The following is a 72,089-nucleotide window of genomic DNA, read 5'->3' as shown; positions in this document are numbered from 1 at the left end:
GAGGTAAGCTCGGGTAGTTCGATCTTAGTTTAACTTGACCATTTTTATAATGTATCCATTGTCATAACTAACAACGTGAAGAAAGCCATTTTATAATTAACACATGACCAAAGGAACCATTTTGTGTTCAATACTAACGTTTATATCCTGTATAATTAATGAGTAGCTACCCATCCTGAAACAGATGATTGTAAAAGTAATGAACCTTGATTGAGTTATAATTAATGAATCAATAAACATTTTAGAGAGAATGGGTTTTCATTTAAAGTTTGTTCAATCTAATTACTGTGAGTTTCTGTGTCTTTGTGGGAAAGGGCAGTTTCAGCGAAATTTATTCAAACAATGGACCTTTCTCGGACCCCTGATAAATCCCATGGTATGTCACATTGTGACCTTCAAGAGTCTAGATTTAATGAATCGGAAACTTGTTTCAGATCAGATTGGGAGACAGTGTGAAACCACTCCATTGTACTCATGTCTGCGATTCTGAGGACAGGTGGCTGTTAGTGGAAGACATTATTAAGAACAAATTAAATGTACCTAGCAACAGCTAAGACCAATTATTATTTTACATGGTGGTGTGATGGCCATCCAGGGGTTAAAAGTAGGGAGCTTGTAAGGTTTCAGTGTGCAGGAACACTGGACGACCTCAGGGGTAAAGGCTCAGATCATCGACCAAGTTCTCCACCTGATGAGGGATCTAGACTGGACAAAGAGGACCGTGACACTCTGAGACCAAGCTCGACCAGTCCCCAGAGCTGTAAAGTTATATTCCCCAAGTTTGTTAAGTATAATTTTACTTTCAATTATTAAGTACTATTTTACTCTCAATAAAAGTTCTGGACTTATTAATCAAGTATCCTGTTGCTTTAATTGGTTAAAGTCATGCCCAAAGTGATTGTCCACAATAGACTTTCCAGAATTAAAAGATAAGTCTGCAAGTGTTGTGAATATTACAGCCCTGTTTAAAAAGAAAGATAAACCCAGGAACTACAGACTAATTAGTCTAATGTCGGTGGTGGGGAAACTTTTAGAGACAATTATCCAGGAGAAAATTAACTGTCACTTGGTAGAACATGGGCTAATAAATGACAGCCAGAACAGATTGGTTAACAGAAGATTGTGTCTGAAATAATTACTGAATTAATTTCTTTGATGAAGTTTCAGAGAGAGTTGACGAGGGTGGTGAGGTTAATGGTACGTGTCTGGACATCAAAATTGTGTTTGAAAAGGTACCATAAACTAGACTTGGGGCAGCACAATGGCACAGTGGTTGGCACTGCAACCTCACAGCTCTCGCAACCCAGGTTCAGTTCTGGGTACTGCCTGTGCAGAGTTTGCAAGTTCTCCCTGTGACTGTGTGTGTTTCTGCTGGGTGCTCCGGTTTCCTCCCACAAGCAAAGACTGCAGGTTGATAGGTAAATTGGCTGTTGTAAATTTCTCCTCGTTTTCGTAAGAGAATGGTGGGGATGTGGTAGGGAATATGGGATTGGTGTAGGATTACTATAAATGGGTGGTGGTTGGTCAGCACAGACTCAGTGGGCCGGATGGCCTGTTTCAGGTTTGCATCTCTCTATGACTTGCTAACAAAATTCAAGCAGATGGGATTAAAGGGGCAGTGGCAGTGTGGATCCAAAATTGGCTGCAGGGTAAAAAGTAGGGTGAATGCTTGTTTTTCAGAATGGAGGGAGTTATACAGTAATGTCCTTGTTGTTACAATATGTTCAATGTCAGACCCCGAGCTGTCCGAGGGATGGGGCAATTTGTGATGTTCCTGTGGTTGCAATATTTGCAGTGTCTGACCTTGATCTGTCACAGGGATGTGGCATTTATGAGGTCCCTGTGGGGTGCTGTTTGTTTGGTGTATCACACTGACCTGTCCCAGAGAGCGGGAAGGTTGTGATGTCCTTGTGGGTTGCAATCTGTTCAGTGTCTGACTCTGATCTGTACCAGGGATGGGGCAGTGTGTGATATCCTTGTGCATGTCATACAGGCCCACTGGTGTGTGGTTCCATCCTGATGCCAAGAAACAGAGCCCCATCTCTGGGCAAAAAGTCTCACTTCTCAATGGGTGTCTCGAGAAGACACAGTGGCGCAGTGGTTAGCACCGCAGCCTCACACCTCCAGTGACCCACGTTTGATTCTGTGTACTGCCTGTGCAGAGTTTACAAGTTCTCCCTGTGACTGCGTGGGTTTCTGCCGGGTGCTCCGGTTTCCTCCCACAGCCAAAGACTTGCAGATTGATAGGTAAATTGGCCATTGTAAATTGCCCCGAGTGTAGGTAGGTGGTAGGGGAATTGAGGGGATGTGGTAGGAATATGGGATTAATGTAGGATTAGTATAAATGGGTGGTTGATGGTCGGTACAGACTCGGTGGGCTGGAAGGACCTGTTTCAGTACTGTATCTCTAAATAAATAAATAAGAAGGCTGAGGCAGTAAACCTGGACAGTAAATCCGGAGTGGAGTCCTGGAGGCGGTTACCTGTTACTTATCAGGCAGTTTTCCAGCAACTCCTACAGCAGAGCTGGTACCAAACAGTACTGGTTTTTCCTTTCCTTTGGACAATACGAGCAATGCTGAGAGGGGGTCCTGATGCTCAGGGTCTCCATACTATTTGCCCAGGCCTGTGCCCTAGAGAGGACACTCCAGCTTCGTGGTTAAACATTGGCACAACCCGGGAATAAACAGTTACTGATTATAAGCTCTCATTCAATTGGTGTAGAGTATGAGCGCCAGGGGTCACTTCGGACAGTGGGAGAGCTCTTAGTGTCTCATTGGATAGCTACCATTCACTCCAAGCTGGGCAGCCCCCAGTCAGTTAGGTGCTGTGAAGCCACGACCTGCTTGCTTCAATGGGTGCTTGGAGCTTAGAGAGTCATCTCTCAACAGGCGCATTGATAATATATGCACCAGGAAAAACAAACTCAACAAAGAAGACACCAGTCCTTCGCATCACAAGCTGGAATGTAAGGACCATGTGTCCTGGCCTTACCCACAACCTTCTGCAGGTTGATGACACACACAAGACAGCTGTGATCGACAAGGAACTCACAAGGCTCAATGTGGACATTGCTGTGCTGCAAGAAACTAGACTCGTTCAAAGTGGATCCCTCAAAGAGAAACACTACACCTTCTTTTGGCAGGGGAAAGCCCAAGAGGCAACTCGTGAGCATGGAGTGGGTTTCACAGTAAAATACACGCCACTTGAGATGAGTGAACCACCCACAGTAGGCTCAGAGAGACTTCTTACTCTTCACTTGTCAATAAGCGTGGGCCCAGTTAATCTCATGTGCATCTATGTCCCGACACTCACCTCCACCCCAGATGTCAAGGATCAATTCTATGTGACACTTGACACTGCCATCAGAAGAATTCCCAGCACTGAGGGACTGTACCTTCTAGGAGACTTCAACACAAGCTTTGATACTGACTACACAGCTTTGTCAATGTGCATAGAGCACCAGGGGATTGGCAAGATGAACGAAAATGGACAGAGGTTGCAGGAGCTATGCTGTCACCATGGATTCTGTGTGATGAACAGCTACTTCCAGGTCAAGCTGTGCTAGAAGGTGTCCTGGAGACATCCGAGATCATGCCATTGGCACCAGCTAGACCTTATCATCACCAGACATACCACCCTCAGCAGTGTCCTCATCACTCGCAGCTATCACAGTGCTGACTGTGACACTGATCACTCCCTGGTGTGTAACAAGGTTAAGCTTCAGACAAGGAAGCTTCATCCATCCATGAAGAAAGGTCGTCTTCTGATCAACACTTGCCGAACCACTGATCCAGAAAGGACCCAGGAGTTCATCAACATCCTCGATCAGGCTCTTTCAGACAACAATGCTCAAGGTCTCAGTGCGGTGTCAAAGTGGAATCATCTGCACACCACCATCTATAACTCTGCACTCACTGTGTATGGGAAAATAGATGGGAGGAATGCTGACTGGTTTGAGGCTTATTGGACTGAAATGGAGTCAGTTACTGCAACTAAGAGGAGAGCTCTCATGAACTACAAACAAGTCCCCAGCAAACAACATCTAGATGCTCTCAGAGCAGCCAGAAACAAGTCTCTGCAGACTGCTCAGCACTGCACCAATCAATACTGGTTAAAACTCTGCTGCTGAATCCGGGGATGCTAGAGGGATGTATGAAGGAATTAAGAAAGCAATGGACCCAGTAGTAACTAAATCAGCACCTTTTGAAGACAAAGACATGGGTGATCATCACTGAACCGAACAAGCAGATGGAAAGGTGAGTGGAGCATTACCTTGAACTCTACATAACGGAGAACATTGTCACTGAAGTAGCTCTCAGTGCCATTCAAGACTTCCCTGTCATGGAGGAACTGGACAGTGAGCCCTCCATAGTCCAGCTCAACAAGGGCTCAAAACATGCGTGAAGCAAACATTGTCACCTTGTACAAAATTAAGGGGGATCGCAGTGACTGCAGCAATTATCAGAGCCAGCTACTCAGTTCCACTCACCTGCTCGATCCCTTTCCTCCTGCAAGTTCCTTTGCTTCAGGTATCCATCCAATTTCCTTTTCAAATCATTGATTGTCTCTACTTCCACCACACTCGTGGGTCAGGTCATTACCACTCACGGCATAAAAATATTCCACCTCACCCAAGGATGGGAAATATTTATATCTTCTCTATTTAGCTTATTCCCTATCTCTACGAGAATAGAATGGCAGTCAACATGAAAGGGAACCCAAAAATCTTCGAGCAGTATATAAATAATAAGCAGGTAGTAAGCGGTGAAGTGGGCCCCATTAGGGACAAAGAGGGTAATATATACTTAGAGCTGCAGGGCAATGTTAATCTAGTTAATGAGTACCTTGTATCAATGATCACTAAGGAAGTGGAATTTGACAAAATATCAGTAGAAGTGGAGAGTGTAGAGGCAATGGAGAGGGTACAAATTGAGAGAGGGAGGTACTGAAAAGGCTGGTTATGCTTCAGGAAGATAAATTACCTGGTCCGGATGGCTTTCATCCCAGATTGCGAAAGGAAATGTGGATGCAGAGAACAGAAAGGCTTGCTATAATCTTCCAATCTTCCCTGGATACGGGGGAGGTGTCAGAGGATTAAACAGTGGCAAATGTGACACCCTTATTCAAGAAAGGGTGTAAGGACAGTCCGGCTAACTACAGGCCAGTTAGATTAACAGCAGTGGTGGCTAAGGTTTTAGAAAGAACAATCAGGGAAAAAATGAACAGTCACTTGGAGAGGTTTGAGTTAATTGAGGAGAGTGAGCATGGATTTATACATGGGAGTTCATGCTTGACTAATCTAACTGCATGTTTTGATGAACTAACAGAGAAGGTTTATGAAGGGAATGCAGTGGATGTTGTTTATGTGGATTTTAAGAAACGACACATAAAAGGGTGATTGAGGTTCATGGAATAGGAGGGTCAGTGTCCAATTGGATAGAAAATTGGCTTAAGGACAGAAAACAGCAAGTCGTAATAAATGGTTCATTCTCAGACTGGAAGGTTGTCGACAGTGCTGTTCCCCAAGGGTCACTGCTGAAACCACTGCTTTTTATTTGCTACAGATAAATGACTTGGATCTTGGAATATAGAGTAGAATCTCAAAATATGCCGATAACACCAAACTTGGAGAAGTGGCAAACAGTGAGGATGAAATGAACCACCTGCAACAAGACAGTGATAGGCTAGCAGAATGGGCAGACAGGTGCAGATGGATTTTAATAGTGACGAGTGTGAGGTGATGCATTTTAGCAGAAGGAATAGGGAGAGGCAATATATACTTAATGGCACAGTTCTAAAGAGTGTGCAGGAATAGAGGGACCTGTTCACTGTCACGTGAACAATTACTTCTTGTTGTGTGCTCTCAGATTTGTAATCTTCACTGTACTGGAGTGAGGTGAGATCTACTGGCAGGAAGCAAGAACTGCAATCAAGCAGCAGAAACTCCATAGTCTGTCAGGGTGAAAGAAACATTGCAATGTGAGGAAATAGTGAATGGGTTTGATTGGGTTGATAGAGACATGATTCCACTTGTGGTGGAGTCCAAAGCAAAGGCCAGAAATATAAAATTGTCATTATTAAAAGATATGAGGAATTCATGATAAATGTATTTTGGTAGTGTGTGGGTGGAATCTGGATAGAATAGAAAGTGAGATTGGGTGGACAGAAGCAGTGTGAAAGGTTGGCTCAAACAAAAGGTAAACGCCCTGAAAGGTTAACTCTGTTTCTCTCTCCACAGATGCTGCCAGAGTTTCTGAACATTTCCAACACTTTCTGTTTTTATTTCAGAATTTGCAGGATGTTGCTTTGCTCTGAAAAAAAATGGATGATCGGCTTTGGCTGCCAGTGAAATTCCACAGGAGCTAAAAGGAAGTTCTGTTATCAGTGGCATGTTGATCTAGGGGTATGATCCTTGCTTAGGGTGAGTGATTAATTAATGTGTGAGAGATCCTGGGTTCAAATCCTGGACAGGCCCTTCTTCTTTGGTATTTTTAGTTTAAATCATTGATTGGTTTCAGCCTTGCAGAAGGCGGAATTGATTTCCATATGGAGCCTGCTTGAGGACCAGAGAGCTGGATTCAAAGAGCTTGATTAACTAAATGTACAGATAGCCAAGTGGGAATATAAAGTTGTTGCAGTAATTGTGACCTGACTCCAAAAACAACAGGACTGGGTTCTGGACTGGAATTCTTCAGTGTTTCTGTTGTTTGGCTTGCATTGACTCATCGATTTTCTTGTTTTTCACTTTGTCGATGCCTTTGAATAATTGTGGATCCTTCTTCAGAGTGTCTTCTTTCACCAGGTAGTTCTGACCTCTGATGATGATGATCGTAATGAGCTTCAGCTCACTGATAGTTTTGGAAGTGAGCAGATTTCCTTTGCTTGAGTCTACAACATGGAACTCAGTCTGACATGTGGACCCATGGGAGGATTTGAATGCCACCCCTGCGTTGAAGAATACAGTTGCATCCATCCAATAAGAGACCGAGTAGAAGTGACAGTTCAGTCAGGCAAACATTAAACTTTTAATTTCAGGGTGGTGAGTTTGAGTGCCATTTTGTTTTTCCCTTTTTTAAGGCTTCATTAGCAGAGAGTACAAGGAGTATTTGAAATGAAATTCAGCAAAAGTATGAGATAGTCTCACTTTGATTCGGGACTCTTATCTCTCTGCAGCATCTCGCTGTGAAAGATTGAACTTCATCTCATTTCATTCCCAGCTCGGGGTCAGTGCGGCTCAGTGGGACTTCTGGCTGTCTCCTGCTTCACAATCCATCAGTGCTGAGAAAGCAATGGGGAATATTATTCACGGCTCTGTAACCAGAGGACACCGATTTAAGGTGAATGGCAAAAGAACCAAAGGCAACATGAGGAAAAACTTCTTTTGCACAGCGAGTGGTTAAGATCTGATATGCACTGTTTGAGAGTGTGATGGAGGCTGATTCAACCATGGCTTTCAAAATGGTATAAGATAATTATCTGAAGTGAAAAAAATTGCATGTTTTCATGGAATACATGAGTCTGTGGCATGAGCTGAGTTGCTCGTGCAGAGAAGTAGCACAAGCACAATGAGCTGAATGGCTTCCTTTTGTTCTGTAACTATTCTATGATCTATGATTCTTTTCAGAGTGAAATCAACACTCACATACAAGAAACTGACAAGTCCAATGTAAACCCCACACTAACATACCAGCGAATGCTAGGGACAGAGTAAAACCAACTCAGTCCTAGACTAGAAACTGACAGGTACTTTGTAAACTTCGCATTACCAGACAAGAAATTGACAGATTCTGTGTGAAACCCACAGTCACTAAGCAGCAGTTGGCAGGTAACGTGTAAAAATCTTTCTTTCATATCCCAACTACAAGGTACAAAGGAAATTAGGTACAAACCCAGGCTCACACTTCAAAGACTGAGAGATACAAAGCAAAACACATATCCACCTCCAAGAACAGAGAAGAAGACACACTCAGAGGAGGTGCAGATTAAAGACACATGCATGTAACAGAAACTGATAGGGATAGAATCAAACCCTTTCTCACTTCTCAGAAACTGATCGATCTAGACAAAAGCTGATGCTCACATACAAGTTGTTGAAAGATATGTGGTGAAACTCACAGAGCAATAGCAGAAACAAGCAGGTACTGAATAATACCCACAGTCACAGACCAAATACTGAAATATACTGAGTTAAACACCACTTTCTCACACCAGAAACTCATGGCTGCAAAGTGAAGCTGACTCTATCCTCCCAGGCATTGACAGGTGCAAAAGAAAACACTTACGACGATTCCAGGTCATGAAATGTACGTAATAAAACCTTTCAGCTGAAAGAATAGCATTAATGACAGGTGTGGTACCCAGAATGCTCAGCGGCCTAGAATCTGCCCTATCTGTGACAGGAGCGGGGCGCGCAGGCGCGGTAGAGAGCTTTGTCAGCAGCTGGAGCTGCGGGTTCGGAGTTGGAGCGGGATATTAACAAAGTGCGAGAAGACTTTGTGGGCTCACACAGCTGGAGCAGGGCCTCAGGGCCACAATAACATGGAACAATCCCATCTGTATCCCTGCGGATGGCGGTGGTGAAGCTTGTCCCGGTGAGGCTTCCCGAAACGGCGTCTATAAATGGATAAGAATTGGGGACTGGGCAGGGAGCGTCTCTAAATGAATAAAATTTGGGTACTAGTCAGGGAGCGTCTCTAAATGAATAAGAATTGGGGACTGGGCAGGGAGCGTCTGTAAATGGATAAGAATTGGGGACTGGGCAGGGAGCGTCTCTAAATGAATAAAATTTGGGTACTGGTCAGGGAGCTTCTCTAAATGAATAAGAATTGGGGACTGGGCAGGGAGTGTCTATAAATGAATAGGAATTGGGGACTGGGCAGGGAGTGTCTATAATTGAATAAGAATTGGAGACTGGGCAGGGAGCGTTTCTAAATGAATAAGAATTGGGGACTGGTTAGGGAGCGTTTTTTTATTCGTTCGTGGGATGTGGGCGTCGCTGGCTCGATCTCAGCTCGAGTCATGTGTCCAGTTCTGGGCACCAGGCTTTAGAAAGGACATCAAAGCTTCTGAGACAGTTCGGAGGAGATTTACTAGAATGATACCAGAGATGAGGGGTTTCAGTTCTCTGGACAGGCTGGTGAAGCTGGGATTGTTCTCTTCAGAGTAGAGAAGGTTAAGGGAAGATTTAATAGAGGTGTTCAGAATCATGAAGGATTTTCATAGGGTAGAGAGGGAGAAACTGTTTCCACTGTCCTGGTGGTCAGTAACCAGAGGACACAGATTTAAAATAATTGGCCAAAAATGTCAAGGGGAGGTGAGGAGAGATCTTTTTACCCAGTAACTGATTCAGATTTGGAATGAATTGTCTGACAGGGTGGTGGAAACAGATTCAATTATAACTTTCATAAAGGAATTGGACAAATATTTCAAAGTGAAATTCTCCAGGATTATGGGGAAATAGGCAGGGGGTTGGACTAATTGCATCTTTTTGTCAGAGAGCCAGCAGAGGCATAATGGGGCCGAATGGTCTTCTTCTGTGCTGTATGATTCTATGAACATAAGAACGAGGAGACGGAGTCGGCAAGTCAGCCCCTCGAGCCTGCTCTGCCATTCAATACAATCATGGCTGATCTCATCACGGCAGTTCTTGTTTCTTGCCAGTAGATGTCACTTCACTCCAATGCAGTGAAGTTTACAAATCTGAGAGAGACACAACAGGAAATAATTGTTCACATTATAGTGAATGTGTGGGATTTAGAAATACTAGGAGTGGAAACGAGTTATTACTTGTCTGCTCGACCCCCATAGCCCTGTAAAATTATTTCCTTCAAGTGCCCATTCAAATTCCTTTTGTAATCCTCGATTATCTCCATTTCCACCGCCCTCGTGGGCAGCGAGTTACAGATCATCACCAATCAGTGTAAGAAAGTTCTTCCGCACATTCCCCCTGTATCTCCTGTCCAAAACCTTCAATCTGTGTCCCCTAGTCCTTGTACCAATAGTTAACGGGAACAATGTTTCCTTGCCAACTTATTTAAAACTGTCATAGCCTAAAACACATCTATCAATTCTCCCCTCACTCTCCTTTGATACAGGCAGAACAGCCCTAGCTTTACCAACCTACACTTGTGACTAAAATCCTCCATCCCTGGATCCATTCTGGTGAATTTCCTCTGCATCCTCTCAAGGACCCTCACATGCTTTCTTAAGTGTGGTAAGCAAAACTGGAAGCAACACGCCAACTGGGGCCTAACCAGAGCTTGATAATGGTTCAGCATAACTTCCCTGCTTTGTACTCAATGCCTCTATTTATAAAGCCCAAGATCCCATATGCTTTGCGAACCACTCTCGCAATATGTCTTGCCACCTTCAAAGATTGATGCACATGAACACCAAGTCCCTCTATTCCAACACACTCTTTAGAACTGTGCCATTAAGTAAATATTGCCTCTCCCTATTCCTTATGCCAAAATACATCACCTCACACTTGTCACTATTAAATTCCATCTGCCACCTGTCTGCCCATTCTGCTAGCCTATCATTGTCCTGTTGCAGGCAGTTCATATCATCCTCACTGTTTGCCACTCCTCCAAGTTTGTTGTCATCGGGATATTTTGAGATTCTACTCAATATTCCAAGATCCAAGTCATTTATCTTCAGCAAAAAAAGCAGTGGTTCTAGCACTGACCCATGGGGAACACCACTGTCGACTATCCTCCAGTCTGACAAAGAATCATTTCATAAGACTCGCTGTTTTCTGTCCTTAAACCAATTTTCTATCCAATTGGACACTGACCCTCCTATACCACGAACCTCAATTTTGTAAACCACCCTTTTATGTGGTACCTTGTCAAACGCTTCCTTAAAATCCATATAAACAACATCCACTGCATTCCCTTCATCAAGCTGCTCTGTTAGTTCATCAAAAAATGCAGTTAGATTAGTCAAGCATGAACTCCCATTTATAAATCCATGCTCACTCTACTTAATTAACTCAAACCTCTCCAAGTGACTGTTGATTTTTTACCCTGATTATTCTTTCTAAAACCTTACCCACCACTGCTGTTAATCTAACTGGCCTGTAGTTAGCCGGACTGTCCTTGCACCCTTTCTTGAATAAGGGCATCGCATTTGCCACTGTTTACTCCTGGCGCCTCCCCCGTATCCAGGGAAGATTGGAAGATTATAGCAAACTCTTCCATTATCTGCATCCGCATTTCCTTTCGCAACCTGGGATGTGAGCCATCCGGACCAGGTGATTTATCTTCCCTAAGCACAGCCAGCCTTTTTAGTACCTCCCTCTCTCAATTTGTACTCTCTCCATTGACTCTACTCTCTTCACTTCTACTGATATTTTGTCCAATTCCACTTCCTTAGTGATCACTGATACAAAGTACTCATTAAGTAGATTAACATTGCCCTGCACCTCTAAGCTTATATTATCCTCTTTGTCCCTAATAGGCCCGACTCAACCTCTTACTACCCACTTATCATTTACATGCTGCTCGAAGATTTTTGGGTTTCCTTTCATGTTGATTGCCAGTCTATTCTCATAGAAATAGAGAATAAGCAAATATAGAAGATGTAAGTATTTCCCATCCTTGATGAGGTGGAACTTTTTTATGTTGTGGGTGGTAATGACTTGGCCCACGAGTGTGGTGGAAGCAGAGACAATCAATGATTTGAAAAGGAAATTGGATGGATACTTGAAGGAAAGAAACTTGCAGGAGGAAAGGGATCGAGCTGGTGAGTGGAACTGACTAGATTGCTCCGGGGAGAGCCAGCATGGACGTGATAGGCCAAACGACCACCTTCTGTGCTGTAAATGACTCTGTGTTGTTTCTCAAATTCAATTCACTGGTGCTTGGTAAATAATTTCAAAGTAAATTGTGCAACTGGAAAATCAGAACCAAGGCAAGGGACGCATAAGGAAGCGAAATTGTTGAAACCCGGGATTGAACCCTGGACCGTTAGATCTTCAGTTTAATGCTCGCCCAACTGAGCTATTTCAGCCCGACATTAACAGTGGTTTGGTGTCCTTGTTTTGGAAGAAAATACATACATTCAAGTTTTCCAAAAAATGAAAGAACACAACATGTGAGTAATATTCCCCATTGCTTTCTCAGTACTGATGGATTGTGAAGCGGGAGACAGCCAGAAGTGCACTGAGCCACACAGACCCCGAGCTGAGAATGAAATGAGATCAAATTCAATCTTTCATAGTGAGATGCTGCTGAGAGGTAAGAGTCCTGAATCAAAGTGAGACTTGCTCATTTCAAACACTCCCTGTCCTCTCTGCTCATGAAGCCTTAAAAAAGGGAAAAACAGAATGGCACTCAAACGCACAACCCTGCCATTAAAAGTCTCATGTTCGACTGACAGAACTGTCACTTCTACTCGGTCTCTTATTGGATGGATGCAACTCCAACGCAGGGGTGGCATTCAAATCCTCCCGTGGGTCCACATGTCAGACTGAGTTACATGTTGTAGACTCAAGCAAAGGAAATCTGCTCAGTTCCAAAACTATCAGCGAATTGAAGCTGATTACGATCAACATCATCAGAGGTCAGAACTACCTGGTGAAAGAAGACACCCTGAAGAAGGATCCACAATTATTCAAAGGCATCGACAAAGTGAAAAACAAGAAAATCAATGAGTCAATGCAAGCCAAACAACAGAAACACTGAAGAATTCCATTTCATTCCAGTCCAGATGTTTTTGGAGTCAGTTCTCAATTACTGCAACAACTTTATATTCCCAGTTGGTTATCTGTACATTTAGTTCATTACAATTTTGTCGACAAGCTCTTTGAATCCAGTTGTCTGGTCCTCAAGCCAGCTCCGTATGGAAGTCAATTCCACATTCTGCAAGGCTGAAACCAATAGATAACCTTAATCTAAAAATGCCAGCAGACCAGGGCTCGTCCGGGATTTGAACCCGGGATCTCTCGCATGTTAATTAACCATACTCCCGAAGCGAGAATCATACCCCTAGACCAACGAGCCACTGACAGGTTAGGCTTTATTAGCTGCTGTGGAATTTCACTGGAACCCCCCCAGCCAATCATCCATTTTTTTTCAAATCAAAGCAACATCCTGCAAATGCTGAAATAAAAACAGAAAGTGCTGGAAATGCTCAGCAGCTCTGGCAGCATCTGTGCTGTGAGAAACACAGTTAACGTTTCAGGGCACTCACCTTTTGTTTCAGCCATCCTTTCAGACTGCTTCTGTCCATCCAATCTCACTTTCTATTCTATCCACATTCTAACCATTCACTACGTTACTACATTTTTCATGAATTCCTCATTTCTTTTATTAATGACAATTTTGTATTTCTGGCCTTTGCTTCAGACACCACCACAAGTGGAATCATGTCTCCATCTACCCAATCAAACCACTTCGCTGTATCCTCACATTGCAATGTTTCTTTCACCCTGACAGACTGTGGAGTTTCTGCTGCTTGATTGCAGTTCTTGCTTCCCGCCAGTAGATGTCACCTCACTCCAATACAGTGAAGTTTACAAATCTGAGAGAGACACAACAGGAAATAATTGTTCACATTATAGTGAATGTGTGGGATTTCGAAATACTAGGAGTGGAGACGAGTTATTATTGCACTCTGCTATTACATCTTTTATAATGGACTCCAGCATTTTCCCCACGACTGATGTCAGGCTAACCAGTATATAATTCGCTGTTTTCTTTCTGCCTCTTTTTTTAAATAGCGGAGTTACATTAACTACCGTCCAATCCATTGGAAGTGTTCCAGAGTCTATAGAATTTTGAAAAAAGACCAGAAATGCATCTGCTATTTCAAGGGCCACTTCCTTAGGTACTCTGGGATGTAGATTATCAGGCCCTGGGGATTTATCGGCCTTCAATCCCATCAATTTCCCAAACATTCCCTACTAATACTGATTTCATACAGTTCCTCCTTCTCACTAGACCCTATGTTCCCCAACATTTCTGGGAGATAATTTGTATCCTCCTTTGTGAAGACAGATCCAAAGTATGTATTTAATTGGTCTGCCATTTCTTTGTTCCCCATTATAAATTCCCCCGTTTCTGACTGTAAGGGGCCCACATTTGTCTTCACTAATCTTTTTCTCTACACATATCTATAGAAGCTTTTACAGTCAGTTTTTATGTTCTCTGCTAGCTGACTCTCATACTCCAATTCCCCCTTCTTAATCAATCCTTTTGTCCTCCTCTGCTAAATTCCAAACTGCTCACAATCTTCAGGTTTGCTGCTTGTTCTGACCATTTTATATTTCTCCTCCTTGGATCTAATACTTTCCTTAATTTCTTTTGTAAGCCACAGTTGAGACACCCTTCCTGTTTTACTTTTGCACAGACAGGAATGAACAATTGTTGTAATTCATCCATGCGCTCTTTAAATGCTAGCCATTGCCTATCCACTGTCAAGCCTTTAAGTAACGTTCCCCAATCTATCATAGCCAACACCCGCCTCATACCTTCATAGTTTCCTTTGTTTAGATTCAGGACCCGAGTCTCGGAATCAACTCTCTCACTCTCCATCTTAATGAAGAATTTTATCATATTATGGGCGCATTTCCCCAAGGGACCCCACACAACAAGATTGTTAACTAATCCTTTCTCATTACACAATACCCAGTCCAGGATGGCCTGTTCTCTAGAGGTGTTATACACCTCTATCAATTCTCCACTCAATCTCCTTTGATATAGGCAGAATAATCCTAGCTTTTCCAACCTAACCTTGTAACTAAAATCCCCCATCCTTGGATCCATTCTGGTAAATCACCTCTGCGTCCTCTCACGGACCCTCACATTCTTTCTAAAGTCTGCTGAGCAGAACTGGAAGCAACACTCCAATTGGGGCCTAACCAGAGTTTTATAATGGTTCAGCATAACTTCCCTGCTTTTGTACTCAATGCCTCTATTTATAAAGCCCAAGATCCCATATGCTTTGCGAACCACTCTCGCAATATGACTTGCCACCTTCAAAGATTGATGCACATGAACCCCAAGTCCCTCTATTCCAGCACACTCTTTAGAACTGTGCCATTAAGTATATATTGCCTCTCCCTATTCCTTTACATCACCTCACACTTGTCACTATTAAATTCCATCTGCCACCTGTCTGCCCATTCTGCTAGCCTATCACTGTCCTGTTGCAGGCAGTTCATATCATCCTCACTGTTTGCCACTCCTCCAAGTTTGGTGTCATCGGCATATTTTGAGATTCTACTCTGTATTCCAATATCCAAGTCACTTACCTTTAGCAAAAAAAGCAGTGGTTCTAGCACTGACCCTTGGGGAACACCACTGTCGACTATCCTCCAGTCTGACAAAGAACCATTTAATAAGACTCGCTGTTTTCTGTCCTTAAACCAATTTTCTATCCAATTGGACACTGACCCTCCTATACCACGAACCTCAATTTTGTTAACCGCCCTTTTATGTGGTACCTTGTCAAATGCTTCCTTAAAATCCATATAAACAACATCCACTGCATTCCCTTCATCAACCTGCTCTGTTAGTTCATCAAAAAATGCAGTTAGATTAGTCAAGCATGAACTCCCATTTATAAATCCATGCTCACTCTCCTTAATTAACTCGAACCTCTCCAAGTGACTGTTGATTTTTTACCCTGATTATTCTTTCTAAAACCTTACCCACCACTGCTGTTAATCTAACTAGCCTGCAGTTACCCAGACTGTCCTTACACCCTTTCTTGAATAAGGGTGTCGCATTTGCCACTGTTTAATCCTCTGGCACCTCCCCTGTATCCAGGGAAGATTGGAAGATTATAGCAAGCCCTTCCGTTATCTGCATCTGCATTTCCTTTCGCAACCTGGGATGTGAGCCATCCGGACCAGGTGATTTATCTTCCCTAAGCACAGCCAGCCTTTTTAGTACCTCCCTCTCCTAATTTGTACTCTCTCCATTGCCTCTACTCTCTTCACTTCGACTGATATTTTGTCAAATTCCACTTCCTTAGTGATCACTGATACAAAGTACTCATTAAGTAGATTAACATTGCCCTGCACCTCTAAGCTTATATTATCCTTTTTGTCCCTAATAGGCCCTACTCAACCTCTTACTACCCACTTATCATTTACATGCTGCTCGAAGATTTTTGGGTTCCCTTTCATGTTGACTGCCAGTCTATTCTCATAGAAATAGAGAATAAGCAAATATAGAAGATGTAAGTATTTCCCATCCTTGATGAGGTGGAATTTTTTATGCTGTGGGTGGTAATGACTTGGCCCACGAGTGTGGTGGAAGCAGAGACAATCAATGATTTGAAAAGGAAATTGGATGGATACTTGAAGGAAAGAAACTTGCAGGAGGAAAGGGATCGAGCTGGTGAGTGGAACTGACTAGATTGCTCCGGGGAGAGCCAGCATGGACGTGATAGGCCAAACGACCACCTTCTGTGCTGTAAATGACTCTGTGTTGTTTCTCAAATTCAATCCACTGGTGCTTGGTAAATAATTTCAAAGTAAATTGTGCAACTGGAAAATCAGAACCAAGGCAAGGGACACATAAGGAAGCGGAAGTGCTGAAACCCGGGATTGAACCACGGACCTTTAGATTTTCAGTCTAACGCTCTCCCAACTGAGCTATTTCAGCCCGACATGAGCAGTTTTTTGGTGTCCTTGTTTTGGAAGAAAATACATTCATTCAAGTTTTCCAAAAAATTAAAGAACACAACATGTGAGTAATATTCCCCATTGCTTTCTCAGTACTGATGGATTGTGAAGCGGGAGACAGCCAGAAGTGCCACTGAGCCGCACAGACCCCGAGCTGAGAATGAAATGAGATCAAATTCAATCTTTCATAGTGAGATGCTGCTGAGAGGTAAGAGTCCTGAATCAAAGCGAGACTTGCTCATTTCAAACACTCCCTGTACTCTCTGCTCATGAAGCCTTAAAAAAGGGAAAAACAGAATGGCACTCAAACTCACAACCCTGCCATTAAAAGTCTCATGTTCGACTGACAGAACTGTCACTTCTACTCGGTCTCTTATTGGATGGATGCAACTCCAACGCAGGGGTGGCATTCAAATCCTCCCATGGGTCCACATGTCAGACTGAGTTCCATGTTGTAGACTCAAGCAAAGGAAATCTGCTCAGTTCCAAAACTATCAGCGAATTGAAGCTGATGACGATCAACATCATCAGAGGTCAGAACTACCTGGTGAAAGAAGACACCCTGAAGAAGGATCCACAATTATTCAAAGGCATCGACAAAGTGAAAAACAAGAAAATCGATGAGTCAATGCAAGCCAAACAACAGAAACACTGAAGAATTCCATTCCATTCCAGTCCAGAACCCAGTCCTGTTGTTTTTGGAGTCAGGTCACAATTACAGCAACAACTTTATATTCCCACTTGTCTATCTGTACATTTAGTTAATTACAATTTGGTCGACAAGCTCTTTGAATCCAGTTGTCTGGTCCTCAAGCCAGCTCCGTATGGAAGTCAATTCCACCTTCTGCAAGGCTGAAACCAATAGATAACCTTAATCTAAAAATGCCAGCAGACCAGGGCTCGTCCGGGACTTGAACCCGGGATCTCGCGCATGTTAATTAACCATACTCCCGAAGCAAGAATCATACCCCTAGACCAACGAGCCACTGACAGGTCAGGTTTTATTAGCTGCTGTGGAATTTCACTGGCACCCCCCAGCCAATCATCCATTTTTTTTTCAGATCAAAGCAACATCCTGCAAATGCTGAAATAAAAACAGAAAGTGCTGGAAATGCTCAGCAGCTCTGGCAGCATCTGTGCTGTGAGAAACACAGTTAACGTTTCAGGGCACTCACCTTTTGTTTCAGCCATCCTTTCAGACTGCTTCTGTCCATCCAATCTCACTTTCTATTCTATCCACATTCTAACCATTCACTACGTTACTACATTTTTCATGAATTCCTCATTTCTTTTATTAATGACAATTTTGTATTTCTGGCCTTTGCTTCAGACACCACCACAAGTGGAATCATGTCTCCATCTACCCAATCAAACCACTTCGCTGTATCCTCACATTGCAATGTTTCTTTAACCCTGACAGACTGTGGAGTTTCTGCTGCTTGATTGCAGTTCTTGCTTCCCGCCAGTAGATGTCACCTCACTCCAATACAGTGAAGTTTACAAATCTGAGAGAGACACAACAGGAAATAATTGTTCACATTATAGTGAATGTGTGGGATTTAGAAATACTAGGAGTGGAGACGAGTTATTATTGCACTCTGCTATTACATCTTTTATAATGGACTCCAGCATTTTCCCCACGACTGATGTCAGGCTAACCAGTATATAATTCGCTGTTTTCTTTCTGCCTCTTTTTTTAAATAGCGGAGTTACATTAACTACCTTCCAATCCATTGGAACTGTTCCAGAGTCTACAGAATTTTGAAAAAAGACCAGAAATGCATCTGCTATTTCAAGGGCCATTTCCTTAGGTACTCTGGGATGTAGATTATCAGGCCCTGGGGATTTTTCGGCCTTCAATCCCATCAATTTCCCAAACATTCCCTACTAATACTGATTTCATACAGTTCCTCCTTCTCACTAGACCCTATGTTCCCCAACATTTCTGGGAGATAATTTGTATCCTCCTTTGTGAAGACAGATCCAAAGTATGTATTTAATTGGTCTGCCATTTCTTTGTTCCCCATTATAAATTCCCCCGTTTCTGACTGTAAGGGGCCCACATTTGTCTTCACTAATCTTTTTCTCTACACATATCTATAGAAGCTTTTACAGTCAGTTTTTATGTTCTCTGCTAGCTTACTCTCATACTCTATTTCCCCCTTCTTAATCAATCCTTTTGTCCTCCTCTGCTAAATTCCAAACTGCTCACAATCTTCAGGTTTGCTGCTTGTTCTGACCATTTTATATTTCTCCTCCTTGGATCTAATACTTTCCTTAATTTCTTTTGTAAGCCACAGTTGAGACACCCTTCCTGTTTTACTTTTGCACAGACAGGAATGAACAATTGTTGTAATTCATCCATGCGCTCTTTAAATGCTAGCCATTGCCTATCCACTGTCAAGCCTTTAAGTAACGTTCCCCAATCTATCATAGCCAACTCCCGCCTCATACCTTCATAGTTTCCTTTGTTTAGATTCAGGACCCGAGTCTCGGAATCAACTCTCTCACTCTCCATCTTAATGAAGAATTTTATCATATTATGGGCGCATTTCCCCAAGGGACCCCACACAACAAGATTGTTAACTAATCCTTTCTCATTACACAATACCCAGTCCAGGATGGCCTGTTCTCTAGAGGTGTTATACACCTCTATCAATTCTCCACTCAATCTCCTTTGATATAGGCAGAATAATCCTAGCTTTTCCAACCTAACCTTGTAACTAAAATCCCCCATCCCTGGATCCATTCTGGTAAATCGCCTCTGCGTCCTCTCAAGGACCCTCACATTCTTTCTAAAGTCTGCTGAGCAGAACTGGAAGCAACACTCCAATTGGGGCCTAACCAGAGTTTTATAATGGTTCAGCATAACTTCCCTGCTTTTGTACTCAATGCCTCTATTTATAAAGCCCAAGATCCCATATGCTTTGCGAACCACTCTCGCAATATGTCTTGCCACCTTCAAAGATTGATGCACATGAACCCCAAGTCCCTCTATTCCAGCACACTCTTTAGAACTGTGCCATTAAGTATATATTGCCTCTCCCTATTCCTTTACATCACCTCACACTTGTCACTATTAAATTCCATCTGCCACCTGTCTGCCCATTCTGCTAGCCTATCACTGTCCTGTTGCAGGCAGTTCATATCATCTTCACTGTTTGCCACTCCTCCAAGTTTGGTGTCATCGGCATATTTTGAGATTCTACTCTGTATTCCAATATCCAAGTCACTTACCTTTAGCAAAAAAAGCAGTGGTTCTAGCACTGACCCTTGGGGAACACCACTGTCGACTATCCTCCAGTCTGACAAAGAACCATTTAATAAGACTCGCTGTTTTCTGTCCTTAAACCAATTTTCTATCCAATTGGACACTGACCCTCCTATACCACGAACCTCAATTTTGTTAACCGCCCTTTTATGTGGTACCTTGTCAAATGCTTCCTTAAAATCCATATAAACAACATCCACTGCATTCCCTTCATCAACCTGCTCTGTTAGTTCATCAAAAAATGCAGTTAGATTAGTCAAGCATGAACTCCCATTTATAAATCCATGCTCACTCTCCTTAATTAACTCGAACCTCTCCAAGTGACTGTTGATTTTTTACCCTGATTATTCTTTCTAAAACCTTACCCACCACTGCTGTTAATCTAACTAGCCTGCAGTTACCCAGACTGTCCTTACACCCTTTCTTGAATAAGGGTGTCGCATTTGCCACTGTTTAATCCTCTGGCACCTCCCCTGTATCCAGGGAAGATTGGAAGATTATAGCAAGCCCTTCCGTTATCTGCATCTGCATTTCCTTTCGCAACCTGGGATGTGAGCCATCCGGACCAGGTGATTTATCTTCCCTAAGCACAGCCAGCCTTTTTAGTACCTCCCTCTCCTAATTTGTACTCTCTCCATTGCCTCTACTCTCTTCACTTCGACTGATATTTTGTCAAATTCCACTTCCTTAGTGATCACTGATACAAAGTACTCATTAAGTAGATTAACATTGCCCTGCACCTCTAAGCTTATATTATCCTTTTTGTCCCTAATAGGCCCTCCTCAACCTCTTACTACCCACTTATCATTTACATGCTGCTCGAAGATTTTTGGGTTTCCTTTCATGTTGACTGCCAGTCTATTCTCATAGAAATAGAGAATAAGCAAATATAGAAGATGTAAGTATTTCCCATCCTTGATGAGGTGGAATTTTTTATGTTGTGGGTGGTAATGTCTTGGCCCACGAGTGTGGTGGAAGCAGAGACAATCAATGATTTGAAAAGGAAATTGGATGGATACTTGAAGGAAAGAAACTTGCAGGAGGAAAGGGATCAAGCTTGTGAGTGGAACTGACTAGATTGCTCCGGGGAGAGCCAGCATGGACGTGATAGGCCAAACGACCACCTTCTGTGCTGTAAATGACTCTGTGTTGTTTCTCAAATTCAATCCACTGGTGCTTGGTAAATAATTTCAAAGTAAATTGTGCAACTGGAAAGTCAGAACCAAGGCAAGGGACGCATAAGGAAGCAAAATTGCTGAAACCCGGGACCTTTAGATCTTCAGTCTAACGCTCTCCCAACTGAGCTATTTCAGCCCTACATTAACGGTGTCTTGGTGTCCGTGTTTTGGAAGAAAATACATACATTCAAGTTTTCCAAAAAATTAAAGAACACAACATGTGAGTAATATTCCCCATTGCTTTCTCAGTACTGATGGATTGTGAAGCGGGAGACAGCCAGAAGTGCCACTGAGCCGCACAGACCCCGAGCTGAGAATGAAATGAGATCAAATTCAATCATTCATAGTGAGATGCTGCTGAGAGGTATTCCCTATTCCTTTACATCACCTCACACTTGTCACTATTAAATTCCATCTGCCACCTGTCTGCCCATTCTGCTAGCCTATCACTGTCCTGTTGCAGGCAGTTCATATCATCCTCACTGTTTGTCACTCCTCCAAGTTTGGTGTCATCGGCATATTTTGAGATTCTACTCTGTATTCCAAGATCCAAGTCACTTACCTTTAGCAAAAAAAGCAGTGGTTCTCGCACTGACCCTTGGGGAACACCACTGTCGACTATCCTCCAGTCTGACCGAGAACCATTTAATAAGACTCGCTGTTTTCAGTCTTTAAAACAATTTACTATCCAAATGGACACTGACCCTCCTAATCCATGAACCTCAATTTTGTTAACCACCCTTTTATGTGGTACTTTATAAAATGCTTTCGTAACATCCATATAAACAACATCCACTGCATTCCCTTCATCAGCATTCTCAGATAGTTTATCAACAAATGCAGTTAGATTCGTCAAGCATGAACTCCCATTTATAAATCCATGCCCACTCTCCTGAATTAACTCAAACCTCTCCAAAGGACTTGATTTTTTTCCCTGACCTGTTGATCTCGTGCTGATTGCAAGCTCACCATCGAGCATGTATTTGGCAATGTGACCATCATCCATTTGGCCCAGTCAACAGAGTCACCGCTGACTCAAGAGGGCAAACATGCTGCGGATCCCTGCACGCTGGTGTACTTCCGCATTCGGCACTCTGTCCTGCCAGGAGATGCCCAGTATCCATCTGAGGCAGTGGAGGTGGAAGCTGTTCAGCTTCTTTTTTTGGTTTGTATAAGTTGTTGATGCTTCTCTACTCTAAAGGAGGGTGCTGAGAACACAAGCCTGGTACACATGGAGCTTTGTATTTTCGGTCACTTTGATTAGAGATACAGCACTGAAACAGGCCCTTCAGCCCACCGAGTCTATGCTGACCATCAACCACCCATTTACACTAATCCTACACTAATCCCATATTCCTACCAAACATCCCCACCTGTCCCTATATTTCCCTACCACCTACCTATACTAGTGACAATTTATAATGGCCAATTTACCTACCAACCTGCAAGTCTTTTGGCTTGTGGGAGGAAACCCATGCAGACACAGGGAGAACATGCAAACTCCACACAGGCAGTACCCAGAATCAAACCCAGGTCCCTGGAGCTGTGAGGCTGCGGTGCTAACCACTGCGCCCCTGTGCCGCCCTGTGCTGTTGGTTCACACTTGTCTTCTCAACTTTGACATGACAGCTGCAGCATTGGCAATCCTGGTGCTGATTTCAGCATCAAGGGACAGATTGCTGGTGATTGTTGATTGAAGGTATGTGAAGCTGTTGACAACCTCCAAAGTGAGGTTGTCGATGTTGATGGAAAGTGGAGTCTCTACGTCCTGGCCCATAACTTTCATCTTCCTGATGCTGATTGTCAGTCCAAACTCTTTGCAGGCCAGGGAGAACCGATCTACAAGCTGCTGTCAGTGAACTTCATTATGGGATGTCAGCACAGCATCATCAGCAAACAGCAACTCACAGACTAGGAATTTCCCCACTTTGGTCTTGGCGCACAGTCTTGCCAAGTTGAACAGCTTATCGTCAGCTCTGATGTGCAGGTGAACACCCCCATCTGAGTCACTGAAAGCGTACAATAGCAGCATGGAGAAGAATATGCCAATTATAAAGGATGTGATAACTAGACAGTGAGAAAATAATGATATGATTGGGCAGAGTCAACATAGATTTATGAAAAGGAAAACAGGTTTGAAAAACCTGTTGAGTTTTTTGAGGATGTTACCTATAGAACAGATAAAGGAGAACCAGTGGATGTGTGGTATTTGTATTTTCCTTTGGTAAGGTCCCACACAGGAGGTGAGTAAACAATATCAGAGCACATAGGCTTGGGGATAATATACTGATATGGATTGAGAATTGGTTAACAGACCAAAAACAGAGAGCAGGAATAACGGGTCCTTCTCAGGATGGCAGGCTGTTACTATTGGGGTACTGCAAGGATCAGTGTTGGAGCCACAGCTGTTAACAACCTATATAAATGATTTGGATGTGGGGATTAAATGGAATATTTCCAAGTTTGCAGATGACACAAAGCTCGGTGAAGTGTGAGTTGTGAGGAGGATGCAGAGAGGCTTCCAGGGGACCTGGAGCGGCTCAGTGAATGGGCAAGAACATGGAATATAATGTGAATAAGTGTGAAGTTATCCACTTTGGTGGAATAAACAGAAAGACAGAGTATTTCTTAAATGGTGAGAGGTTGGGAAGTGTTGATGTCCAAAGGGACCTGGGTGTCCTTGTTCCTGAGACACTAAAAGCTCTTGTGCAGGTGCAGCAATCAATTAGGAAGGCAAATGGTATGTTGTACCCACATGAGGGGTCATGAGTACAGGAGTAAAGATGTCTTGCTGCAATTGTATAGAGCCTTGGTGAATCCGCACTGGAGTGTTGTGTACAGTTTAGTCTCCTCATCTTATGAAGGATACACTTGCCATAGAGGGGGTGAAACAGAGGGTCAACAGACTAATCTTTTTTTTGCATTTATTTCATTTCATCTCAGTTTGTTCAGTTTGCTTACCTACTGTTTTTTTTCAGGTTTGTACTTGCTGCTGTTCAATATTCAGTCCGTTATTACCTAATCTGTACTAATGCTTTGTCTTTCAACACACCATTAACATATTGTTTGCCTTTGCTGCATGACCTTTTGGTCAGCTGTGTGGCCTTGTCCAATCTACACCTTCTCCTTTGTTATCTCTTGCCCCACCCCCACCTCACTTGCTTATAACCTGTGACTTTTCTAATATATGTCAGTTCCGAAGATGGGTCACTGACCTGAAACGTTAACTCTGCTTCTCTTTTCACAGATGCTGCCAGACCTGCTGAGTGGTTCCAGCATTTCTTGTTTTTGTGTCACCAGACTAATCCCTAGGATGGTGGGATTGTCTTATGAGGAAACTGGGCCTGTATTCCTTAAAGTTTCGAAGAATGAGAGGTGATCTGATTGAAACTGACAAAATTCTTACAGGGCGTGACAGTGTGGATGTAGACAGGATGTTTGCCCTGGTTGGTGAGTCTAAAACCAAAGGACATCGTCTCAGAATAAGGAGTAGGCCATTTAAAACTGAGATGGGTGGAATTTCTTCACTCAGACGGTGGTGAATCATTGGAATACTGTGCCCCAGAGGGCTGTGGCAGCTCAATCATTGAGCATGTTCAAGACAGAAATTGATAGAAATCTTGATACTCATGACATCAAGGGATATGGGGATAGCACAGGAAAGGGGCTTTGAGGTAGATGATCAGCCATGATCGAATTGAATGGCAGAGCAGGCTCGATGGGCTGAATGGCTTACTCCGATGTTCCTCTGTTCCTAAGAGAGTTGGCGCCAGCGTGCAGCCCTGCTTTACCCCACTGCTGATCTTGAAAGCGTCTGATGTTGCTCCATTGTAACTGATGGAACTGTGCATGTTCTCGTGGAAAGAAGAGATGATGCCCAAGAGGTCAGGAGGGCAGCCGATGTTCCATCGCAGTTTGAAGAGGCCGTCTCTGCTGACAAGATCAAAGGCCTTAGTGATGTTGATAAAATTGTGTGAGGCTCTGTGGTGCAATGGATAGCGTGTTGGACTTCTAAATGATGATTAAGAAGATATTCAAAGGTTGTGGGTTCAAGTCCCACCAGAGTCAGATTTTGGACCAGAAACAGAGGAGCACAACGGAACAACAAATGAAGAAATGCGCCAAAAGCACAGACTCGGAGACAGAGCGAGAGAGAGAGGAGCAGAGCAGGGGAATAAAATTGAGGAGTGACGTCACAATGGAGAAGTGAGAGCAGGGAAACAGAGAGCCGCTGGGGTGAGCGCACAGGATTTGGTTCTTTCTTCGGTGCAGTGGAAGGAGCTGTTTGGTGAGGATCTGGTAAGCTGTGACATCACAGGCAAGCAGGTAGTTCATTGATTTGGAAGAAGCTGCATGTTTGATGACTATCTGGTAAGTGATTAAGGTCCATTTTAGTCCTAACTTTTAAAATAGTAAACAAACTAGTGGTAAGCTTAATAAAATATACAATAAAATAAACAATTGAATAAAATAATTAAGTAGTTAATTGAAACACGTTAAGGATGACAGGACAGGTGATGTGTCACAGCTGCAGCATGTGGGAGTTCCTGGATGCCAGTGTGATCCAGGGCAAACACGTCTGCAGTAAGTGTTTGCGGCTCAAAGAGGGAGAAAAAAGGAATGTAGTGGTAGTAGGGGACAGTATAGTAAGGTGGATTGACTCTGTTCTCTGCAGCAAAGAGCAAGAGTCCAGACGGCTGTGTTGCCTGCCGGTGCCAGGATTCAGGACGTCTGCTCAGGGCTGGAGCGAAACATACAATGGGAGGGGGAGGATCCAGTCGTCGTGGTTCATGTCGGTACCAACGGCATAGGCAGGACAAGGATAGAGGTTCTGCACAGTCAGTATGAGGAACTAGGCAGCAAATTAAGAAGCAGAACCTCAAAGTTAATCATCTCTGGATTAATACCTGAGCCATGTGCAAATTGGCATAGGACAAATAAGATTAGAGAAAGTAATGTGCGGCTGAAAGACTGGTGTGGTAGTAGTGGGTTCTGGTTCGTGGGGCATTGGCACCAGTACTGGGGAAAGAGGTGGCTGTACCGTTGGGACGGTCTACACCTGAACCGTGCTGGTGCCGGTGTTCTAGCGAGCCACATAACGAGGGAAGTAGAGACGGTTTTAAACTGAATAGTGGGGGCAAGGGATCAAATTTGGGAAGATATGGTGAATCAAGGAGGAGAGACAAGGCAAGAGAGAAAGGTATAAATATGGGAAATGATAAACAGACTGTGACAGGAAGGGACAGAATGTACAAATCTAAGAGTAAATCGACAGATAAGGCTAGAGGTGACAAAAATAAATAAAAGGACAAAACTAAATGCTCTGTATCTGACTGCATGATGCATTCAAAACAAAACAGATGAACTGAGAGCACAAATAGAATAAATAAGTACGATCTGATAGTCTTTACAGAGATATGGCTGCAGGGCGACATAGATTGGGATGAGAATATTGGAGGTGACATGGCATTTTGGAAGGACAGGAAGCTTGGAAAAGGTGGCGGGGTAGCTCTGTTAATTAATGATGGTATTAGCGTAATAGAGAGGGATGACCTGAGTTCTGGAGATCAGGATGCAGAAGCAGTTTGGGTACAAATGAGAAATCATGAAGGCAAGAAGTCACTTGTGGGAGTGGTGTACAGGCCACCTAACATTAACCACACTGTCGGATGGGATATAAAGGAAGAAATAATGGCAGCTTGTCAGAAAGGTACTGTGATAATTATGGGGGATTTTAATCTACATATAGACTGGAAAATTCAGATGGGCAGAGGTAGCCTAGATGAGGAGTACATAGAATGTTTTGGGGATAATTTCTTGGAACAATACATTCTGGAGCCAACCAGAGAGCAGGCTATACTAGACCTGGCATTGTGCAACGAGATAGGATTAATTAATGACCTCATAGTTAAGGTGCCCCTAGGTAGTAGCGATTATAATATGATTGAATTTTACATTTAGTTTGAGGGTGAGGAGAGTGGGTCCCAGACTAGTATTTTAAATTTAAATAAGGGCAATTATAAGGTCATGAAAGCAGAGCTAGCTAAAGTGAACTGGCAAATTAGGTTAAGGGATAAGTCAATAGAGATGCAGTGGCAGACATTTAAGGGGATATTTCAGACTACACAGAATAGATACATTTCAACGAGAAAGAAAAGTTCCAAAGGTGGGACTCACCATCCATGGTTCACGAAAACAGTTAAAGATACTATCAAACTTAAAGAAAAAGCCTATAATTGTGCAAAGATGGGAGGCAGGTCAGAAGATTGGACAGAATATAAAAAAAACAGCAAAGAATTACTAAAAGATTGATAAGGAAGGTAAAATTAGAGTATGAGAGAAAGCTCGCAAGAAATTTCAAGACAACTAGTAAGAGTTTCGATAGATATTTTAAAAAGAAAAGAGTTAACAAAGCGACTGTTGGTCCTATAGAAAGTGTGTCTGGGGAATTAATAATGGATAATTAAGAGATGGCAGATGAACTGAACAGATACTTTGCATCGGTCTTCACTATTGAGGATACAAATAACATCCCAGTATTAGCCGTATATCAGGAAATTGAAGGGATGGAGGAACTCAAGAAAATTACAATCAGCAGGGAAGTGGTACTAAACAAATTGTTGGAGCTGCGGGTTGACAAGTCGCCAGATCCTGAATTGGCTAGTGAGATAGTTGATGCGCTGGTTTTAATATTCCAAAATTCCCTAGATTCGGGAAGGTTCCGTTAGATTGGAAAAGAGTGAATGTAACTCATTTATTCAAAAAGGGAGGGAGACAGAAAGCAGGAAACGACAGGTCAGTTAGCTTAACATTTGTCTTAGGGAAAGTGTTTGGAGCTATTACAGAGGATGTTATAGCAGGGCATTTAGAAAAAATTAAGGTAATCAGGCAGAGTCAACATGGTTTTTTGAAATGGAAATCATGTTTAACCAATTTATTGGAGTTCTTTGAGGGAGTTACATGTGCTGTGGATAAAGGGGAACAAGTGGATGGATTGTATTTCGATTTCCAGAAGGATAAGGTGCCATATCAAAGGTTATTGCAGAAAATAAAAGCTCATGGTGTCGGGGGTAACATATTGGCATGGATAGAAGATTGGCTAGCTGACAGGAAACAGAGAGTCAGCATAAATGGGTCATTTTCTGGTTGGCAAGAAGTAACGAGTGGTGTGCCACAGGGATCTGTGCTGGGGCCTCAACTTTTTACAATTTATATAAATGACTTAGATGAAGGGACCGAAGGTATTGTTGCTAAATTTGCTGATCACAAAGATAGGTAGGAAAGTAGGTTGTGAAGAGGACTTAAGGGGGCTACAAAGGGATATAGATAGGTTAAGTGATTGGGCAAAGACCTGGCAAATGGAGTATAATGTGGGAAAGTCGGAAATTGTCCACTATGGCAGGAAGAATAAAAAAGCATATTATCTAAATGGTGAGAGATTGCAGAGCTCTGAGATGCAGAGGGATCTGGGTGTCCGAGGGCATGAATTGCAAAAGGTTAGTATGCAGGTCCAGCACGTAATTAGGAAAGCTAATCGAATGTTATCATTTATCACCATGGGAATTGAATACAATAGTAGGGAGGTTATGCTTCAGCTATACAGGACATTGGTGAGACCTCTTCTGCAGTACTGAGTACAGTACTGGTCTCCTTATTTGCGGAAGGATGTAAATGCATTGGAGGTAGTACAGAGAAAGTTTACGAGACTAATACATGGAATGGGTGGGCTCTCTTACGAGGAAAGATTGGACAAGCTAGGCTTGTCTCCGCCAGAGTTTAGAAGAGAAAGAGGCAACATGATTTGTTATTTAATTTATTAATTAACAAATTAGCTATCCTCCAGTCTTCCGGTACCTCACCCGTGGCTAACGATGATACAAAAATCTCTGCCAGCGCCCCAGCAATCTCCTCCCTTGCTTCCCATAGCATCCTAGGATACATCTGATCAGGCCCTGGGGATTTATCCACCTTAATGCGCTTCAAAACCTCCAACACCTCCTCCTTTATAATGTTGATATGCTGCAGGATATCGCTGTTCCCTCCCTTGAACTCACTAGCTTCCATGACCTTCTCCACGGTAAATACAGACGAGAAATATTCATTTAAGACCTCGCCCATTTCGCGTGGCTTCACACATAGATTGCCACACTGATCCTTAAGGGGACCTACTCTCTCCCGAGCTACCCTTTTACTCTTAATATACTTATAGAATCTTTTAGGATTCTCCTTTATCTTATCTGCCAGGGAAATCTCATGGCCCCTTTTCGCCCTCCTAATTTCCTTCTTAAGTGTACTCCTACATCCCCTATACTTCTCGAGGGACTCGCTCGATCCCAGCTGCCTATACCTGACGTATGCCTCCTTCTTTGTCCTGACCAGACCCTCAATATCCCTCGTCAACCAAGGTTCCCTAAACTTGCCAGCCTTGCCCTTCCATCTAACAGGAACATGCTGGCCCTGAACTCTTCCTATCTCACTTTTAAAAGCCTCCCACTTGCCAGACGTCCCTTTACCTGTAAACAGCCTCTCCCATTCAACTTTTGAGAGTTCCTGTCTGATGCCATGGAAATTAGCCTTCCCCCAATTTAGGACTTCAACCTGAGGACCAGTCCTATTCTTTTTCATAACTATCTTGAAGCTAATAGAGTTATGGTCACTGGTCCCAAAGTGCGCCCCCACTGACACACCAACCACCTGCCCATCCTCATTTCCGAAGAGGAGATCGAGTGTAGCCCCTTCTCTAGTCGGGCCATCCACGTACTGCTTCAGAAAACTATCCTGGATTCACTTAACAAATTATTCCCCATCTGATCCCTTAGCACTAAGGCAGTCCCAGTCAATATTAGGGAAGTTAAAATCACCTACTATTACAACCCTACAATTCCTATACCTATCTGTGATTTCCCTACATATATGCTCCTCCACTTCCCTCTGACTATTGGGGGGCCTATAGTATAATCCCATCAAAGGGATCACCCTTTTATTATTTCTAAGTTCTACCAGTATGGCCTCACTGGACATTCACCCCGGGATATCCTCTCTAAGTACTGCCGTGATGTCCTCCCTAATCAATAGTGCAACTCCCCCTCCTCTCTTACCTCCACCTCTGTCACGCCGGAAGGATCGGTACCGCGGAACATTGAGCTGCCAGTCCTGCCCATCCCTCAACCACGTTTCCGTAATAGCTACAATATCACAATCCCATGTACCGATCCATGCTCTGAGTTCATCTGCCTTACCTGTAAGGATACTTGCATTAAAGTAAATGCAGTTTAGCCCACCAGACCTTCCACGCTCCCTGTCCTGCCCCTGCCTGGCCTGCCTACTGGACTTGCTTGCTTTAACCTCTCCATTTGCCTCAACTATCTCATCGGAGAGACTACTACTTTGGGTCCCACCCCCGCTGCAAGACTAGTTTCAACCCCCCCGTGTATTACTATAAAATCTCCCGACAAGGATATTGGTCCCCTTCCAGTTCAGATGCAACCCGTCCCTCTTGTACAGGTCACCTCTGCACCAGAAGAGATCCCAATGATCCAAGTACCTGAAGCCCTCCTGCCTTCTCCAGTCTTCAGCAACGCATTCATTTGCCTAATCCTCCTATTCCTACCCGCACTAGCACGTGTCACAGGGAGTAATCCTGAGATTACAACCCTAGAGGTCCTGCTCTTTAACCTTCTGCCTAACTCCCTATATTCACTTTGCAGAACCTCATCTCTCTTCCTGCCTATGTCGTTCGTACCAATATGGACCATGATCTCTGGCTGCACACCCTCTCCTTTCAGAATTTCCGGCAGCTGCTCCGAAACATCCTTGACCCTAGTATTAGGGAGGCAACATACCATCCTGGAGTCTCGTTTGCGGCCACAGAAACGCCTATCTGCACCCCTTATGATAGAATCCCCTATCACAATACCTCTTCCACCCCTTTTCCTCCCCTGCTGTGCAGCAGAGCCCTCCGTGGTGCCACGGACCGCGCTGTTGCTCTTTTCCCCTGGGAGGTCTTCCCCCCAACAGGAACCAAAGCGGTGTATCTGTTTGAGAGGGGGATGGCCACAGGGGACTCCTGCACTACCTGCCTGCTCCTACTATTCCATCTGGTAGTCACCCATCCCTTTTCTGCCTGTGCATCCATTACCTGCGGTGCGACCACCTCACTAAACATGCTATCCATGACGCCCTCAGCTTCGTGGACGCTCCACAGTGAAACCACCCGCAGGTCCAGCTCCATAATGCGAGTAGCCAGTAGCTGCAGCTGGATACACTTCCTGCACACATGGTCGTCATGGAGACTGGGAGGGTTCCTGAATCCCCACATAGCGCAGGAGGAGCATATCACGGGGCTGAGCTCTCCTGCCATGACTTACCCTTAGATTAATTAGTTACTCCCTTATTTAAAAAATACTAATGACACTAGGGGCCTTGTTCTACCCACTACAATCTAAAGTCCTTCATAAGCTACACTGAATAAAAAAAACACTTTAGTAGTACTCATCTTATCAGCAGAGGTTTTTTTTTCAGGTAAAAAACTTTGCCCTTTTCTTTAAGATATTTAAATGCACTAACAGCAGTGACTCACCAACCAATCACCTTGCAGCTCTCCTCTGACATCACAGTTGGCTTCTTTTTTTTCAAAACTCCAGCACACTGGAAGAGCTCCACTCCACTCCTGGAAGGTAAGAGACTGGGCCTCGATCCTCGGATTGGATTTATAGGCTCCGCTCTCAACGTTCTCCTCATATCGGTCCATATAGGTCTGCTCCGCTCCGCTCTGCTCCTCTCCGCTCCCGGAAGGTAATTCACCAGCTTTTGCAGAAAAGTAGGACTTAAGCTGTTGCAGTACCTGTTAGAAAGATAGTCTAAGTTATTCTGAAGTCATCTTCCAATGTCATCTACATGGAAGCAGGATTTTAAAGGATAAGATGTAGTTTTTAAAAGTCACTTCAATCTTGCTCGAGTCTTTTCAAAGAAGCCAAGTAAATCTTGATAAAAAGTCATATACATTTAGAGATCTTTTAAAAGCACTTCAATCTTGTTAATAAAAAGTCAGATGTAAATTTAAGAACTCTGATCAGGCTATGCTAAAAAGTTACATACAATTAAGAAATAAAATACAACATTTAAAATGTCTGAACTCCTTTCTGAAAGTTGACAACTGCTGCTGCCGGTGTCTTCCTGGAATAGTGGTGCTGTTGTGTCAACAGAAAAGTCCTTCCCGAGCAACCCTGAGCCTGTTGGTACCGGCTTTAATCCAACCCAGGTAAAAATCAGGGTACATTGTGGGCAATGAGCCCAAATTGCTGAACTGCAGGTCCCTGTCGCTTTAAAGAGTTGGCTGGTGCGATTATGATCAGAGGCTCCTTCTAAGCACATTTCTCACCACCACAACTTCCAGATGCTGGTGTTAGTGTGTGCATGTACCAGCAGTTGCAGTGCTGTTCAGACCCTCAATAGCAGTGAAAGTCTCAGAGTTCACCGCTATTGGGGCTGTAAAATCCAGGCCAATATCTCACAGTCCTGTTAGATTTGCTCTCCCTCTGTACAAAATCAAACTCCACACATTGTCTTTCACTCACTCCTGTTTCCAGCCCTGACGGTGCAGAAATCCCCTCTCAAAGGTACACAATCCAGTTGATTTCTGATCAAATACCTCCTTCCTCATTCAATAGAGGAAACAGAGACATGAACAGGAGTCAGGTTCAAGAAAGTTTCACCAACAGAGCAAAGAAAGGCACCAACAAAAGTCACCCCTACTTTCCAAATCATTTCACTGGAATATTCTTTCACTTGTTTTGTCGGATGACTGCAATAAATCTGAAAATGAGCACCATGAGGTTTGTGTTCACTAGTCACTTGTTCTCCTGTGTTTGTCTGTCAGGTTTGTAATTCAGTTTGTATTGGATATTGAAGAGAATCTCTTTTCAAGATGATAACACATCGTACTGTGTTTAAAGCAAGCAACTTGGAAAATGGCAGAAAATGAATGTTTCAATACCTGTGTGACCAGAATCTTCCAATGCTTTTCAACAGCTAGATTGATGATGCTTGTAATCTGTATCCTGGGGAGAATGGGAGAAGAGAATAAAAACATGGTGCATGAACAGGACAGACTGTGTAAAATGGGAGCACAGAAATACTGCCACCTCATTGAAAGTTAATGAGATTTATTCGAAGTCAGACACCTGTCCGCAATGAACAAGTGAATACATTAATTGTCCACTTTCAATCTAAATGGGACTGAGGTTCCAACAGAGAAGTTTTCTGGAAAATACCTGCTGCAGTTTTAAAATTGATGAACTGGAACATCTTATACTAACTTTCAAATAACTGTGGTGATTGTATAGTTCTCATAGTGGAGAGAAGGAGTTGTTTATAAATATAAGCAGAAAAACACATTTGTGGATTGGTGAATGAGCTTTAACTTTCTGAAATGTATTTGTCCATTGGTTGCAGGTCACTGGAAATTCTTTTTTACATTTCAATTGTAGCAGCAGCAGTTAGCAGCAAAATGTCTGATTAATCAGAGTAGTGGGTCTGGGAAACACTTAAACAGCCGAGACCCTGTAAAACAGAACTCCAAGTAATAGTTTAAATAAGGCACTGAACTGACAGAGCGGTAAAGGCCTGCTCAGGTCAGGAAAAAAAACCCGACACGAACCTGACAGAACCACATTGGACCCGAGCCCGACCCGGCCCGAGTATCTCCATTTATTCCCACGCCCAAACTAACCCGAGCCTTACCCGACCACTGGAATGTTCACTTTATCTACCTCCCGATTCCGAATCTACAGGAAGCTGCAGCATGAGCGCAATGACGTCATAGAGATGCTCACTTGCTCACTGAGCAGACTCAGAGTTTCCCTCCTTGATGACCCGGACTCCCAGCTTAGATTGGCTTTTCAACTTTTGACACTTATTAAACTCAACTTCCCAGCAGAGTTAAATGTAATACTTACTGTGTGTGTCCGACACGGACTCAGCCCGACCTGGACCCAGCCCAACCCGAACCTGGCCCGACCTGACCCGAGCCCGAAAGCCAGACCCGGAAGAGCGACCCAACACGACCCGGACCCGACACAGGTCGTCGGGTCCCGTCGGGTTCAGATCGGGTGGCAGGCCTTCACAGAGCGGAGGTCAGATGAGGATTGAATTAATTTCAATCACTGAATCTAAACAAGAAGTAAATCTGCCAGGAATGGAAGACTTTGCTTTATCTGTGAGCTTGTGGCACAACGGTAGCGCGTCTGACTCCAGATCAGAAGGTTGCGTGTTCAAATCACGTCAGGCTCAGTTATGTTTTACAGCAGCTCAAGTTCCTGGATTTTATATCAGAAGAGAGTTCGTTCTCTTGGAATATTCGTGCATGGTAGAATTTCAAGATCAACTTTAATAGATTAAAGTCCTGATTTCTGGTTCAGTTCCATTTCCATGCTCAGTTCTTATTTCACACTGTTTTATATCAGAACAATGTTTCAGGGATGTGATGTGTCCATTGTTTGTACAATCGCTCTGTCACCCAGTGTGAGAAATAAAACACAAACCGCACAGCGTGCGGCTCAAACCTATACCTGGCTCTGTCTATAGGCCGCTTAGTTCAGTTGGTTAGGACGCAGTGTTGATAACAACAAGGCTGTGGATTTGATCCCCATGTGCGCTGTCACATGGTCAGTCATTAATTTGACACATTTTTGCAACACTTAAAATCCAACTTTTAGATGCAAACAAGTTTACATAAAATGTCAAAGGGAATTTATTTTGAATAACATCCATTGCATCTTTGTCACTGGTCTGGAGTAACACAGAATTCTTTCCAATTATCTTCCGTTTGCTGATAAACATTGAACTCGTGGCCTGTTCTCGTTAATGGTCACGAGCAGCAAAAACAGACAGAGCGAGTCTGACCGCCCAGAGATGTGGAAAAGGCTTCAGTTTGGGACAAATGCAGCAAATCAAATGTTCACCCGGCCCCGAAAGATTCAAAAACTGGGGAAAAGGACACAGGAGATAGAGAATAAGCTAAAGCTGACAATGTAAATATTTCCCATCATTGATATCTCTCTATTCCAATCCAACCTTCAGAGTTGGGTAAATAATTTCAGTGTAAATTGTGCAGCTCAAGAGTCAAAACCAAAGGGCGATGCAGAATAAAGGAGAACTGCCAAAACCCCAGATTGAACCAGGGATCTTCAGTCCAACACACTCCCAACTGAGCTATTTCAGTCTCACAGGCTTGGGATGATAAGTGGCAAGTAATATTCGCACCACACAAGTGCCAGGCAATGACCATCTCCAACAAGAGAGAATCTAACTATCTCCCCTTGACATTCAATAGCATTACAATCACTGAATCCCCCACCATCAACATCATGGAGGTTACCATGGGTAGCCATACAAATAACGTGACTAGAAGAGCAGGTCAGAGGCTTGGAATCCTGAGGTGAGTAATTACAGTGCAGCTGTTGGCTCCACCCCAGGGGCTGAATTTGTTCTGTAAACCATGAAGCAGCTTCCTCTCAAATCCCAGGTTTATCAATAAATCCTCTTACAAAAGCCCCAAAGTGTGATATATTCCTCTCACTCATCCATGACTCCTGACTCCCCAAAGCCTGTCCACCATCTGCAATTCACAAGTCAAGAGTGTGATGGAATACTCTCCACTTGCCTGGATGGGTGCAATTCCAACTCAAGAATCTCAACATCGCCAGGCCAAAGCAGCCCACTTGATTGGCACCCCATCTACAAACATTCACTCCCTCCACCATCGGCACACAGTGGCAGCAGTGTGTACCGTCTACAAGATGCACTGCAGCAATGCACCAAGACTCCTTAGACAGCACCTTCCAAACCCAGCGACCTTTACCACCGAGAAGGGCAAGGGCAGCAAATGCAGGGGATACCACCACCTGCAAGTTCCCCTCCAAGCCACACACCATCCTGACTTGGAACTATATCGCCGTTCCTTCACTGTCGCTGGGTCAAAATCCTGGAACTCCCTTTCTCACAGCACTGTGGGTGTACCTACCCCACATGGACTGCAGCGGTTCAAGAAGGCAGTTCACCACCACCTTCTCATGGGCAATAAATGCTGGCCTAGCCAGCGATGCCCACATCGCATGAATGAATGAATAAAAATGTGAAGTATCCCTTGTGTCATTCTTTTGGTAGAAAATATAACCCTGGTGGAATTGCCCCTCCCAATCACACCTCACTTCATAGAACATAGAAAATCGAGAAAATTTATGGCACAGAATGAGACCATTTAGCAATCGTGTCTGTGCCAGCTGAAAAAGAGCGATCCAGCCCAATCCCACTTTCCAGGTCTTGGGAATGGGATCTGAACAGATGTCAGAGCTCACATTATGTGAATGTTCTGTTGAAGTGTTGGTGAGCTGATATACCAGGGGAGATTCACACTGTTGGACACAGTGTGAAATACATTCAAGTATTTATAAAACATTACAACATGTGAGTAATATTCCCCATTGATTTCTCAGCACTGATGAATTGTGAAGTGGGAGACAGCCAGAAGTCCCAGTGATCCACACTGACCCTGAGCTGAGAATGAAATGAGAAAAAGTTCAATCTTCAGCAGCGAGATGCTGCAGAGAGGTAAGAGTCCTGAATCAAGGAGAGACTTTCTCATACTGCTGTTGAATCTCATTTCAAACACTCCTTCAACTCTCTGCCGAGGAATTCAGAGCTGGATAACGCCTGTAAAATCAGCCTAAAAAGTGTGAGAAACGTAGCCCACTTGATAATAATTTACACCAAGTCAAACTCTGAAGAAGTAAGTTTATTTAACGGTCTTGCAAGATCGGGTGTCCTACAAGCAGGCACACCGATCAACATATTCAGTTCATGTTTATACAATACAAATCCATTTGTCCACGCCTTTATTTTACATTATTGGTTATAACATATTATGACACTAACCTATCCTATGGTTGCTACAGTCTCCTCCTCTGTTTACTTCTCCCCCTACTCTAACTTTCTAGCCCCTAACTCTTGTTTTTGTTTTACCTTATTTGGCTCTCCATTATGTGTTTTAACTTGCAGCTGTCAGCCTTTATCTTAGTGGGGCAGTTTCTTATTCACTACATCCGTTGTTCTAACTCTTGCTGTTTCTCTGTTATCTGCCTAAGCACAATTTTTAAGTGATGTACTGTCCCAAGGTCTCCACTTACATATCCTTATCAGTTCTCTTTTTCAGTGATTTCATGCTGTTGTGCACAAATGACTTCTTGGTAACTTTCCACAAGCTGTAGAAACAACATTTCAATATTTCTTATTCTCACAATTCCCCCTTTTCTTTTACTTAATCCTTGTTGTTTTCTACATACTGCGGAGGGTTCTCATATGTCCTCTCAAATCCTCTGAGCATTATTTCAGCCGCCTTTTCAATGTCTGTATCTCCGTTGATACTATCCACTTTGTCATTACCTAACAGGTATATACTTTCTTCCTGGCCTCTTTGTATTGACATCTGCTTCGTCAAAGCTGTCTCAATCAATCGCTGTGTCAGCCCTCTTACACAAGGAATAATACAACACCCGATGGCTATTAGTATTCTGACAACCATGATCAGGGAGGTAAAAACCGAGATTATCATGCCTTTCCATTTTCCAAACCAGGATTCAAGCCACCCCGTCAGGGAAGTGTCTGCTCCTGAATTTTCGGCCATCTCCTCTGCTAAAGTTGTTAACCCTTGCAGTGCTCGGGTGATTGAACCATCGGGTGCTGTGTTATTTGGGATAAATGTGCAACATTTCCCTCCTAACATTATACACACGCCTCCTTTTTCTGCTAAGATCATATCTAGAGCCAGTCGATTTTCCCAAGCCATTCTACTAGTGGCATCTAATTGTTCAGCTATACCTTTTACCGCATCTCTAGTATAATTTATAAATCTTTGTTGGTTGTAATAAATATAATTTATCCAATCTACATTTTTGTTAATTGTGACCCACCAAAACAAAGACTCGAAACCGGCGGTTATTTGGTTTCGGGCCTTGAATTCATCAGGTACCCCTCTTGGGACCCCTATGAAATCCATGTATACCTGGTCATCAAAAGAGTTTGCTATCGCTTCCCTTTTACCCCTTTCCCTCGTTATTATCTTTTGTTTCTCAAATGCCAAGGTGAATGGTATTGCCAATTGAACAATTGCGCACGTCCCCTTCCACTGGGAGGGTAGGGTCTGTCTCAGGATTTTTCCTCCGCAATACCACCATAAATCCGCTCTGGGAACATTCAATGATGAGTAGTTCCCTCCCCTGACTCTTCCAGTTACGTCCTCAGTCTCTATGCATGACTTCAACTCTCCCATATTGCTGGTTAGCTCCGCACCGTGTCGACGTACGCATGATGTGTGATTCACACTGGTGGCTAAAAATGAAGGGGGAGTCCTTGAATCTTCTTTCTCTAGGGGAGGGAACATTATTGACAAGGATATGCAAGTTTGAATACCCCAAGCCGTCTTATCCTGATATAGGGCTAACATGCATTCCATGCCCTTTCGGTCACGCTCCCACCCCAGCGGGAAAGGTACTACTTGAGCTATCGGTCTACCAGATGCACAAGCATAGCAATTGTTTTTGTTCAAACTTTTTACAGGTAATTTTATCCATTCTACCCAGGCATTTGTGTCCCCGTAACCGGTTTCTATCTCAATTGTCTTTCTCAGGTCCTTTACCTCTATTATTTTTACTATGTTAGTATCGTTATGAGAGATCCCTTTTAGTTTGTTAGATGGTTTACCAATCTTATCTATTGTTACCTGAAAACAACATTTTAATTCACTTTTCTTTTTCCCTTCTCTAACTGTTACTCCAAACACCTTGTTGTCTAATTGGAAGTCGGTAATACAAAAACATCCAACCCATTTTATTTCCTGGCTACTTTTGAAAAGAAAGAGAGAAGGCACACAATATTACAGACAGTATTTCCGTGCTCGCGCCGTTATATTAAAAAAAAAGTTCGTTACTCATAGTCTTTTTAGCTTTATTTTCAATGGTTCTTCTGTTAATTCGGTTGTCCAAGTTCCTTCCTCGGCCGGGGTTTGTACCGGCCCCTTGATTCTTGTGTAGTGGGTCCAACCTCTTTCTGCCGTTCTTATGGCTGTTTCAGTGGTTAGGAGAGTCTGGTATGGTCTTTCCCAGTTCAGTTGTAGTTTAGTCTCTTTCCATGATTTCACCAGAACCCAATCTCCTGGTTGGATCTTGTGCACTGCAAATTCGAGAGGTGGGGTCTGTGCTAACAGGCCTTGCTTCCTGAGGAATGACAATGAGGAAGACAACGCCAGTATATAGTTCTTTAGAAACGAATCTTTAGTTTCTAAGGTTGGCATCTCGCCCCTGGTTCCCATATAGGGTACTCCGAATAGCATTTCATAGGGGGACAGTCCCACATCTTTTCTAGGGGCTGTCCGAATTCTGAGTATCGCTATAGGTAAACATTTTGTCCAGGGTAACCTTGTTTCAAGTATCAGTTTGGACAGGTGTTTCTTTAAGGTCTGATTCATTCTTTCCACCCGCCCTGAAGAGGGAGGGTACCAAGGGGTATGGAAGTCCCATTGGATTCCCAATCCCCTAACTATTTCTTGTAATAGCTTCGAGGTAAAATGACTTCCTTGGTCTGAAGTGCTGTGGCTGCCACAGCTTGCACACACTCTGGCCATCCCTTTTAGCTATTTCATTGTGGTTTCTGCCACTTAAAATCAAAGCTCAGCAAAGCTACTATTCTTAACTTGGCTATATTTCCCATTAAGCATAGTGCCATGCCTTTCTGCTCACTTCCACATTCCCCCCTTTTATCATTCTATGATAACCTTCTCTCTCTACTGATCAACTTATATATGATTATATATATTCACTAGGATTATGTGGATCCATTTACTCAAATAACATTTAAACAGTATAATATAAAAGCAAATATAAAAAACTCAGCAACTGCTGAATCAGAAGGGTAGGCTGAGCCACCCTCTAACAAGGGGGCGTGTATTAGCCTGGTCGGTATGTTTTTCATTCTAACTTTGTCATGTCTGGGTGATAAGAAGAGTGCTGTTGAAGTATAATGTCTCTCTCTCTCTCTCTCTCTCTCTCTCGCTGTACCAGCTGCAAGGCCAAGTTGCCTCTGCAGCCCTGAAGTTATGAAGTCATTTCTGATAAGCTGTCCCTCCCTACAGCACTGAAGCTAGCTTGTTAGCAGTACATGACTGATTAATTGTTTCAGGGTAGGCTGAGCCACCCTCTAACAAGGGGCGTGTATTAGCCTGGTCGGTATGTTTTTCATTCTAACTTTCCCCTAGGATTGTCATGTCTGGGTGATAAGAAGAGTGCTGTTGAAGTACAATGTCTCTCTCTCTCTCTCTCTCTCTCTCTCGCTGTACCAGCTGCAAGGCCAAGTTGCCTCTGCAGCCCTGAAGTTATGAAGTCAGCTAGCTTGTTAGCAATACATGACTGATTAATTGTTTCATCTTAAATGTTCCCATGTAATTCTGTTCTTAAAAATTCTAAAATCTAAATTCTGTTCTCACAGTCCCCCTTTTGATTCTTCAAAACCTGTGTAAAAATCATTCTCTTGATCCCACCTAGGTGCCTTTAATGGTCTCTATTTGTCTAGAAACAGCCTTCAACACCCAGAGGGGTCGCACTCAATATGTCGCCTGCTTGTGCCATAAGAGGGGCCTGCGGTAACTCTGTAAAGGCATAAGTTTTGCAGGGGCTTCAACTACTTGTTTACAACAATGCCTTTTACTATCAGATTTCTAAGGTCTTTCATCTGGCCCCTATGGCCGATATTATTGTTCTGCCACTGCGGGTCTTGATTAGGGTATTTTTGTTCAGCTGGTTCATTTCCCCCGACCCCGGGAGGGTTTTCTCTTTCCCAAATTTTCAGGGGTCTTCTACGAGGACTTTCATTTCCTTTTTAAACACTCTTACCTCTCCTGACGTTAATGGTGCACTAACAAATCCAATTTCATTATTTCCTATTGGTACCTCTCTCAAGGGCATCATTGTCTTAGGAGACTCTCTGTCTCTATCGTCGTCGTTATCGTCGGGTTTAGGGGTGGTCCTTCTTGCTGTCCTTAGATCATATTTGGGTCTTTTTCTCCTTGGTTTTTGACTCTAAATCCCAATACTCCAACATCCGTCCCAATGGACTTTCTGGAGGGATGTTGCCGGCAGACTTTCCTTGTCTCCCATCGTCTTCCTTTTTAGACGATTTATTTCCCATGGTTAACTGAAGGGTCTTATACCCGGCAGTATTCACCTCCTAACTGAAGGGTCTTGTACCCTACGGTATTCACCTCCTAGCTGAAGGGTCTTATACCTTACGGTATTCACCTCCTAACTGAAGGGTCTTATACCATACAGTACTCACCTCCTAGCTGAAGGGTCTTATACTGCCCCACAGTATTCACCTCCTAACTGAAGGGTCTTGTACCTTACGGTATTCACCTCCTAGCTGAAGGGTCTTATACCTTACGGTATTCACCTCCTAACTGAAGGGTCTTATACCCTACGGTACTCACCTCCTAGCTGAAGGGTCTTATACTGCCCCACAGTATTCACCTCCTAACTGAAGGGTCTTGTACCCTACGGTACTCACCTCCTAGCTGAAGGGTCTTATACTGCCTTACTGAGAAGGTCTTATCCTACAGTTAACCAGTATTCACCTCCTAACTGAAGGGTCTTATACCTTACGGTATTCACCTCCTAGCTGAAGGGTCTTATACTGCCCCACAGTATTCACCTCCTAACTGAAGGGTCTTGTACCCTACGGTATTCACCTCCTAGCTGAAGGGTCTTATACCTTACGGTATTCACCTCCTAACTGAAGGGTCTTATACCATACAGTACTCACCTCCTAGCTGAAGGGTCTTATACTGCCCCACAGTATTCACCTCCTAACTGAAGGGTCTTGTACCCCACGGTATTCACCTCCTAGCTGAAGGGTCTTATACCTTACGGTATTCACCTCCTAACTGAAGGGTCTTATACCATACAGTACTCACCTCCTAGCTGAAGGGTCTTATACTGCAGGACTGTAAAATTCACTCCTCGAGGACTTTTGGTACTTAGAAGGTCTTATCCTACAGTTAACCATAAGTCACCAAGATAATACTTAAAAGTCGTTTTTCTTACCTTGGTCCGTGCACGGAGTTGCCTGACTTCACGTGTGTACCTGCCGCACTAAATACTCGTTCAGAGTGACTTCCCTAGGATCATTTTCAGTCAATTACTCGGGTCCGCTACCAACGAGAGAAACGAGACCGTTTTTAAATTAACGGGACGCGTCTTCTCGTCTGTCGTCGGCCGCGGTCCCGGCAATGATGAAGAGATCCCGGACGAGCCCCCAATTGTGTGAAACGTAGCCCACTTGATAATAATTTACACCAAGTCAAACTCTGAAGAAGTAAGTTTATTTAACGGTCTTGCAAGATCGGGTGTCCTACAAGCAGGCACACCGATCAACATATTCAGTTCATGTTTATACATTACAAATCCATTTGTCCACGCCTTTATTTTACATTATTGGTTATAACGTATTATGACACTAACCTATCCTATGGTTGCTACAGTCTCCTCCTCTGTTTACTTCTCCCCCTACTCTAACTTTCTAGCCCCTAACTCTTGTTTTTGTTTTACCTTATTTGGCTCTCCATTATGTGTTTTAACTTGCAGCTGTCAGCCTTTATCTTAGTGGGGCAGTTTCTTATTCACTACATCCGTTGTTCTAACTCTTGCTGTTTCTCTGTTATCTGCCTAAGCACAATTTTTAAGTGATGTACTGTCCCAAGGTCTCCACTTACATACCCTTATCAATTCTTTGTCAGTGATGTACTGTCTTAAGGTCTCCACATACCCTTATCAGTTCTCTTTGTCAGTGATGTACTGTCTTAAGGTCTCCACTGACATATCCTTATCAGTTCTCTTTTTCAGTGATTTCATTATGTTGTGCACAAATGACTTCTTGGTAACTTTCCACAAGCTGTAGAAACAACATTTCAGTATTTCTTATTCTCACAACTGTGAGACTGAAATAGCTCAGTTGGGAGAGTGTTAGACTGAAGATCCCTGGTTCAGTCTGGAGTTCTGTTCTCCTTTATTCTGCATTGGCCTTTGGTTTCGATCCTCGAGCTGCACAATTTTTACTGAAATTATTTACCCAGCATTGAAGGATTGGATTGGACTGGAATAGAGAGACATCAAGGATGGGAAATATTTATATCTTCTGTATTTAGCTTATTCACTACAGAGTGTTTCCTGACAACACAGAGCATGTGCAGAGCGATCGCTGACATCATCAATGCATCCAAACATTTGTCAGCTTGCCAGTATGAATCTGCGCATGCGTGCACCGACGTCACCACGCACCGACACCAGACGGAATGACGTCCAAACATTGCCTCACCCCTCAGTGGCTGCGATCGTCACTTCCATTCCCCACAAAATACCCTGCTTCGGCCGCTCACTCCCGGCCTCGCCGATCATCCCCGCCCCGGCTGCTCACCCCCGGCCTCGCCGATCATCCCCGCCCCGGCTGCTCACCCCCTCCCCCTCGGCCTCGCTGCTTCCGTTCCCTCGACCGCTGCCATCCCACCTCCACCTCAGCTTAGCTTATTCACTATCTCCTTCCGTCCTATCCCCCAGCTTTTGACTCTCTCGCGGCCTGGTGAACATTTGATTTGATGCAATTGTCCTAAACTGAAGCCTTTCCACATCTCTGGGCGGTCAGATACACTCTGTCTGTTTGTTCCTGCTTGTGACCATTAACGGGAACAGCCGCAAATTCAACCTTTATCAGCAAACGGAAGATTATTAAAATGTATTCTGGATTACTCCAGCCCAGTGACAAAGATGCAATGGATTCTATTCAAAATAAGTTCTCTGACATTCTGTGTGCATCTAAAAGTTGGATTTGAAGTGTTAGGAAAACATGTCAAAGTAATAACTGAACATCTGCCAGCACTCACGGCGATCAAATCCACAGCCTCGGTGTTAACACTGCGTTCCAGTCAACTGAACTCAGGAGCTGTGCAGACGGAGCCGGGTGTGGGATGAGCCCCACGCTGGGTCGTTTGTGTTTTACTTCGCACACTTGCTGACAGAGTTATTGTATAAACAATGGAGACAGCACATCCCTGAAACATTGTTCCGATAGAAAACTGAGAAATAAGAACTGAGCATGGAAATTGAACGGATCCAGAAATAAGAACTTTAATCTATTAAAGTCGATTTTGAAATTGAACAATACACGAACAGCTCCGAAAGGTCACTGACCCGAAACATTAACTTTGCTTCTCTTTCCACAGATGCTGCCAGTCCTGCTGACTATTTCCAGCATTTCTTGATTTTACACCAAAAGAGCGAACTCTCTTCTGATATAAAATCCAGCAACTTGAGCTGCTGTAAAACTCCACTGAGCCTGACGTGATTTGAACACGCAACCTTCTGATCTGGAGTCAGACGCGCTACCGTTGCGCCACGAGCTCACAAACAGAGAGCTGTGTCCCATTCTTGATAGAATCACTTCTTGTTTCGATTCAGTGAATTGCAATTTAATTCAATCCTCATCTGCCCTCCACTCTGTCAGTTCAATACTTTATTCAAACTGATACTTGGAGTTCTGTTTTACAGGGTGTCTTCTGTTTAAGTATTTACTGGACTCACTACTCTGATTAATCAGACTTTTTGCTGCTAACTGCTGCTTGATACAAAGTGCCCATGAGTTCAGGAATTTCTCCTGGGGAACTGAGTCGGATTTGGCTCAACCATTAAATGCACAAAGTTATTGTCACTGCTGCTGTGCAGGATTTAAAGGAAAGGATTGACCCAAAATGGTTTTAAATGATTACTGACAAATCAGGGCAAAAGGCAGGGCTGACTCCTGTCCAAAATACTGATCAAAACTTTCAGTTTTAAGGAGGTGATGGAGTGTTACAGGTGGAGGAGTTTAGGCAGGAATTCCAGAACACCAGGCTTATATAAATATTGCATCATTTTCTCATGTACCTGCTATTGGACCAGAGGATTTTCCAAAATTTTACATCAACATAAATAAGGTTATTAGAAGCAAGTAAAATATCATTAAAATGGTCCAACATGTTCTGGATTGTTTTCTCTAATACCAGCTGTACAATCACCACAAATTTAATGTAGCTTCACACGGTGGGATTGCGTGTTCCAGTTCTATAAATGCACTTTGAACCCAATAACTTGATTTATTTCTAATGGGTTGGCTGGAGGTACATGATCATCTAAATATTTAAGAATTTTATTTGAAATGAATGCAAGGAAAAGCATTAGGCTGTGATTTACTGGATAACAGCGGAGCTGGCAATGTTTGGGAAATACTTGCTTGCAGCCAAAGCACACATTGACAATTTGGAACTGTGTGACAATGAATCCTAAATGAGGAAAATAGACTCTGCCTCTGTCACCAGGTGGGCTTAAAACACCAACACTACAGGTAATAGCTGAACACACTAACCGATTGTATGACAGAGTTAGTCGCTATCATTAAGTACCCTGAGCCAGGGTGGCAACGAACAGATCTCTTCCCCGTTCCACACGATTTCCGACATGTTCGCTGTACCTTCTACTGTGAAAACAGACACAAAATATTTGTGTAAACTCTCTACCATTTTCTTTTTCCCCACAATAAATTTCTTGTCTCTGCATCGAAGGAATCTGTTTGTTTTTGTTGAGCTTTTTGTATACTAGTAAAACCTTTTATAACTTGTTTCTTGACAGTTTACTCTCAGATTCCATTTTCTCCCTCTTTATCAATTTCCTACTCCTCATTTGGTGTTTTTTAAAAATCCTCCCAATTCTTAATATTAATATTAACTTGGCATCAGGTGGCAGGACCGTATCTCCAATGCAGAAGTCCTCAAGGCAGCCAACATTAACAACAACAACAAACAAGAACAAAGAACAGTACAGCACAGGAACAGGCCATTCGGCCCTCCAAGCCTGCGCTGATCTTGATGCCTGCCTAAACTAACACCTTCTGCACTTCCGGGGCCCATATCCCTCTATTCCCTTCCTATTCATATATTTGCCAAGATGTCTCTTAAACGTCGCTATCGTATCTGCTTCCACCACCTCCCCTGGCAGCAAGTTCCAGGCACTCACCGCCCTCTGTGTAAAAAACTTGCCTCGCACATCCCCTCTAAACTTTGCCCCTCGCACCTTAAACCTATGTCCCCTAGTAACTGACTCTTCCTCAGCATATACACCCTACTGAGCCAGCGGCGCTTGAGATAGCTTGGCCATGTGAGCCGCATGGAAGATGGCAGGATCCCCAAGGACGCATTGTACAGCGAGCTCGTCACTGGTATCAGAACCACCGGCCGTCAATGTCTCCTATTTAAAGATGTCTACAAACGCGACATGAGGCCCTGTGACATTGATCACAATCGATGAGACTTAGCAGTTGGCAGGAAAAAAGACAGAAGTGTAAGGAGAGAACCAACTGTGTAACAGCCCCGACAACCAATTTTATCTGCAGCACCTGTGGAAGAGTCTGTCACTCTAGAATTGGTCTTTATAGCCACTCCAGGCACTGCTTCACAAACCACTGACCACCTCCAGGTGCTTACCCACTGTCTCTCGAGACAGGGAGGCCAAAGAAGAATATTATCTTGGTTTGAGACACTTTTAACCAGCTTCATGGACAAATTCTTCAATCATCCCTTCTCCCACATTGCTTCTCCCTCTCTCATTGATTCTTTATTCCTTACAATCCAGAAATGGTTAGGAATCAGAGCTCACCTCCAAACTCTCTGCACACACCCCACATCACCATCCACACCCCACCGCCCAACCGTCTTTTACCCTGTTGGATCCAAGAGAGCACTCAATAAATGACACTCTATATAAATACAGAGAGCTGCCTCACAATGTTGGACACAGAGTGTTTATGAAAGGTATTCACAGATCGTGTTACTGAGTCCACAGAGCAGGACAGGCCCAGGCTCCAGCCCCAGCCTGTGCTGTGTTAGCTGATGTCACCTGGTGTGATACCGAGTCACACAGAGCAGGAAAGGGCCTGGTTGTATTCATTGCCTGTGTTGAGTGAACTGATCGCACCCAGTGTGGTACGGAGTCACACAGAACAGAATGGGCCCAGGCTCCTTCCTCAGCCTGAGGGATGATAGTTCATCTCACACGGTGTTGTACAGAGCCCCACACAGAACAGGAAAATCCCAGGCTCCATTCCCAGCCTGTGGTATTTTACTTCATCACACCTGGTATGGTACGGAGCCCCCAGAGCAGGAAAGATCCAGGTTCCATCTCCGGCCTGTGTTGAATTAGCTGATCTGACCTGGTTGGCACTGAACCACAATCAGGGGAGGATGGGCCGAGGCTCCATGGCCTGTGGTGTGTTAGTTATTCTCGTTTGATGAGGCACTGAGCACCATATAGAGCAGGAAGGGCCTGTGCTCAATGAACTGATCTCACCCTTCAGGGAAAAGCATTAAAGAAGGTTGAGAAAGAAAATAATCTCAAGCAGTTGTCTGGGTGTTCCATTGCACAGATCTCTAAAGGTACATGAGCAATACTGTGAAGTGATAGCTGGAGTAAATAGATTAATGTGAATATACTGCCAGGACAGCAGGTGAATAACTTTGGGATGTTTTTACAATGGTGCAAAAACCCCTGAACAGGAACCAGGAGAATTTCTTCTTTCCTTTATTTGGTTTCCCTTCTCAGACTTCAGTTTGTCTTTTGCTGGCTTCCCACGTTCTGTCATTATTGAGTAGCCTTTGCAAGTTTAACAATTTGCCAATTTGCTCTCTCTAAGAGCTTGCCATCTTAGTCTTGATGATTAGCAGGTCATAATGATCTGGGAGATGATGTTTTGTCCATGTTTGTGAAGTTGTAATTCTGGCTCAGACTTCTGAGTCTCATCATGTCGTGGTCAAGAGTCTCACATTTATCTTGCTTTGTTTGCCTGAAGACTTAAATTTCAGAGTGAGGATTTGCCCTTTGTTGAGAATATCTTGTTAGAGCATTCTTCACTGCATCATAATCATCATCGCTTTCGGTGTCTCTGAGTGTATTGAAGGTATTGTCGACTTTTGGTTCAGCAGAGTGTAGGAGTAACGCTCTGTTTCTTCGGGGTGTATTGATATCGAATGCCCCATTAGGAGTTCAAATCTTGCTAAGTATTTGCTCCAGTGTGGCCCTGGATTACTGTGTGTGTCTGTAAAGGCTGGAAAGACTGGCTGTCATTGTACACACATGGTGATTGCTATTTATTTAAATCTGAAATTGTCAATGCAAGTCTTCTGTATTTCCCTGGTTGTCTGTGTGGTTTCTTTTTTTGATCCTCAATGCCAGAGAAATATAGTGTTGTGCTGTGTTCATAAGTCTTCATTAAATGATGCCCCAGGCTTTATATTCAAATTCAATACAAACAGTACTTATCATCTTACTTATCGACATGATCTCAGGTCCAGGTCTTTTCCTTACTGGTGTATGTATGTGTGTGTGTGTGTGTGTGTGTGTGTGTTTGATATGTGTGTGTATGCGTGCATGTGTGTGTGCGTGTGTGCGCGTGTATGTGCACGTGTGCCTCTATGTGTGTGTGTGTACATGTGTGTGTATGTGTGCGTGTGTGTGCATGTGAGCGCGTGTGCATGTGCGTGTATGTGTGTGTGTGCGCGCGTGTGCCTCTATGTGTGTGTGTGCATGTGTGTGTGTGTATGTGTATATGTGTGTGTATGCGTGCATGTGTGTGTGCGTGTGTACATGCATTGCAAGCCATGTGTTGAATGTGTCGTTCAAAATGGAGTTTCCTTACAAATGTATGATGATGGTATGAGTTGCATCAGTGGCTTGGTCTCTTAAAGATACAGTTTCTCAAAGGTGAAGTCACCATTACACTACATTGCAGACAGTGAGCAGCCCTGTTGTTGACTCCTTCCTTCTGCACTGCAGCACCCAGGTACACATTGCACAGTGGCAAGGCCAAAGCTTTGTGAGCTCGGGGCTTGGTCCCTCACTTCCAGCCCCTTGGGAGGAAGGGTTTAAATGAAGTCCCATCTGGAATGTACATCTGGAATGTACATTCACCCGTGAACCCCTCAGTGAATCTAGGTGCTCTTCTTAAATCTTTTCCGGGTGCTCCTACGTGGTGCTCCCCCTGCACTGTCAGCTGAGGTGGAGACAGGCTGCTGACCTTGCTGCCCCATGGCTTGGGATGACATTGGCGGCCGTCGTCTCACTGCCTGAGCACTGGAGGGCCCTGGCACACTGAGGGCCTCCTGCACAGGTACAGGGACCCCCTCTGTCATCGAGGGTGATGGAGGCAGGCACTGGCATCACTGGTGTCACTGGCAGAGGGGCTTTGAAGCTACTGTCCACACCAGGAGCACCCTGAGAGGACACCCCCAGATGTAGCAGCCAGCTGCTCCTCCCCCTTATAAGACACACTTGTACCTCCCTGCTGACCTGAGAGGGACGTGGACCAAGTGGAGAGTTCAGGTTCCTCGTCCCCCCTCTCACCTTGTCACCACTGGATGGAGCTCATGGACAAAGTGATGGAGTGCAGGTCTGCGCACATCTCCGGCAGCCACTGATTGGTCGGCTGGATCTGGTTCTCCATGAGAGTCACCAATCTCTCAATGGAGGAAGCCAGACACACCCCCATCAGAGACAGTGCAGCACCCAAGGCCTGGATGGACTCCTCCATCGTCCGTGCTTGGGTACACATAGCCTCTGGCAACTCTGCCAGATGTTGCCTGACCTCTCACTGCAGCTGCGGCATTTCCCGTGTTGCTGATGACACCAGAGGCACGTTATCAGCTTCAACTCGCTGATAGTTTTGGAACTGAGCAGATTTCCTTTGCTTGATTCTAAAACATGGAACTCAGTCAGACATGGGGACCCATGGGAGGATTTAAAATAACTTGGATGATCCCTAGGACTGGTGGAGGAGTATTCAATACCTCTATTTATTTGCTAACCACAAGTAACAGAGAAAACAGAAACTGTAATTGAACAAGCCGATATCTAAAATCTTCTCCCATAGATCAGATACTCTCGCAATATGTCTTGCCACCTTCAAAGATTGATGCACATGAACCCCAAGTCCCTCTATTCCAGCACACTCTTTAGAACTGTGCCATTAAGTATATATTGCCTCTCCCTATTCCTTTACATCACCTCACACTTGTCACTATTAAATTCCATCTGCCACCTGTCTGCCCATTCTGCTAGCCTATCACTGTCCTGTTGCAGGCAGTTCATATCATCCTCACTGTTTGCCACTCCTCCAAGTTTGGTGTCATTGGGATATTTTGAGATTCTACTCTATATTCCAAGATCCAAGTCATTTATCTGTAGCAAAAAAAGCAGTGGTTTTAGCACTGACCCTTGGGGAACACCACTGTTGACTATCCTCCAGTCTGACAAAGAACCATTTAATACTTTTTTTTTATTTCCAAAATATACTTTATTCATAAAAATCTGTAAAATTACATTCCCAAACAGTTTAAAACAGCATCAAGTCAAAAAATACAAACTGTGCAAAGGTGATCAGTTACCTTCTATACAATCATGAGTTGCCTCACAACCCTTCCATTTCATTGTCATGCCATATACATTTTTACATTTTACAGCACACAAAATTTTCCTGATACAGTTCGAGGGGTTTCCCATGGATCCAGCCCCTCAGTTCAGCCTGGTGGGGGGACCTTACACTGTGGTCTTTCCCCATTGAGCCTTTGCTGCGGCTGCCCCAAGCTTTAGTGCGTCCCTCAGCACGTAGTCCTGGACCTTGGAATGTGCCAGTCTGCAACATTCGGTGGTGGACAACTCTTTGCACTGGAAGACCAGCAGGTTTCGGGCAGACCAAAGGGCGTCTTTCACCGAATTGATAGTCCTCCAGCAGCAGTTGATGTTTGTCTCAGTGTGCGTCCCTGGGAACAGCCCGTAGAGCACAGACTCCTGTGTTACAGAGCTGCTTGGGATGAACCTCGACAAAAACCACTGCATCTCTTTCCACTCCTGCTTTGCTAAGGCACATTCCAGGAGGAGGTGGGCAACCGTCTCTTCCCCACCACAGACACCGCGGGGGCACTGCGCAGAGGGGATGAGACTTCGGGTGTGCATGAAGGATCTGACGGGGAGGGCCCTTGTCACCACCAGCCAAGCTACATCTTGGTGCTTGCTTGAAAGTTCTGGTGATGAGGCATTCCGCCAAATGACCTTGACGGTCTGCTCGGGGAACCATCCAACAGGATACCCCATCTCCTTTTCCCGTTGGGCCTTGAGGACATTCCGTGCAGACCACTGCCTGATGGATCAGTGGTCAAAGGTGTTTTCCCGCAGAAACTGCTCCACGAAGGATAGGTGGTACGGCACGGTCCAACTGCATGGAGTGTTCCACGGCAATGTGACCAGGCCCATCCTTCGCAACACCGGGGACAGATACAACCTCAGCACGTAGTGGCACTTGGAGTTGGCGGACTGGAGGTCTACACACAGCTTGATGCAGCCACACACGAAGGTGGTCATCAGGATGAGGGCCACGTTGGGTACATTTTTCCCGCCCTCATCCAGAGATTTGAACATCGTGTCCCTCCGGACCCGGTCCATTTTAGATCCCCAGATGAAGCGGAAAATGGCTCAGGTGACCACCACAGCGCAGGAGTGGGGTATGGGCCAGACTGCGCCACATACAGAAACAACGTGAGCGCCTTGCACCGGATGACCAGGTTCTTACCCACAATGGAGAGAGATCGCTGCCCCCACATGCCCAACTTTTGTCGTACCTTGGCTACTCGCTCCTCCCATGTTTTGGTGCACGCCCTGGCCCTTCCGAACCATATCCCCACCACCTTCAGGTAATCTGACCTGACGGTGAAGTGGACAAAGGATCGGTCAGCCCAGTTCCCAAAGAACATGGCCTCGCTCTTGCCGTGGTTAACTTTGGCTCCCGAAGCCAGTTCGAACTGGTCGCAGATGCTCATCAGTCTGCGCACGGACAGCGGATCCCAGCAGAAGACGGCGACGTCATCCTTGTACAGGAGGGAGGTTTTCACCTGAGTGTCTCCGCTGCCTGGGATTGTCACCCCTCTTATGCTCGCATCCTTCCTAACAAAGAACCATTTAATATGACTCGCTGTTTTCTGTCCTTAATCCAATTTTGTACAAAGCTGCCTGATTGTCGGTGCTGTTACTCAGTGTCCTTGTGCCATTGTGCAGTGAGGGTGAGTCTGTCAGCACGTGTGTTGCTGAGTCTGGGATCCTTGAGCAATCTGACTACAATCCTATTTTTACAAAAAAAATTGGGGAAATGAACATATTTCACGAACAGGCAGCTGGAATTTGAAACAGCCAGTGGCAGAGTGGCGCAGCGGAAGTGTGTTGGGCCCTTAAACCAGAGGTCGAAACCATTCTCTGCTATTTTGTAGTAACACAAACAGATCACTTTCAAAACATCTAGTGTTTATCCACAATGACATCATGCTTCTTACTTTACTGCAATGAGCTTTTTTCTTCGAGAGATCATATCAATCAGCAACAAATCTCACAAATCACCGAGCCTCTCCCCCTTTGTCAACCCCTTCCTGCAGAGTCTCCACTCCACCACCAGATGGTGATGTTGGCCACAATAAAACCAGGGCAAATGGTCACAGTTTGGAGACGGTCAGTAACAGAAAATAAAACAATAACAGGGAAGAACTTTACACAACAACAGGGGACATCTTTACACAACAGAAAACATATTTACACAACAGGAAATACCTTGACACAACAGGGAGAACTCAATAAAATATAAATGCCTTGATTCTCCATCTCAGTCTTGTTGTCTGTCTGTCTGTCTCTCTCTGCGTCCCTCACTTTTGCTTCCTCACAGTCTATTGGTTTTCTGTGTGTTTTTCTCTCTGTCCCATTATCGATGGTGTTACTCAGCGTCCTTGTCACATTGTGTAACCAGGCTGAGCCTCCCAGCACCTGTGTTGCTGTAATAAAAACAGAAAATGCTTGAAATACTCAGCAGGTCTGGCAGCATCTGTGGAGAAAGAAACAAAGTTAACGTGAGCTAACGAAACAGATCTGAAATGTTAACTGTTCTCTCTGCACAGATGCCGCCAGACCTGCTGACTATTTCAAGCATTTTCTGTTTATGTTTCAGATTTCCAGCATCTGCAGTATTTTGCTTTTGTACGTGTGTTGCTATGTCTGGGACTGTTTGAGTGCAATGCTATTGCTTTATAAACAGCGTTGAAACAAACATTTATCTAGTTAACACACAGCTCTAATACACAGCTGGATATAAACAGCAGCCTGCAGCAGAGGGTGCAGTGGAAGTTTATTAACACAAATAATTCACCAACACTATATTTACTGCTATCCTCAATCACACCACACTTCATCTTAACACGTTTTACTCTTTATTTACATCAACTTCTTGCTTCCAGTAAACACTTCAATTTGGAACACAGCTTCCAAATCACCTTTATTCACAAACCCGAACACAAACTGCAAATGCTGCAAACACACACTCGCCCAGATTTTCCCCTTTCTGTCAACCCATTCCTGCATCACTGCCTCTCCACCAGCAGTTGTCGCTAGAATCATACAATCAGAGAATGGCTAAAGCACAGAAGGTGGCCGTTCGGCCTTTCGAACCCGTGCTGGCTCTCTGCTAGAGCAACTCACCTCGTCTCACTCCCCAATCAGTTCAATTTTGGTGGTGGGAAAACTTCTCAAAAGAATAATTCGGGACAAAATTAATAGTCCCACGGACAAATGTGGGTTAATTCCAGAAAGTCAGCATGGATTTCTTAAGGGAAAATCATGTTTAACTGTCCTGCTGGAGTTTTTTGATGAGGTAACAGAGAGGGATGATGAGGGCAATGCTGTTGATGTGGTGTACATGGACTTTCAAAAGGTCTGGCAGCATCTGAATGGTCACTGACCTGAAACATTAACTCTGTTTCTCTCTCCACAGATGCTGCCAGACCTGCTGAGTATTTCCAGCACTTTCTGTTTATATTTCAGATTTCTAGCATCTGCAGTATTTTGCTTTTATTGACTTTCAAAAGGAGTTTGATACAGTGCAACACAACAGACTTGTGAGCTAAGTTATAACTCATGGAATAAAAGGGACAGTAGTAACATGGATATGGAATTGGCTGAGTGACAGGAAACAAAGAGTAGTGAGCAATGGATATTTTTCAGGCTAGAGGAAGGTTTGTAGTGGAGTTCCCCAGGAGTCAGTGTTGGGGCCGTCGCCTTTCCTGATATATGTGAATGACCTGGACCTGAGTGCACAGGGCACAATTTCAAAGGTTATGGATGATACGAAAATAGGAAGCATTGTGAACTGTAAGGAGGATAGTGTCAAACTTCAAAAGGACATAGACAAGTTGGTGGAATGGGAGGACAGATGACAGGTGAAGGTCAATGTAGAGAAATGTGAATTGATTCATTTTGGTCGGAAGAACATGGAGAGACAATATCGAATAAAGGGTACAATTCTAAAGAGGGTGCAGGAGCAGAAGGACCTCGGGGTATAAGTCATCCAAGGTGGTGGAATTGGTGGAGAGAGCGGTTAATAAAGCATACAGTGTCCTCGGCTTTAGTGATCGAGGCATAGAGTACAAGAACAAGGAGGTCATGTTGAACTTGTATAAGACACTAGCCTTAGCTGAAATACTGAGTCCAGTTCTGGGCGCACACTTTAGGAAAGATGTGAAGGCATTGGAGAGATTATGGAAAAGATTCATGAGAATAGTTCCAGGGCTGGGGCAGCACAGTGGTGCAGTGGTTAGCACTGCAGCCTCACTGCTCCAGAGACATGGGTTTGATTCTGGGTACTGCCTGTGCGGAGTTTGAAAGTTCTCCCTGTGACCACGTGGGTTTTCACCGGGTGCTCTGGTTTCCTCCCACAGCCAAAGACTTGCAGGTTGATAGGTAAATTGGTCATTACAAATTATTCCTAGTGGTGGCAGGGATTACTGCAGGGTTAGGATCAATGAGTGGTTGTTGTTCAGCACAGACTTGGTGGGCCAAATGGCCTGTTTCAGTGCTGTATCTCTAAATAAAAAATAAATAAAAATAAATGAGGAACTTCAGTTATGAAGATAGATTGGAGAAGTTAGGACTGTTTTCCTTGGAGAAAAGAAGGCTAAGAGGAGATTTCATAGTGGTATTCAAAATGATGAGGGGTGTGGACAGAGTGGATAGGGAGAAACTGTTCCCACTTGTGAAAGGATCGAGAACGAGAGGGCACAGATTTAAAGTAATTGGTAAAAGAATTAAAACGACATGAGGAAAACTTTTTCACACAGCGAGTGGTTAAATATGAACTGCCTGAGAATGTGATGGAGGCAGGTTCAATTGAAGAATTCAAAGGGGAATTAGACTGTTATCTGAAAAGGAAGAATGTGCAGGATTATGGGGAGAAGACGGGGAAGTGACATGAGGTGAATTGCTCATTTGGAGAGTCAGTGCAGACACGATGGGCCAAATGGCCTCCTTCTGGGCAATAACAATTCTGTGATTCCAATATTCAAGACATTTATATATAATAAAAGCAAAATACTGCGGATGCTGGAAATCTGAAATAAAAGCAAGAAATGTTGGAAATACTCAGCAGGTCTGGCAGCATCTGTGGAGAGAGAAGCAGAGTTAACGTTTCAGGTCAGTGACCCTTCTTCAGAAATAACAAATATTAGAAATGTAAAAGGTTATCAGCAAGTAAAGTGGGGGTGGGGCAAAGGAGAAGGTGTAAATAGGACAAGGTCACAGAATAGCTGGCCAGAAGGTCATGGAGCAAAGGCAAACGATATGTTAATGGTGTGTTGAAAGACAAAGCATTGGTACAGCGTGATGCCACTACCAAACGCATCTTCCCCTCCCTTCTCCTGTCAGCCTCATTAGTTCTGTGAATAATACAATGATTTAATAGACAAAGTTTTGAAACATTCTTGCCCATAAATCTTGATAACAGAGAGTGTGTGGATCTCCTGACTCAGAATGTTTAATGGATACAGTCCTCAGATCCGACAAGGAACCCCTGAACATCCACAGTAAAGACAGTGTGGCTGAGGAAATGTAAGAGCCGGGAGCTGAAACTCAGGGACGGCCGAGCTCTCCTGTCATTGAGCTTGTGTGTCTGCTCTGCTCGCCGCACTTCCGGCTCTACTTTGTTTCCAATGAAAAGATGAAAAGGGCCGTTCGGTTTTCCTCTCACTGACAGCGTGTTTCACTCGGGTTAATATAACCCGGGACTTTTGCTGCTGAAATGAATTCTGCAAGGCCCCAGCAAACACACCGGCTCCCTCCTTTCTCCCCTCTTTCTATCGGATTGTTTTACCAGGAGGGGCTCAATAATAACAAACCCCCTGCAGGGAATGACCGCAAATTGAGCATCTAAATGGGGCAAGTGGGCAGCTTTCTGGGTTCTAGGTTCCCCCTACCCCGCCCCTCCCTCCCTCCAGTCCAAGCCCCTCTTCACTTTCTTTGGGACTTTGATGAGGGTGAAATGGGGAAAGTTCCCATTGATGTTTGAGTGCTGAATTGCTGCAGAGATCTGCGCACGCGCGATGTAGCCCCGCCCCCATTGGGACGTCACAATGAGGAGTGGAGCGCATGCGCAGCCTTTCCCCAACCCAGTCTGTGAGGCCATTCACTCAATCAGGGGAAGATGCTTTAAATCAGCTGCTAATGGAGACTTCCCGGGCCCGGGGGAAGGGAACAAACAGCATCTGCTTCCAGCAGCCACTGCTTTGGGAGCGTGTCCGCAGATGTGCTCAGAGATTAGCATTGAGTGGCGGGAAGTTGAGGGGGAGTCGGGGAGTGTTTGTAACAGACACTGTGGAGCAGGAGCTGCTCCCAGAACATGGAGTGAGCCGGGGACACGGGGAAGGGAGAGTTCATTCTCGGACAGTGTCTGTACAGGCTCAGGGAGACACAATGGGAAGAAATCACTATTGAAAGTCACTGACAATTTCACCACCCAAAGGAGAGGGAATTTTCCTGCTTTAGTTCCAGTCTCTCACTGTTTGTTGGATCGTGAACAGTGGAGGAAAAATAGCCGCAAAATAACAATGTGGACAGTTGGACAAAGAACATTTATTGCAGACACCAGGTGAGAAGTGTGAAAGGCACATTTTAAATAGTGGCTGCTTGTTTTCTGTTGAAATAGAAATGTGACTGTGTAAAGGTCACTGCTCGATCGGACAGTCCCAGTCATTGAGCAGTGCAGGGCTTGTGTTGTTTCTGAATGTCACAAACTTGTTGTAAATCCACTGCAAACACCTGGTAAACAGAAGCTGAATACTGCAGTACTGCAGTGGAGTCAGACACTGACACTGTTTGTGTTCCTGGTTTTCATTTTGTGATTGTTCATAATGATTATTATTGGGACGATTACATTGATCGCTTTTGTATCTTCTACCTCACCAGTTCTTTCATTCCTGCAGGAAAATACATGAAGGAACCTGATTGGATGTGGTGATTCTTGGACACAAGGAAAAGTGCAGCGTGCTCATTCCAACACACAGTCGGTACAGGATCACTCCCAAAGCACAGAGATACTGCCAGCTCATCGGTTCCACTGGAACAAACAAAAGAAGTAGTCAGACAGACACTGATCCCAAAGTCGAGAGACACATTTTCAATCCAACAGTCAAACAACAGCAGGAGAGACAGAAGTTGTTTCCATTTCACTCCAATTCAATACAGCTGATAGGTTGATACATCAATCACAGTCCAAAAACAAACTCACTATCAGATCTCAATAAACTCTGTCACCATGGTTACATTTTAAATATAAAATCTGAAATAGAACAGACAAAATTTACATGATTGAAAGGTACAGAATGAATGCAAGCAGGCTTCAAGGGGATTTGGACAGGCTAAGTGAATGGGCTAGAACATAGCAGATGGAATATCATGTGAATAAGTGTGAAGTTCTCCACTTTGGTAGAATAAACAGAAAGACAGAGTATTTCTTAAATGGTGAGAGGCTGGGAAGTGTCGATGTCCAAAGGGACCTGGGTGTCCTTGTTCATGAGACACCAAAAGTTAGTGTGCAGGTGCAGAAAGCAATTAAGAGGCAACTGGTATGTTGGCTTCATTGAAAGGGGATTTGAGTGCATGAGTAAAGATGTATTGCTTCAATTGTATAAAGTCTAGATGAGACCGCACCTGGAATATTCCGTACAATTTTGGTTTCCTTATCTAAGGAAGGATAGACTTGTCATAGAGGGAGTGCAACGGAGATTCACCAGACTAATCCCCTGGGATGGTGGGGTTGTCTTATGATGAGAGACTGCAGAAACTGGGCCGAAATTCTCTAGAGTTTTGAAGAATGAAAGGTGATCTCATTGAAAATTACAAAATTCGTACAGGGTGTCACAGGGTAGATATGGATAGGATGTTTCCTTTGTCTAGTGAGTCTAGAACAAGGGGACACAGTCTCAGAATAAGGGCAGGCCATTTGAGACTGAGATGAGCAGGAATTTCTTTGCTCAGAGGGTGGGAAATCTGTGGAATTCTTTATTCCAGAGGGCTGTGGAGGCTCAATCATTGAACATATTCAAGACAGAAATCGATAGATTATGGCATAGAGGTAGATGATCAGCCACAATCTGTTTGAATGGCGGAGCAGGCTCGATGGGCTGAATGGCCGAATGCCCCTATTTCCTATGATCCTTTGAATCCCAATAATGTACATCAGACGTTAGACCAAGTCATGCATTACATACCAGTTCAAAAATGCCACAGAGATTAAGACTGAAAGATACAGTATCAATTCCATTACTACAAAATGAAGGACTTGGAGCTTGCAGACCAGCCCATGTATAAGATTGAAAGTTATATTTTCATTCACAATCGTTTTCACAGAACTGAATATTGAATACCAATCCACAACTTGTACAGGACTACCAAATAAAACCTACAACTGTAAAATACAGTTCATCCATATTTTAAATTAAACACAAGGCAAACAAATATTGATACATTAAGAGAGCGGGAAACAGTGAAAGCGAAGCGGAGCATAAAGAGCCCAGGAGAGGGAGAAAGATTTCACTCGGAGAGCAGGGAACAGCGAGAGCAGACGTCAAAAAAGGCAAAGGAATACACAATTAACGGGAGAACACTGAATGGTGTAGAGGAAGTGAGGGACGTTGGAGTGAATGTCCACAGATTCCTGAAGTAGCAGTACAGGTCAATAAGGTGGTTCAGCAGGTATATGGAATCCTTTCCTTTATTAACTGAGGTCCAGAATATAAGGGTGATCTGGGTGTCCATGTCAATAAGTCACTGAAAGCTAACATGTAGGTGCAGCAAGCAATTAAGAAGGCTATTGGTATGTTAGCCTTTATCACAAGAGGATTTGAGTACAGGAATAGTGAATTCTTGCTTCAATTGGAAAGAGCCTTGGTTAGACCGCACTTGGAGTACTGTGTGCAGTTTTGGTCCCCTTACCTTAGGAAGGATATTATTGCCACAGAGGGAGTGCAACAAAGGTTCATCAGACTTGTTCCTGGGATGGTGCGACTGTCCTATGAAGAGAGATTGGGGGAACGGGCTGTATTCTCTGGAGTTTCAAAGAATGAGAGGTGATCCCATTGAAACCCACAAAATACTTAAAGGACAGTCAGGGGTAGATGCAGCTAAGATGTTTCTCCTGGTTGGGGAGTCGAGAACCAGAGGGTGCAATTTCAAAATAAGGATGAAACCACTTAGGACAGAGATGAGGAGAAATGTTGTTACTCAGAGGGTTGTGAATCTTTGGAATTCTCTACCCCAGAGGGCTGTGGAAGCTCAGTCGTTGAGTATGTTTAAAGCAGAGATTGACAGATTTCTAAATACAAATGACATAAGGGAATATGAAGAAAGTGTGGGGAAAAGGGCATTGAAGTGGATGATCAGCCATGATCATATTGAATGGTGGGGCAGGCTCGATGGGCTGAATGGCCGACTCCTGCTCCTATGTTCCTATGTTCCTAACTCCACATGATCGGTGAGGCACAGCTTCAGGCCGACTTGGTGGGTGGTGCAAACAGATATCACTGCTTCTGGTCTTCACCAGAACAGAGAGTGAGATGTAACATCGATCATCAAACAGACTGTGAGAGAATACAACAGAATAAAACACATGGAGAGACACTGTGGAATAACAAATAGATTTGATTGGAATGGATAAAACACCAGAAACAGCAGATTAAATTGGGATTCTCATCATTATATTGATCTGGGACAGAAAAGAGAAACTGGTGGGAAGAAGGAAGAAAAGAAAGGAAGGAACTGTTCAGTTTTTCTGAGTTTTTTCACCCACCCATCAAAGCTGGATTTTTAAAAAAGATGCAAATAACAAAGAATTTCACCAAAAAGGGAGATTAAATGCTGCCGAAACCTTGGATCGAATGATGCCCCAACAGATCACCTGTTTAACTGTCTCCTCACTGGGGGATTTCAATCAGTGAGTAATATTATTCTCTACCTTTTTTTTTGTTAAATGAACCCAGAACTGTCACTTGGAGTTAATATCTGTGTTTCCACTCCTGAATAACAAAAGTGTGAATTTCTCAATATTTTTTGGACACATTTCCTGCTGAAAGAACTAAGAACTCTTTTCTAATTTACACAATACTATATACACACTCATCAAGCCTCCGAAGCTAGCATCCTTGGTGCTGCTCTCTCTTCCAAACCTCATCTCATGTGACTGTTACATCATCACTCTGACAGTGGGAGGGGTTGATCCCACTGTCTTCAGCATTAACCCTTTACATCCTTATACTACACTGTCTGTTCAAACAAATTGGGTGGAGGGAACCTCCTTCATTTATCGAAACACCAACAGCTGCCAGTTGAAAATCAACTCAACCCATCAGAGAGAGAGAGAGAGACTGTCAGAGAACTTCCTGCATCCAGTCCTGACCCTGTCACACTCAGCAGATGCTCACCCAGACCCCACTCTCATCAACACTGAATACTGTTACCGAGACCCTTCAAATACTGTTTATAAAAAGGTAGAACAGGTCAAAGTTCACACAGCTGTATTGAATAGAACAAAGTTTAATATTTTCTCACCGTCTGTCGGTAACTACATGAGACATAGGTTTTCTTATTTGCTTCCTTTGATTTTTCTTGTTCCTGACTGACAAATATTCCAAACCTCGGATCAACCCTCCCACTTGCGCCATGTCCCAGTCTCAGTTGAAAGCAACACATAACGACAGAAACACTCTGAAACATACAACGCGGTCACACTTTCCTTCAGTGAGATTAATGTCCAGCTGTTTTCCAGGTTGAATGCAACTGTGAACAAACTTCTATCAAAGAAGTTGCCTTTGAAATATCAGCACTGAATTTCTGTGCAAGGAGGAACAGCCATTCCAAACTCACATCCTTCACAAAGGCTGTTTTCTCCTGTGACTGAAATTCATCATGTAATTTGAATTCAAAGTCAAATTTCACAAGACATAGATGTAAATGAAAGATCAGGAAGCTTCTAAAGCACACTGCAAATGTGCAATAAGGCTCTGCTGGGAGTTGAACCCAGGATCTCCTGTTTACTAGACAGGTGCTGTAACCAACTAAGCTACAGAGCCAGATTGAAAAGGCTTGTGCAGTTGAAATCAGAGAAGGGCACTATTTATTCTCATCCCACTTCTCCACTGGTCACAACATATTTTAACTTTTCCCACTTCCTGATACAGTCGATCATGTACTGTATTTTTCCCAGAACTGAGAATGAATGTTTTGGAAGTAAATACATAATTCAATTTTTTCCAAAAGTTTACAGAATACAACATGTGAGTAATATTCCCCATTGCTTTCTCAGCACTGATGGATTGTGAAGCGGGAGACAGCCAGAAGTCCCACTGAGCCGCACTGACCCTGAGCTGAGAAGGAAATGAGATAAAGTTCAATTCTTCGCAGCAAGATGCTGCAGAGAGATAAGAGTCCTGAATCAAAGTGAGACTTTCTCATACTGTTGTTGAATTTCACGTCAAACAATCCTTGTACTCTCTGCTAATGAAGCCTAAAAAAAGGGAAAAACAGAATGGCACTCAAACTCACAACCCTGAGATTAAAAGTCTCATGTTCGACTGACTGAACTGTCACTTCTACTCGGTCTCTTATTGGATGGATGCAACTGTATGCTCCAACGCTGGGGCAGCTTTCAAATCCTCCCATGGATCCACATGTCAGACTGAGTTCCATGTTGTAGACTCAAGCAAAGGAAATCTGCTCACTTCCAAAACTATCAGTGAGTTGAAGCTTATTACGATCAACATCATCAGAGGTCAGAACTACCTGGTGAAAGAAAACACCCTGAAGAAGGATCCACAATTATTCAAACAAATCGACAAAGTGAAAAACAAAAAATCGATGAGTTAATCCAAGACAAACAACAGAAACATAGAAGAATTCCATTCCATACCAGAACCCAGTCCTGTTGTTTTTGGATCCAGCTCTCAGCTACTGCTTCACCTTCATACACACACTTGGCAATCTGTACATTTAGTTCATTTCAATTTTGTCAACAGGCTCTTTGAATCCAGTTCTCTGGTCCTCAAACAGGCTCCGTGTGAAAGTCAACTCCGCTTTTTGTAAGGCTGCAACCAATCTTCAACTAAAAATGCAAATGAAGTAGGAGTCATGCAGGATTTGAAACCAGGATCTCTCACATGCTATCCAATTACACATCGAAAATGAAAACCATACCCCTGGACCAACAAGACACTAATAAAGAGCCTTATTTTTAGCACTCTTTAGAACTGTGTCATTAAGTATATATTGCCTCTCCCTATCCCTTCTGCGAAAGTCTATCACCTCACACTAGTCACTATTAAATTCTATCTGCCACCTGTCTGCCCATTCTGCTAGCCTATCACTGTCCTGTTGCAGGCAGTTCATTTCATCCTCACTATTTACCACTCCTCCAGGTTTGGTGTTATCAGCATATTTTGAGATTCTACTCTATTTTCCAAGATCCTAGTCATTTACATACAGCAGAAAAAGCAGTGGTTCTCGCAGTGACCATTGGAGAACACCCACTGTCGACTATCCTCCAGTCTGACAAAGAACCGTTTACTATGATTCGCTATTTTCTGTCCTTAAGGCAATTTTCTATCCAATTGGACAGGGAGTCTCCTATTGCATGAACCTCACTTTTGTTAACCACCCTTTTATGTGGTACCTTAGAACAGTACAGCACAGTACAGGCCCTTCGGCCCACGATGTTGTGCCGACTCTTTAACCTACTCTAAGATCAAACTACCTACATGCCCTTCATTCTACTATCATCCATGTACCTATCCAAGAGTCGCTTAAATGCCCCTAATGCATCTGCTTCTTCTACCACCGCTGGCAGTGCATTCCACGCACCCACCACTCTCTGTGTAAAGAACCTACCTCTGACATCTCCCCTAAACCTTCCGCCAATCACCTTAAAATTATGCCCCCTGGTGATAGCCCTTTCCGCCCTGCGAAAAAGTCTCTGGCTATCCACTCTATCTATGCCTCTCATCAAGTGGTACACCTCTATCAAGTCACCTCTCATCCTTCTTCGCTTCAATGAGAAAAGCCCGAGCTCCCTCAACCTTTCTTCATAAGACATGCCCTCCAGTCCAGGCAGCATCCTGGTAAATCTCCTCTGCACCCTCTCTAAAGCTTCCACATCCTTTCTATAATGAGGCGACCAGAACTGAACACAATATTCCAAGTGTGGTCTAACCAGGGCTTTATAGAGCTGCAGCATAGCCTCGCGGCTCTTAAACTCAATCCCCTTCTCATCCATTCTTAATCCATCCATCCATCCTTTCTTAAAATCCATATCAACAACATTCGCTGCATCATCTTCCTGTTAGTTCATCAAAAAATGCAGTTAGTCAAGCATGAACTCCCATTTATAAATCCATGCTCACTCTCCTTAATTAACTCAAATCTCTCCAAGTGACTGTTGATTTTTTTCCCTAATTATTGTTCCGAAAACCTTACTCACCACTGCTGTTAATCTAACTGGCCTGTAGTTACCTGGATTGTCCTTACACCCTTTGTTGAAATAGCAAGTCACATTTGCCACTGTTCAATCCTCTGGCACCTCCACAGTGCTTTTTGGGAGGGTGTTCCTGGTTTTTGACCCTGCAACAGTGAAGGAATGGCGGTATAGTGCCAAGTCAGGATGGTGTGTGACTTGGAGGGGAACTTGAAGGTGGTAATGTTCCCATGCGTCTGCTGCCTTTATCCTTCTAGGTGGTAGTGTTTGTGGGTTGGAAGGTGCTGTTGAAGGAGGCTTGGCAAGTTGCTGCAGTTCATCTTGTAAATGTTACACACTGCTGCCACTCTGCACTGGTGCTAGAGGGAATGAATGTTTAAGGTGGTGGATGGGGTGCCAATCAAGTGGGCTGCTTTGACCTGATGGTGTCAATCTCTTGAGTGTTGTTGGAGCTGCACTCATCCAGGCATGAGTATTCCATCACATTCCTGACTTGTGCCTTGTAGGTAGTGGGCAGGCTTTGGCGAGTCAAGAGATGAGTTAGTCGCCACAGAGTTCCCAGCCTCATGACCCGCTCTTGTAGTTGTAGCTGTAGTTGTAGTCGTAATAGGCAATCGTCCGTCTCAGAAGACGATGGGCTACGCCCGGGGTGTACGTCACTTCTGTATTAAACATCTTTTGTTGTGGCTGTAGAGGACGACTCGTGAGTGACAATCCCTTCCACAGCTGGTACAGATGAATATCATTGGCCCGAGGTCGACTGATAATTTTTCCTTCCTCTGAGCTCTCTTTGCCCCCAACTGGTCATTTCTTTTGTCCTCTGCTTTTCCCATGGTCTTCCTGAATGCCTTTCTCCAGGAATTCCAGTCAGCAGGAAGGACTTCCAATGCATCGACTCCAATCCCAGTCTGCTTGAGATCTCGCTTGCAGATGTCCTTGCATCATAGACGTGGGTGACCTGTTGGTCTCGTGCTGATAGCAAGCTCACCAAAGAGCATGTCTTTGGCAAAGTGACCGTCATCCATTCAGCACACATGACCCAGTCAACAGAGTCACCGCTGACTCAAGAGGGCAAACATGCTGCAGATCCCTGCACGCTGGTGTACTTCCGCATTCGGCACTCTGTCCTGCCAGGAGATGCCCAATATCCATCTGAGACAGCGGAGGTGGAAGCTGTTCAGCTGCTTTTCTTGAATTGCATAAGTTGTTGATGCTTCTCTCCTATAAGGGAGGGTGCTGAGAACACAAGCCTGGTACACGCAGAGCTTTATATTTTCGATCAGTTTGCTGTCGGTTCACACTCGTCTTCTCAACTTTGACATGACAGCTGCAGCATTGACAATCCTGGTGCTGATTTCAGCATCAAGGGACAGATTGCTGGTGATTGTTGATCGAAGGTGGAGTCTCTACGTCCTGGCCCATAACTTTGATCTTCCTGATGCTGATCATCAGTCCAAACTCCTTGCAGACCAGGGATAAGCGATCTACAAGCTGCTGCAAGTGAACTTCATTATGGGATTTCAGCACAGCGTCATCAGCAAACAGCAACTCACGGACTAGGAATTTACCCACTTTGGTCATGGCGCACAGTCTTGCCAAGTTGAACAGCTTGTCGTCAGCTCTGGTATGCAGGTGGACACCCCCATCTGAGTCACTGAAAGTGTAAAATAGCAGAATGGAGAAGAGTATGCTAATTGTAAAGATGTGAGCTGTGAGGAGGTTACAAGGAGGCTTCCAGGGGACATGGACAGGATAAGTGAATGAAGTGACAGATGGAATATCATGTGAATAAGTGTGAAGTTATCCACTTTGGTAGAATAAACAGAAAGACAGAGTATTTCTTAAATGGTGAGAGGTTGAGAAGAAGTGTTGATGTCCAAAGGGACCTGGGTGTCCTTGTTCATGAGACACTAAAAGCTCACATGCAGGTGCAGCAATCAATTAGGAAGGCAAATGGTATGTTGGCCTTCACACAAAGGGTCTTGAGTGCAGGAGTAATGATGTCTTGCTGCAATTGTATAGAGCCTTTGTGAGACTGTGCTGGAGTATTGTGTCCAGTTTTGGTTTCCTTATCTAAGGAAGGATATACTTGCCATAGAGCAAGTGAAACAGAGGGTCACCAGACACAATCCCTGGGATAGTGGGATTGTCTTTTGAGGAAACTAGGCCTGTATTCCTTAAAGTTTCGAAGAGTGAGAGGTGATCTCATTGAAACTTAGAATATTCTTACAGGGCGTGACAGTGTGGATGTAGACAGGATGTTTGCCCTGGTTGGTGTGTCTAAAACCAGGAGACATAGTCTCAGAATAAGGGATAGGCCATTTAAAACTGAGATAGGGTGGAATTTCTTAATTCAGAGGGTGGTGAATCTTTGGAATTCTCTACCCCAGGGGTCTGTGGCAGCTCAATCATTGAGCATGTTCAAGACAGAAATTGATAGAAATCTTGATACTCATGACATCAATGGATATGGGGAGAGCACGGGAAAGTTGTGCTGAGGTAGATGATCAGCCATGATCTAATTGAATGACAGAGCAGGCTGGACGGACTGAATGGCCTCCTCCTATGTTCCTAAGAGAGTTGGCACCAGGACACAACCTGCTTTACTCCACTGCTGATCTTGAAAGTGTCTGATGTTGCTCCATTGTAACTGACGGAACTGTGCATGTTCTCGTGGAAAGAAATGACGCCCAAGAGTTCAGGAGGGCAGCCTAGTTTCCACAGCAGTTTGAAGAGTCCGTCTCTGCTGACAAGATCGAAGGCCTTGGTGATGTCTATAAAGACAATGTAGAGTGGTCTGTACTGTTCACAGTACTTCTCCTGTAACTGCCGAAGTGAGAAAATCATGTCGACTGTCGATCTACCAGCTCTGAAGCTGCACTGAGACTCAGGATAGATGTGTGATGCCAGGGTCTTCAATCTGGTCAGAGCAATGTGAGCAAAGACCTTCCCCACAATACTTAGCAAGCAGATGCCTCGGTAATTTCTGCAGTCACTGCGATTTCCCCCTTATTTTTGTACAAGGTGACAATATTTGCATCACGTATGTTTTGAGGTGCAGATCTTTCCTTCCAACAGAGACACAGAAGTTCATGGAGATGCTGCAGCAGAGCCGCTTTTCCACTTTTGATGATTCCAGGTGGAATAACATCATTTCCCGGGGCTTTACTACTGGCAAGACGGTCAATGGCCTTGTTGAGCTCTACTCTGGTGGGCTCACTGTCCAGCTCCTCCATGACAGGGAAGTCTGGAATGGCGCTGAGAGCTACTTCAATGACAATGTTCTCCGTTATGTAGAGTTCAAGGTAATGCTCCACTCACCTTTCCATCTGCTTGTTAGGTTCAGTGATGATCACCCCTCTCTTTGTCTTCAAAGGTGCTGATTTAGTTACTGCTGGTCCCATTGCTTTCTTAATTCCTTCATACATCCCTCCAGCATCCCCGGATTCAGCAGCAGATTGTATGCTGTTGCAGAGTTTTAACCAGTATTGATTAACCAGCAGTGCCGAGCAGTTTTTTTTTAAATTTATAAAATATACTTTATTCATAAAAATCTGTAAAAAATACATTACTAAACAGTTTCAAACAGCACCAAGTCAAAAAATGCAAACAGCACAAGGGAGATCAGTTTCCTTCAATACAATCATGAGTTGCCTCACAACCCTTCCATTTCATTTGTCATGCCATCGACATTTTTACATTTTACAGCAAATGAAAATTTTCCCAATACAGTTCGAGGGGTTTCTGATGGATCCAGCTCCTCAGTTCAGCTTGGTGGGGGGACCATACACTGTGGTCTTTCCCCATTGAGCCTTTGCTGCGGCTGCCCCAAGCTGTAGTGCGTCCCTCAGCACGTAGTCCTGGACCTTGGAATGTGCCAGTCTGCAGCATTCGGTCATGGACAACTCTTTGCTCTGGAAGACCAGCAAGTTTCGGGCAGACCAAAGAGCATCTTTCACCGAATTGATAGTCCTCCAGCAGCAGTTGATGTTTGTCCCGGTGTGCGTCCCTGGGAACAACCCGCAGAGCACAGACTCCTGTGTTACAGAGCTGATTGGGATGAACCTCAACAAAAACCACTGCATCTCTTTCCACACCTGCTTTGCAAAGACACATTCCAGAAGGAGGTGGGCCGAGCAGTCTGCAGAGACCTGTTTCTGGAAGCTCTGAGAGCATCGAGATTTTGTTTGCTGGGGACTGGTTTGTAGTTCATGAGGACTCTCCTCTTAGTTGCAATAACTGACTCTATTTCAGTCCAATAAGCCTCAAACCAGTCAGCATTCCTCCCATCTCTTTTTCCATACACAGTGAGTGCATTGTTGTTTGAAAGTGCCTGATCAAGGATGTTGAGGAACTCCTGGGTCCTTTCTGGATCAGTGGTTCGGCGAGTGTTGATCTGAGGACGACCTTTCTTCATGGATGGGTGAAGCTTCCTTGTCTGAAGCCTGACCTTGTTACACACCAGGGAGTGATCAGTGTCACAGTCAGCACTGTGATAGCTGCGAGTGATGAGGACACTGCTGAGGGTGGTATGTCTGGTGATGATAAGGTCTAGCTGGTGCCAGTGGCGTGATCTCAGATGTCTCCAGGACACCCTGTGGCACAGCTTGACCTGGAAGTAGCTGTTCATCACACAGAATCCATGCTGACAGCATAGCTCCAGCAACCTCTGTCCATTTTTGTTCATCTTGCCAAGCCCCTGGTGCCCTATGCTCGTTGGCCAAGCTGTAGTCAGTACCCAAGCTTGTGTTGAAGTCTCCTAGAAGGTACAAACCCTCGGTGCTGGGAATTCTACTGATGGCAGTGTCAAGTGTCACATAGAATTGATCCTTGACATCTAGGGTGGAGGTGAGTGTCGGGACATAGGTGCACATGAGATTAACTGGGCCCGCGCTTGTTGACAAGTGAAGAGTAGGAATTCTCTCTGAGCCAACTGTGGGGGGTGGGGGGGGGGGGTTCACTCATCGCAAGTAGCATGTTTTTTACTGTGAAACCCACTCCAGGCTCACGAGTTGCCTCTTGGGCATTCCCCTTGCCAGAAGAAGGTGTAGTGTTTCTCTTTGAGGGATCCATTTTGAACGAGTCTAGTTTCCTGCAGAACAGCAATGTCCACATTGAGTCTTGTGAGTTCCTTGTACTTCACAGCTGTCTTGTGTGTGTCATCAACCTGCAGAAGGTTGTCGGTAAGGCCAGGACACATGGTCCTCACGTTCCAGTTTGTGATGCAAAGGACTGGTGTCTTCTTTGTTAAGTTTGTCTTGCCTGGTGCACAGATTATCGATCCACCTGTTGAGAGATGACTCTCTGAGCTCCAAGCACCCATTGAAGCAAGCAGGTTGTGGCAGGATAGCAACTAACTGACTGGGGTTACCCAGCTTGGAGTAGGTGGTAGTTATCCAATGAGATCTGATGTTGTCTCCCACTGTCGGAAGTAACCCCTGGTGCTCATACTCTACACCAATTGAATGAGAGCTTATAATCGGTAACTGTTTCTTCCCATGTTGTGTTAATGTTTAACCACAAAGTTGGAGTGTCCTCTCATGGGCAAATAGTATGGAGACCCTGAACATCAGGACCCCCTCTCAGCATTGCTAGTATTGTCCAAAGGAAAGGGAAAATCCAGTACTGTTTGGTACCAGCTCTGCTACGGGAGTTGCTGGACAACTGCATGATAAGTAACAGGTAACCAACCGCCTACGGGACTCCACTCCGGATTTACTGTCCAGGTTTTCTCCCTAAGCCTTCTTCTCTCTCAAGACACCCACAGGGAAGTGAGACTTTTTGCCCGTAGATGGGGCTCTGTTTCTTGGCATCAGGATGGAACCACACACCAGTGGGCCTGTATGACATGCACAAGGATATCACACACTGCCCCATCCCTGTGACAGCTCAGAGAGATACCCTGATGATAATACACCCCACAGGAAAATCACAAACAGCCCCCTCCCTAGGACAGCTCAGGGTCAGACACTGCACACACTGCAACAACAGTGACATTACTGTATTAGTCCCTCCATTCTGAAAAACAAGCATTCACCCTACTTTATGCTTTCTGTCCCTCAGCCAATTTTGTATCCACGCTGCCACTGCCTCCTTAATCCCATCTGCTCAAATTTTGTTAACAAGTCTATTTTATGGTACTTTTTAAAACACAATTTTGAAGTCCAGACACACACCATCAACCTCACCACCCTGGTCAACTCTCTCTGAAACTTCATCAAAGAAATTAATTAATTATTTCAGACACAATCTTCTGTTAACCAATCTGTACTGGCTGTCATTTATTAGCCCATGTTCTACCAAGTGACAATTAATTTCCTCCTGGATAATTGCCTCTAAAAGTTTCCCTACCACCGACATTAGACTAACTGGTCTGTAGTTCCTGGGTTTATCTCTCTTTTTAAACAGGGCTGTAATATTCGCAATCCTTGCAGACTTATCTTTCAGTTCTGGAAAGTCTATTGTGGACAATCACTTTGGGCATGACTTTAACCAATAAGGCAACAGGATAATTGTTTAATAAGTCCAGAACTTTTATTGAGAGTAAAATAGTACTTAATAATTGAAAGTAAAATTATACTTAACAAACTTGGGGAATATAACTTTGCAGCTCGAGCAGGTGTGCGGACTGGTCGAGCTTGGTCTCAGAGTGTCACGGTCCTCTTTGTCCAGTCTAGATCCCTCATCAGGTGGAGAACCTGGTTGATGATCTGAGCCTTTACCCCTGAGATCTTCTAGTGTTCCTGCACACTGAAACCTTACAAGATCCCTACTTTTAACCCCTGGATGGCCATCACACCACCTTGTAAAATAATAATTGCTCCTATCTGTTGCTAGGTATACATTTAATTAGTTCTTAATGACGTCTTCCACTAACAGTCACCTATCCTCGGCATCTCAGACATGAGTACAATGGAGTGGTTTCACACTGTCTCCCAATCTGATCTGAAACAAGTTTCCTATTCATTAAATCGAGACTCTTGAAGGTCACGATGTACCATACCATGGGTTTTATCAGGGGTCCTAGAAAGGTCCATTGTTTGAATACATTTAGCTGAAACTGCCCTTTCCCACAAAGACACAGAAACTCACAGTAATTAGATTGAACAAACTTTAAATGAAAACCCATTCTCTCTAAAATGTTTATTGATTCATTAATTATAACTCAATCAAGGTTCATTACTTTTACAATCATCTGTTTCAGGATGGGTAGCTACTCATTAATTATACAGGATATAAACGTTAGTACTGAACACAAAATGGTTCCTTTGGTCATGTGTTAATTATAAAATGGCTTTCATAACGTTGTTATTTATGACAATGGATACATTATAAAAATGGTCAAGTTAAACTGAGATCGAACTACCCAAGCTTACCTCCATCCTCCAGTCCTCTGGCATCATTCCCATATTCAAGGAGGATTGAAAGATTGTGGTTCGAGTCTCCGCTATTTCCACCCTTACTTCCCTCAGCAACCCAGGATGCAGCCCATCCAGACCGGGTGACTTTTCTACTGTGAGCACTGCTAACCTTGTAATTGTCTCCTCTTTATCTATTTTCATCCCCTCCAAATTCTCCACTTCCTCCTCCTTAACTGTGACATTTGCAGCATCCGTTTGTTTTGTGATGACAGATGAAATGTACTTAATTAGTGCCTCAGCCACACCCTCTGCCTCCACAGGATCTCCTAATTGACCCACCCTTTCATTGACTGTCCATATGTTTGGTAAAAGACTTCAGTGTTCCCAGTTATGTGACCTGCTAATCTTTTCTCATACATTCTCTTGCTGACCTCTTTTCCTTTTTCAGCTCTCCTCTGCACTTTCTGTATTCTGCTTGTTTCTCTACTGCATATGAATCCTCACATGATTTTTCAGTGAATGATTTTTGAACTATTTTGTAAAAGGATTTAGTTTTGTAAATTTCTCCCTAGCTCCCCTCATGGTCAGGCAGAAAGTTTAACTGCTGTGTTTTCAAACAGCAACAGCTTTATTTGAAAAGCCATTGGGTCA

General features: G+C 44.0%; 1 protein-coding gene, 1 long non-coding RNA gene and 6 other non-coding genes across 8 annotated transcripts; 2 read left to right on the top strand and 6 right to left on the bottom strand.

Moving 5' to 3' along the window:
• Positions 1–12,917: 12,917 nt before the first annotated feature.
• Positions 12,918–13,006, bottom strand: trnap-cgg (transfer RNA proline (anticodon CGG)). The gene is given in 2 exon segments: positions 12,918–12,953; positions 12,971–13,006. It is a non-coding gene; the product is annotated as a tRNA-Pro (tRNA).
• A 3,539-nt stretch (positions 13,007–16,545) lies between these two features.
• trnaf-gaa (transfer RNA phenylalanine (anticodon GAA)) lies at positions 16,546–16,618 on the bottom strand. Its single transcript has one exon. It is a non-coding gene; the product is annotated as a tRNA-Phe (tRNA).
• Positions 16,619–25,064: 8,446 nt separating this feature from the next.
• Positions 25,065–25,155, top strand: trnar-ucu (transfer RNA arginine (anticodon UCU)). Its single transcript is given in 2 exon segments — positions 25,065–25,101; positions 25,120–25,155. It is a non-coding gene; the product is annotated as a tRNA-Arg (tRNA).
• A 6,671-nt stretch (positions 25,156–31,826) lies between these two features.
• Positions 31,827–43,111, bottom strand: LOC137350554 (uncharacterized). The gene is made up of 3 exons (XR_010969444.1): positions 42,234–43,111; positions 33,083–33,146; positions 31,827–31,930 (listed from the first exon to the last, which is right to left on the bottom strand). It is a non-coding gene; the product is annotated as an uncharacterized lncRNA (long non-coding RNA).
• On the top strand, positions 34,306–34,377 carry trnaw-cca (transfer RNA tryptophan (anticodon CCA)). Its single transcript has one exon. It is a non-coding gene; the product is annotated as a tRNA-Trp (tRNA).
• Positions 36,868–39,007, bottom strand: LOC137350553 (uncharacterized; the record flags this gene model as incomplete). Its single annotated transcript, XM_068015213.1, has 1 exon — positions 36,868–39,007. A coding segment is annotated over one exon (1,605 nt), but the record flags the coding sequence as incomplete, so codon positions are not given.
• Positions 43,112–44,512: 1,401 nt separating the features above from the next.
• trnaw-cca (transfer RNA tryptophan (anticodon CCA)) lies at positions 44,513–44,584 on the bottom strand. The gene has a single exon. It is a non-coding gene; the product is annotated as a tRNA-Trp (tRNA).
• A 17,026-nt stretch (positions 44,585–61,610) lies between these two features.
• trnat-agu (transfer RNA threonine (anticodon AGU)) lies at positions 61,611–61,684 on the bottom strand. Its single transcript has one exon. It is a non-coding gene; the product is annotated as a tRNA-Thr (tRNA).
• Positions 61,685–72,089: the final 10,405 nt, after the last annotated feature.

This window comes from Heterodontus francisci, chromosome 35, assembly GCF_036365525.1.
Source record: "Heterodontus francisci isolate sHetFra1 chromosome 35, sHetFra1.hap1, whole genome shotgun sequence".
In the NCBI taxonomy this organism is placed as follows: domain Eukaryota; kingdom Metazoa; phylum Chordata; class Chondrichthyes; order Heterodontiformes; family Heterodontidae; genus Heterodontus; species Heterodontus francisci.
The sequence above is the reverse complement of the archived record's forward strand: the minus strand, read 5'-3'. Positions and strand labels throughout refer to the sequence as shown.